We start from the raw sequence: 71,553 nt of genomic DNA on the forward strand, positions 1-71,553 counted from the left end.
GTGCTTTCTTTTAATCTGTTTTCCTCTGTTTGTTTTTAAGTCTTCACTTTTTTAAATTTTATTTTCTGTAAGCCGCCCGGAGTCCTTTGGGATTGGGCGGCCTATAAATTTATTCAATTCAATTCAATTCAATTCAATTCAAAACTCCCTCTGAAGTTTATCTTCTATGCTAAACATTATTGTCGGATGCAGCGATGGGTTTCAGGTGCCCGCTTGATTCACACCCGTGCACCCACTTTGCATGCGCACACACTCCTTCTATGCATGTGCCCGGCCTTCCATTCATGCACTTTGCTTGCCCACGTGCCTTCCACGCATGCGCCCGGCCTCAAAAACGTGCCTAAATAGGACAGCAAAGAGTGGGGGTGGAGGAATGCCCCCCCCACGATTTCCGCTACCGGTTCGGGTGAAATACCACCAAACCAGCTGAATAACATCTCTGCTGCGATGGTATCTGAAGAGAAGAACGCTCTGGAAAAGGATACAAGAGGAAATATACTGGATGTTATTTATTTTATATTGTTCATCTGTCAAACCAAAAGTTACAAATTTGAAGGAACAAAATGAAAAGCTAAAATGTGCGCACACCCCCTTTAGTTGGGTTTAGTCCACCAAAGTTAAGTTGATATGTTAGTAGCTGAAACGGGTAAGATATTCCAGACTTTGACAACTCTGTTACAAAAATGGAATTTCCTACAATCAAGTTTAAAGCGGTTTACCTTACGTTTAAAGCGGTTGTTTGCATGTGTTACATTACAATTAAAACTAAAAGAAATAAATAAATTTACAGCTAAGATGCTATGATGTACAATTTTGTATACAACACTTAAGTCTGACTGCAAATGTTACAGTTCTAAACTATTCAGAGAACTCATTATCAATGTATCGCTGAAAATACATTATGGGGAGGAATAAAGGAACCTGAAGATATACCACTTGTGACATACAGATATTTAGCAATTGGGGTCAAGCAATCAAGTTCTTTTTTCCTACTTGAAAACCAAACCATTGTATTTTCTTAACAGGGAAATCATGCTGTTTTCTCTCTACGGAAGAGCAATCAGAGCTTTATCAACGTGTCATTTGTACAGCAAAGCGTTTAAGAAACATAAATTGACTTAAGAAAATGATTTAGTCTCCCACAAAGCTTTCTGTAGAAGGGGAAAGGAAGAAAATCAGATAAGGCAAAAACAACAAAAATGTTTTAATCTAAGTCCCATTTCAGATGACCAAAGAATAAAAGGAAAGCTTATTTGCTTGGCAATGGACTTCTTTGCTTACATCATAAGAGCCTAAATAATCTCTAAAAAGGCCTGGGATTTTTCCATGCCATTTTGATAGAATCAAATGGAAGACCCATTTAGCCTAACAAGCATTGTGATTAAATCATTCGCTCGCAGATCAAAGGAGATTTTTAATTATGTAAACCAGTTGTTCAGACACATAAAATGTTCCATTAAGCTTCACAATTAATATGTCAAGTATTTAGGAGCAGCTTTGACTGTGGATGTTGGGTTTTGTCCCCCCCTCCCACACCATTTCCTTTTTAAAAAAAATAATAATAAAAGTTAACCATTTGAAAACGTCCTCTGGAATCCATCGATTGGGAAGGAAGCGGTTTTTTAACCTGTAAAGCAGAAAGCAACCAATGTACTTTATTATGACTTTCAGCCATCCCTGTAATTACCTTTATCTTTTTTTTTCTGTTTTCTTTCTGCGACTGGCACTAAAAAGCATTTTGTCACCAGATGTTCAATATTGGGAGGAGAGATGCGGCATTTGTACCGTGATTTGTTCACAGCGTGGTTGGCCTTCACCGAGGGCGAAATCCCAGGACTGTGTCTGTAATAGCTAACTATAAAGTTTCCCACAGAGGAAAACAGAGGATAGAAGGAAGTCTGAATTGCAGGAAAGGGGGAGGATAAATTGCTTCGAAGTATGATGCCATCTCTCGTAGCCAGAAATGCTACGAGTTTACTTTGCAATTCTAGGCCAGCATGGATATACTTAATTACTAGATTAGAATAAAAAGGTAAAGGTTCTCCTTGCACATATGTGCTAGTCGTTCCCAACTCATCTTGGTTTCAAAGCCGAAGAGCCAGTGCTGTCTGAAGATGCCTCCGTGGTCCTGTGGCTGGCATGACTCAATGCCAAAGGCGCATGGAACGCTGTTACCTTCCCACCAAAGGTGGTTCCTATTTTTCTACTTGATTTTGACGTGCTTTTGAACTGCTAGGTTGGCAGAAGCTGGGACAAGTAACGGGAGTTTGCTTCGAACTGCCCAACTGCCAACCTTTCTGATTGACGAGCTCAGTGTCTTAGCCACTGAGCCACCGCGTCCCTTTTTGGATTCGAATAGGTCTGTTTCATAGCATAATTTCTGTGGGCAGATTATAGAATGAATGAAAAAGTCTGTGTAAAAGTCCCTTCATAGCACACACACACACACAAAAGCACACGAATACAAAAGCCACCGTTTTAATAGGAGGGCATCTAATATTTCAAATACCTAAAAAGTACCTTTTTTCTCTTTCTTTCTTAAATTCCCAGTAAAAGTGTTTTAATCTGTGGCTGAAATATTAACAATAGCAATAGCAATAGCAATAGCAGTTAGACTTATATACCGCTTCATAGGGCTTTCAGCCCTCTCTAAGCGGTTTACACAGTCAGCATATTGCCCCCAACAACAATCCGGGTCCTCATTTTACCCACCTCGGAAGGATGGAAGGATGAGTCAACCCTGAGCCGGTGAGATTTGAACAGCCGAACTGCAGAACTGCAGTCAGCTGAAGTAGCCTGCAGTGCTGCATTTAACCATTGAGCCACCTCGTCACCAACTGACCTGGGTTGGTTTTCCATCATTGGAAGAATCTCAAAGAAGCTTTTGAAATAGACCAAAGTTAACATACCCTGAGAATTTATTATTTACTTATTTATTATTTATTCATATCCCACCCTTATTTTTTTTTAATAATAAACAAGCCAAGGCAGTGACCCTGTCCAATATTCCTTTCTCCTTCTATTTTCCCCACGACAACAAGCAGTCTGTGAGGTGGGCTGGGCTGAGAGAGAATGATGACCCAAAGACACCCAGTTGGCTTCCATGACTAAAGCCAAACTAGAATTCACCATCTCCTGGTTCCTAGCCTGGAGCCTTAACCAATAGACCCGTGATGGTGAACCTATGGCATGCGTGCCAGAGGTGGCACCCGGAGTCCTCTCTGTGGGCACGCGTGCTGTTGCCAGCTGCTCTTCTGGTTTCCCACCAGCTGGTCTTCATGAGCACCTGAAAATGGCCTGAAAAATAGCTCGAAAACTGCCCCCAAAATGCCCGAAAAATGCCCCCCAAATGGCCAAAAAACAGGCATGCTGGTCAGCTGATCTTTGGGTTTACGGCGTTCCAATGCGCACACATGCGTGTGCATACACATGTGTTCCTGTTTGGGCACTCAGTGCCGAAAAGGTTCACCATCACTGCAATAGACCAAGATGTCTCTATTAATCAAATTTATATTGCCACCCGTTTTACAAGGAGTGGCTCAGGGCAGTGTATAACAATCAAATAAAACCAGCGTATCAAAGCAATCATGATTAAATGGTAAATGGTAAATGGTAAATTTATTTATAGGCCGCCCTTTTCCCTGGGGGGACTCAGGGCGGCTTACAACAGATAGGGCGGGAAGACACACAATGACATATATAAATAACATATAATTAAAAATAAAAGCAACATTCATTCATCATTCGGGTGGGGACAAACTATAATCTTTAACCCCAGGCCTGACGGGATAGCCAGGTCTTGAGGGCTGTGCGGAAGGTCTGGAGGGTGGTGAGGGTACGAATCTCCACGGGGAGATCGTTCCAAAGGGTCGGAGCTAAAAATCAAAAATCAAAACATTATTAAAAGTTAAAATAAACAACCACAAGACTTATCGCTTTCTTGTGGGAGAGATTAGATATATCAACTACAAAAGTGGAGCCACTGTAGAATGTTTCTGTCTCTCTGTGATTCCGAGTTTGATGGCCAAGCCAAGCCTTGAGGGACCTTCAGAAGTTTAATAGGGATGGAGCTGACGTGATTTTGGGATGGTGGTAGGAAGATATATCTAGAGAAGTCCAGCATGAGTAACATAATAACATATATCCTGTGCCAAGCTCAAACGGAACCAGATGTTTCTCCCTGTCCCTCACGTCCAGATGGAACCAGTTGTTATGGCTCACCCGCAGCCAGCAGATCTGGCAGCAGATTCGGACAGTGAGGAGGTTGGGAGAGGAACATGGGTCAGTCCTGGAGTCTGGGGAAGGATCTGATGAGGGCTCTGTGTCGGAGGCAGAGAGGGGGCCAGAGCCGTATGCCAGTTATCAGCTGCCTTCAGAGTCAGACATCAGTAAGGCAGATGAACAGCTGGAGCCTGTTTCCAGTGTGCGCATGTGCAGAAGGGAACAGCTAAAGAACAGGTTGACTTGGGAGTAAGGCCACAGATGGACGATGAATGACCCCTCCCAGAGGAAATAAAAGAGGAGTGAAAGGGGAGTTGAGTTTGTAGGAGACAATTAGTTCACTTAATAGGTTTGTGACTCTCCGACTCTCCTTGCCAAGTTTTGCAGATATCGTCCTGTAAGCTCTCCAAGCTAGATAAGGTCTGTGACCATAAATCCTCCCTTGAATGACTTTGCTGGATGCGAATGAGCAGAATTCACAGGAAATTAATAAAAGGGTTTTTTTTTGTTGTTGGGACAAGGAGTTTGCTTCATGCTCTTGGGAAGCCTCGGTCAGAACACCAGTTACTAGGTTGGGTGAGCAAGGTCAGAAGATAGAAAATTATTTGGGGAGAATGCGCGCCTGCCATCCCACATGTCAGCTTTGCCCCAATGTGGGTGCCCTCCAACCAGCACTGTTGAGAAACCTAGGAGTTGAGAGTCACACATCTGGAGGATGTCCCAAAGATGCTTCTTCAAGAGGCAACTGGACTCGGCCAGGAAGCCCAGTTGCCTCTTGAAAAAGCTCCTTTGGGGCAACCATGACCTGGATGACTGAGAGTCTCCATAGACACATCTGGAGGATGTTCAGGTTGAGAAAGCCTGTCCTTCAAAAGGCCAACCAGTCTCTGCCTTGCGTAACCAGATGTTTAGAACCTTCCTTTCCTTCTCTTGCCCAGTCGGAGCTCCATGGCTGCCAATGGTGCACTTAAACATCAGCCTTTGGCATCACAAATGGGCTTTGATGATTTCAATATGGCCCTTTCATAAGGAGTGATGTGGCATGACCTTCCTTTACGAAAGAGCACCCATGCCCATGAGGTGTCCAGAAGATCGGTGGGTAGCCTTCTCCATAAACAGATTGTTAACTGGCCATGCTCTGTGGGCCCTCTAACGAGGAAGAATTACACTTCAAAGCAAACAAACAGCCAGGGCAGTTCTGCTAAAATATTCAAGCTGTATTGGTTATTGAGTAATTTATTTCTTGCCAAAGTTTTACTAAGGGAAGCAAATCATGGGAATGGAAGGCTGCTGACACTAAATAATCTTGGAAATCGGAGGGAACAGTTGTAAGAAAACTGATTACTACTTAAGAATGATGAACATAAATCCTTCCAAACTCTCAAGGCCAGCTGTAGGCATCAGCAGTTTCTCCCCACTCTACCCCCCTCTTCCCCCCACACCAGAGGCTGTGCCTCCTCTCATCAAATCCACACAAATGACAACACTAGTGGTGCACACAAGGGGAGAAAGAGTGTGCAGTGCTGGGGCATCATTTCATCTTGCTGGTCATTGACGTAGATCTGGGTGCAGAATTTGATTGGGATGAAGGCTGGACAGTGAAAAGAGAGCATCGTTTTTCCAAAAAGCCATAGAAATGCTCAATGTGATTTGATTTCATATCATTTTTAGCAATTGCCATACCACTTAGATGTATACACTGCTTCACAGTGCTGTACAGCCCTCTCTAAGCAGTTTACAAGGTCAGTGAATTGCCCCAAACAATCTAGGTCCTCATTTTACCTATCTCGCAAGGATGGAAGGCTGAGTCAACCTTGAGCTGGTCAGGATCGAACTCCTGGCAGTTGGCAAAATTAGCCTGAAGTACTGCATTCTATCCACTGGCAAGGGAGGGAGGGAGTGTCAGCATATTGCCCCCAATAATCTGGGTCCTCATTTGACTGACCTCAGAAGGATGGATGGCTGAGTCAACCTTGAGCCGCTCAGAATCAAACTGCTGGCAGTCGGCAGAGTTAGCCTGCAGTACTGCACTCTAACCACTGTGCCATTGTGGCTCATCGTAGAATTTATTTCTCAAATATGTTTGGAATGGAATGGAATGGAATGGAATGGAATGGAATGGAATGGAATGGAATGGAATACAATACAATACAATACAATACAATACAATACAATACAATACAATACAATACAATACAATACAATAGGAATAGAGCAAACTAGGAATAGAGCAGAATAGAAATTGGAATAGAATGGAATAGCAATAAGAGAAGAGAAAAGAAGAGAGAGAATAGAATGGCAATTAGAATAGCAATGAATAGAATAGAATCAAATCAAATCAAATCAAATCAAATCAAATCTGGAATGGATCTTGGAATGCCCACAATTTCTGAAGGCAAGCTGTTCCACTATTTGGCTATGACGATATTTTAATACATTTATGTAAATTTTAACAGCTTCCTGAACTTGGAGATCAATCATATGAACTAACCGTTTCCTTTCCATTGATTTAGGCAGCATCTCTTTGAACAAGAAGATGTCCTATCACCCTCTAAAGCCAAGATAAGCACTGCCCATGGAATGGGGGAGGCAGCATTGAGAGAGGCGCTTTTGCTAACGAGAGGAGACAAGATTTTTAAAAGGATTATGAAATGGAGGTTGCTAGCAAAATGGATGGACTGGTGTTAGCTTGGCCACTTTCTTTAATGAAAATAAGTTTCATTCAAGTTTGTTTTCTGCATCCAGGCTGTGTTATTCATTTCTGGCATGTTGGAGAAGCAAAGATTGGTTTGGACCAGGAGTTTGTGTGTGTGTGTGTTTGTGTGTTTGTGTGTGTGTGTGTGTGTGTGTGTGTGTGTGTGTGTGGTGTAGGAAGTGAAGATTTATTTTACTATATTTAACGTATGGCCCTCTGCAGAGGTCATGCATGACGGAAGGCTGAGTCAACCTTGAGCCGGTCAGGATTGAACTCCTGGCAGTTGGCGGAATTAGCCTGAAGTACTGCATTCTAAAATACACTTAACAAATGTTTCATTTAGTAACAAAGATACTGGGCTCAATTGAAGTCGTAAGTCAAGGACTAGCAAGATACTGCAGGTTTCCAACTCTTAGAAGTATCTTGCCAATGCAATCCTCAGTTGCATTATTAGAGGGATGCAATGAAGAGCAAGTGAAGTACTAATGCTACTCTATAAAGCCTTAGTAAGACCACACCTAGAGTACTATATCATCACAATATAAAAAAGATGTTGAGGCTCTAGAAAAAGAACAGAGAAGAGCAACCAGGATGATTAGGGGACTAGAGGCTAAAACATACACTGAACGGTTGCAGGGACTGGGCATGGCTAATCTAGTGAAGAGAAGGACCAGGGGAGACAGGATAGCAGTCTTCCAATATTTGAAGGGCTGCCACAGAGAGGAGGGGGTCAAGCTATTTTCCAAAGCACTCAAAGGCCAGGCAAGGAATAATGGATGGAAACTGACCAAGGAGAGATTCAACCTAGAAATAAGAAGGAATTTTCTGACAGTGAGAACAATCAACCCGTGGAACAAAAGTTGCCTTCGGAAGTTGTGGGAGCTTCATCACTGGAGGCTTTCAAGAAGAGATTGGACTGCTATTTGTCAGAAATAGTGTAGGGTCTCCTGCTTCAGCCAGGGAGGTTGGAATAGATGACCTACAAGGTCCCTTCCAACTCTGTTAATCTGTTAACATAACTGACTAACTGTAATTGGATAGCTAAGGAAGCTAACACTCTAACTGCTTCTTTTAGGGAGGTGAAACTTCTTTTAAGGACCTTTGCTGTCCCCTACTGGACATTGGTGGGCAAAATGGATTTTTCCCTTTCTCATTTTGAACGTTTAAAAGCACATCCTGTAGATGTTAAAAAAAACCAAAAAAACCCCAAACCCTAGAAATTCAGGCTTATCAATCCGCTTTGAAGTTGCCTACAAATAACCCGATTGGTCCTGTGGATGTTGGAAAGAGAGCTTAATGGCAAAGATGAACACCATGGATCTGTGCTGCAGAAAATTAGGCAGCCTTTATCAATCAGATGTTCTCCAAATATGATAGAAATACAGAAAGTATGGCCACAATTGAACTCAAAACTCCTCTTGCTAAGCGAGACATTGGTTAAATGAATTCTGCGCCATTTTACATCCTATCCAATCTCTTCTTTAAAACTTCCATTGTCGGAGCATTCACAACTTCTGGAGGCAAGCTGTTCCACTGATTAATTGTTCTAGTTGTCAGGACATTTCTCCTTAGTTCTAGGTTGCTTCTCTCCTTGATTAATTTCCACCCACTGCTTCTTGTCCTACTTGCAGGTGCTTTGGATGGATAACATAGGGTTTAGGGCATTCTTCTCAAACATGGTACGGTCCATAGGTGAAGGAATATATATATTGCAACAACGAATAGTGCTAGGTTAGACAGGTTGACTTAGAGTATCAGAATAATATGGAAGAAAACCCCTCCAGAAGAACATTTAAAAGCTGTGAGTTTCCCAGTGAGAATGCCTTGGTAAGGCCACACCAGGGGTGGGTTTCAACCGGTTCGCGGCGGTCCCTGCGATCTGGTTGGTCGCCGAACCCGGAAGTAAGTAACTTCCGGGAACGGAGAAGGCCCGCGCCCGCGCGCGCCCGCACGCCCGCGCCCGCTCCTTACCCGGTTTTGATGAATTCTGCGCTTCCACGCATGCGCAGGACGCATACAGCACCTGCGCGATCCTCCAGGAGCAGCTGGAGCATCGCACAGATGCTAGTACGCATGCGTGCGCCACGCACGTGCACGCACGCGGCGCACACGCGCGCGAGGACGCCGCCGGCCTCGTTCCAACCGAACCGGTTGGAACGGGGCGAGAAACCCACCCCTGGGCCACACCTAGAATCCTGCATCCAGTTTTGGTCACCATGCTATAAAAAAAGATGTGGAGACTCTAGAAAGAGTGCAGAGAAGAGCAACCAAGATGATTAGGGGGTTGGTGGCTAAAATATATGAAGAATAGTTGCAGGAACAGGGTATGTCTACATTGATGAAAAGAAGGACTAGGGGTGACATGATAGCAATGTTGCAATATTTCAGGGGCTGCCACAAAGAAGAGGGGTTCCGCCTATTCTCCCAAGCACCTGAAGGTTTGAAGGTTTGAAGGTTTTATTCGACTTGTATGCCGCCCTATTCCCGAGGGACTCAGGGTGGCTAACAAAACCAAGGGGGGGGGGGACAATACAAAAAGGAAAATCACAAAAAACAAACAACAGTACAAAACAGTCTAAAAGGTCTCAACACACATACCCATTCGAGTAGGGGATGGGACTCAGCAGCCCCAGGCCTGCTGGAACAGCCAGGTCTTGATGGCTTTACGGAAAGCCTGAAGGGTGGTGAGGGTCCGAATCTCCACGGGGAGATCGTTCCAAAGGGCCAGAGCAGCCACAGAGAAGGCCCTCCTCCGGGTAGTTGCCAGCCGACATTGGGCGGCCGATGGAATTCGGAGGAGGCCTAATCTGTGGGATCTAATGGGTCTTTGGGAGGTAATCGGCAGGAGGCGGTCTCTCAAGGCAGGACAAGAAGCAATGGATGGGAACTAATCAAGGAGAGAAGCAAGCTGGAACTAAGGAGAAATTTCATAACAGTGAGAACAATTAGCCAGTGGAACGACTTGCCTCCAGAAGTTGTGAATGCTCCAACACTGGAAATTTTAAAGAAGAGATTGGACAACCATTTGTTTGAAGTGGTGTAGGGTTTCCTGCCTGAGCAGGGGGTTGGACTAGAAGACCTCCAAGGTCCTTTCCAAACTCTGTTATTCTATGGCCCTCTAAATTCTGTATCCTCTGCAGAATTGAGCCCAGTGAGTCAAACTTCATTGTCTATATCGTTTCATTCAGTAACAACAGGAAATAAGGTGAAATAGAGGACTGTTGTTTTGGGGTAAACACTTTCCCTGCCTGTTAGAGGCTGATTAAAGGTCTCCTTGTCCTTTTCAAGCTTCTGGAGAAACCCATAAACTTTGATTAAAGTCCCCCCCCCCCCCAGGTTCTACCTCGATTCTCGTCTCATACGAATTTTAAGGGGGAGAACATGTGCATCTCAACAAAATGCATTAAGCTCAGGATGTAAAGACACATTTCTAAAAATGATAAAGAACGGTGGGATGAAAAACAGACAGCAGGTGGTCCTTGATTTACAACGGTCCATTTAGTGACCATGCAAAGTTACAGCAGCCCTGAAAAAAGTGACTTATGACAGCTTTGCAACACTTACGACCGTTGCAGCATCCCTGCGGGGCGTGGGGCCAAAAGCCAGTCACTTGCCAACTGATTCATAGTTATGACGGTTTCAGTGTCTTGGAGTCATGTGATCCCCTTTTGAGACCTTCTGACAAGCAGAGTCAAGGGGGAGATTAAGATTCACTTAACAACCAGATTACTGACTTCACAACTGCTTAACAACTGTGGCAAGAAAGTTCATTAAATAAAGTCCTTTAACAAATGTCTCACTTAGCAACGTACATTTTGGGCTCAATTCTGGTCGTAGGTTGAGGACTAGCTGTATGTGCATGCAAATCAGGCTGCAAGAAGATGTGGTAGGGAAATTATTCAGATAACAGCTAGACAGTATTTCTCAACCTTGGCAACTTGAAGATGTCCGGACTTCAACTCCCAGAATTCCCCAGCCAGCACTCGCTGGCTGGGGAATTCTGGGAGTTGAAGTCCGGACATCTTCAAGTTGCCAAGGTTGAGGAACACTGAGCTAGGATATTTGCCAGGAATGTCCGCCAGGTATGGTCAAAAAGGCTCCAGATGGTAGCTACAATGGTGCTATTTAAACTCCACCTGTTTTCATTGGAAAAAAATGATAAAATAAAATGCCTACCTCCCAAAAGAGTCAGAATACTCATTTCCCTTCCTTGCCACAAGAAAAGGACATTGAACTCAGTATGCCACATTGAATGAGGATTCATGGACTGTAGGAGGTGGTGAGCAAATGTAGTTTTTTCTTTTTTACGTGTTTCTTTCCTGGCTCGGGGACTAAGACGCTGAGCTTGCGAATCAGAAAGATCTGCAGTTCAGCGGTTCGAATCCCTAGTGCCGCATAACGGAGTGAGCTCCCGTTATTTGTCCCAGCTTCTGCCAATCTAGCAGTTCGAAAGCATGTAAAAAATGCAAGTGGAAAAATAGGAACCACCTTTGGTGGGAAGGTAACAGCGTTTTGTGCGCCTTCAGCGTTGAATCATGCCGGCCATATGACCATGGAGACGTCTTCAGACAGCACTGGCGCTTCGGTTTTGAAACGGAGATGAGCACTGCCCCCTAGAGTCAGAAACCAGTAGCACAAATATACGAGGGGAGCCTTTACCTTTACCTTTTAAGCCCCACTCACACAAAACAAAAGTGGCATCACAACACAGGCACACAATGTCCCCCCAACACATCCAGTTGACCACGTCTGAAAGCCCTGGGTAAAGCTTTGAAACTCGAGCAAACTTTGGGTGAAGGATGATTAAACCCCAATGCTCCCCACATCATCCTCCCCTCCATCCTCTGTTGAGATCGGGCAGATTAACAAGGAAGGTTGTTGGGCGTTTATTGTCTGGTCAAGGACAATTTACAGCGCAGTTATGCTGGAGGAGGAACAACTTGTTGGTCCAAGCACGCTCCTGCTATATAGCTCTAGATAGGGGTGGGTGATAGATCTTGCCTTGTGGTGATGAAGTGCAGCCCATGGGTGGCAGTCCAGAAGATAAATAAAACACCTGTAGATCTATTAGGCTCTGTGGTTTGACAAGTTGGGGAGGTATAAGGCATAGGAGAGAGCCCTGAGTTTGAAAAACTGCGGAGGCAAGCTTTCCTCCCCCCTCTTTTTTTTCATCAATGGAAGAAGAAACATATTTTAGATTCCTACAGGTATAATCTTGAGCCAACTTATGAAACATTCAGTCCCTTCAACAACAGTCATTTTTCAGCCCAAAGGTTGAGTAGTAGAACCCATGTCTCCAAAGTGGCACCTGGAGATTTAACTGGGCCTGCTGCTACTTTCTGAAGTGAGTGTCGCATTCCACACCCAAGTGGCGTGTGGGTTGTTGCTCTTTTGTTGGCGTGTTGTTGCTTCCAAGGGAAGCATCCACTGCTACCACATCCCAATTTCCAAGAAGTATTCAGGAGCCTGAATTAAATATCACAGAGGCCTTTTTTAGAAATAGGATACTGTAACTAGCTGGAGACCCATGCTTTGTGATGAAACTATGTGGTCAGGCTGTGCAGGAGAAATTTGGTTCACAATTCATTGGCTCAGTGGTGGTTGATGATTGAAACACATAAGGGACTATCGCTCCTGCCGCCTTGAGTCCGGAAGCAGTTCCATAGGTGGAAGGGGTAGACATTTTGGTGAGATACTGATGTTTAGTACTGTAAGGAACCCCAGACCGCTCCTGAGTGAAGGAGTGGAAGATCTGCCAGTTTTAACTGAGGTAACAGAATGTAAGGCAACTGGCGGTTGGAACAGAGTTCTTTCCAGGTGGGGAGGGGGAGTAGAACTCCTTAGCATCAGAGCATGTCAATTACTGTATAAGAATTACTAATGATCTTGAAAAATCCTTTCTTAGCAAGCACCTAGAAGTCAAGAGGAACATATGTGCCAAATTTCAAGTTTGTAGGCTTTATAGTTCTGGAGATTTCATGATGAGTGAGTGGTACTTGGCTTTTATATATAGAGATTATAGGATGGGTGTTAGAAGTTCTGCCCATTATCAAAATAGATAACATCATGAGAGTTAGAAGGGAGTGGAGTTTGCTCTCTGTTTGTACACAGATGGCTTGCCCTGTCAGTGTTGGTGGAAGATTCCTTGATTAGCTTGTGGTTTACTGTTGGGTTGTCTATCTGAGTTGGTAGTTCCTTGATTGGGGCATGGTTTGCAAGAGAGGAAAAAAAATCAAGTGTCTATAAGAAAACAAACAAGCTTAGAGAACACCAAGACTGCACAGTTCAACTCTGAGCTACAAATATTCTCTTCTATTCGTAGAAGAGTTAAAGTATTTTGGTGCCCTTCAGAAGATGGAACACATGCTTGAGCAGTTATCTCAAGCCAATCTTTGCTAATCGACAGAAGTCTTTTTGAAGTCCTGTTTCAATGTATGTTCAAAATTGACATATGGTAGAGATTGTACTTAAAAAACAAGACTTTCTACTTCATTTATAAGCCAAGATGCTGCTGCTTCATACCATCATAATCATCCCTAGAACCAGTGCCAATATATATAATTTTCAAAATAACAAAGGTCCTTAGAGGAAAAGAAGTTCATGGGACTCGGAAGAAGAGAAGGTCGGATTATTCAAAAGCTAAATCTTAAGGATTTCAGTCTTCACAAAATAGATAAGTAGAACTCAATCCAGCTCCTAAACCTCATGACCTCTGTTTCTTTCCAAGGGACGAGGGCTTGGTTGCTTATTTATCCTTGTTCATTTCTTTTTCATAAAGTCACCTGAAACAGTTTTTAACAGATTGACAGAGTTGGAAGGGAGGGACCTTATGGGTCATCTAGTCGTCCTCCCCGCCCAAGCAGGAGACCCTACACCATTTCTGACAAATGGCAGTCCAATCTCTTCTTGAAAGCCTCCAGTGATGAAGCTCCCACAACTTCTGTTCCATGGGGTTGATTGCTCTCACTGTCAGAAAGTTCCTCCTTATTTCCAGGTTGAATCTCACCTTGGTCAGTTGCCATCCATTATGCCTTGTCTGGCCTTTGGGTGGTTTGGAAAATAGCTTGACCCCCTCCTCTCCGTGGCAGCCCCTCAAATATTGGAACATGGCTATCATGTCTCCCCTGGTCCTTCTCTTCACTAGACTAGCCATTCATTTATTTATTTATTTATTTATTATTTATTTATTCATTCATTCATTCATTCATTCATTCATTCATTCATTCATTCAACACATTTATATGCCGCCCAATCCCGAAGGACTCCGGGCGACTTACAAAAATAAAGAGAAAAACACATAACGAAACAGATAACGAAAGAAACAGTTTAAAAACAGCAACACCTTGTACATTCATGCTAATCGGGGCTGGACCTCAAAAGTGAGGTCAACAGCCCCAGGCCTGCCAGAACAGCCAAGTTTTTACAGCTTTCCTGAAGCCATGCCCAGTTCCTGCAACCATTCATCGAATGTTTTAGCCTCCAGTCCCCTAATTATCCTGGTTGCTCTTCTCTGCACTTTTTCTAGAGTCTCAACATCTTTTTTACGGTGTGGGGTCCAAAACTGGATGCAGAACTCAAGCGTGGTTTATCCCAGAAAGATGGCTAACCATGTCCATGGAATTTTTTTAAAAAAAACCTGCTTGAGCCATTTTGATTCAAACAGATTGAATGTTTGAATTGATTCAAAGGTGATTGAACACTTTTGTCATCTACTGTAGCTGGAAAGTATCTGTTACTTTTAATTTTTATGAAATGCCTATAGAAGTTTTAATGGTTTTGTAGGAAGAGGTAATTTTCCAGCTAAATGCCTATGCATTATTAAACTCATATGAATGTGCAAACAAAAATCTATATGGGACATCAAGCGAGTGCATCAACTTGGAACTGCTAATTCAGCATTCGAGGTGCTGTATACAAAATGATTATTGCAAACAATATCTGTTTGCGCTGTTAATTAGTTGCCCTCGATAAGGCAGCCCTAAGTGGCTTTGTTGTGTTAAGATAAGGGAAAATCAAAACCTTAACAAAGCTTTTTAGTGAGATAAATTGGAGAGAGATTTGTCTCGGCTTCTAAAGCACCACTCTATTACCAAAATACATAGCTGGTTGTTTTCTTTAAAGAACTTCAAGAAAAAAAAATCCAACCAATTAAGGTTAATATTTGGGCTGATTAGGGATTGAACTTGTGGTAAATTTTCTACGACTTGTTAGCAGAGGGTTTTGTCTTTCTCCAATTACTGTCGACAATTTTTATTCTTTTTATATTCTTACGTAATGTGTTCATTATTATTGTTCCCCTCCCCAATTAACTACATTGTTATTAACACAGTTTACCAATGACAGGCAAAGACAGTTTGATTTGGTAGTTTAACAGTTTAAAATTCTTTGGGCCTGTTTTACAGGGAGTGGGAAACCAGAATTGTACTATACCAGAGATCTGGAGCCACATGTGGCTCTTTCATCCCTCTGCTGCGGCTCCCTATTGCTGGTCAGTTACACAATTGATAGGGCTTTTAGTTAGGACAGGTAGAGGAAAAAGGATTCCGCACTAGGAGGAGACTCTATGGTGGGGGAACCAGACTTCCAGCTCCAGAATTGAACGGGGGAGTGGGGGCTTCTGGTTAGGCCCTTTGTGGTTCTTTGGGTGTTTAATATTCCCAACCCCTGTATTATACTATACCAATCAGCATTCAATGAGCAAAGATGTTATGTGTATATGTATTGTTGTTATTGTTTTTAAGATACTTTTTTGTTAATGTCTTTTTTGTTGTGATTTTTAAAAAATATTTTGATGTTTTGTATTTTAATCTTTTTTCCATAAACTAAAAAAAGTTGAGAAGAGGAAGAAGAGGAAGAGGAAGAAGGGGAAGGAGGAGGAGGAGGAGGAGGAGGAGGAGGAGGAGGAGAAGAAGAAGAAGAAGAAGAAGAAGAAGAAGAAGAACAACAACAACAACATTTCATCCTTGCTTAGATTTTGAGAAGGAAATATTGAATTTTCTAATTCCTAATAAGCATAGCAGGAACATCCTTAGCAAAGTCCATAGTATCTCCAGATGTAACTCGGACCAGCCAAGGGAACATCGTGGCTGAGAGTTGGGTAACTCAGGAGTACATTCAACCTTATTGGGCAATTCTCTCACAGTCTAATGTAGTTGTTTTAAACCTTGGCGACTTTAAAATGTGTGGACTTCAACTTTCAGAATTCTCCGGACAATATGGGAGTTGGAAATCCATGCATCTTAAGGATGCCAAATTTGGAAAACATTGATCTCATATCACAAGGCTATTCCGAACATAAAAGGGAAGGAAGGAATGCTGTGTGGATTTAGCATGCTCAATGGGTACATGGTATGCTACAGATCATCCTTGATTAATTATGATCAATTAATTGTCCACCCAGTTTCTGGATGTTCTCTCCTGACAGGCAAAGGGTACACTAGGAGACATCAGGCAGATATGATCTTTCCTTCCATTGATTAATCAATTCTTTTATTTTTGTTGGTTTAACTGCAAGACAAGAATGGAAGTTGGAACTTCAAGGTTGATCTCCATCAATGAACACTCTTAAATCAAGAGACTTTTCAGATCATGGCTAAAAGTACCGGTAAGTCAGCTCTATCTGGTTAAATATATTTGGTAATAATTATTGCTATGACAAATGCTTTGATTCTTGTGTGGGAGTGACTAATCTGCAGAAAATGCTCCACTCCTCCTAAGGATTATTTTATATTATAAATATGCATCATTTAAAATATTATTTAGGCAACCATGTTTTTTTTAAAAAAATATATACTTAACAGTTGGTTATGTTCTCCGGAATATTAATTTCTGGTAATACATTTTTACCTTATTCTCAACTGGTAGCTACAACTTCCTTCTTTATGGATTACTCGTACGGATGATCTCACACAGAGAATGGATGGAAGAATATTCGAGGGCTGTGAAGGCAAAGGAATCTAGGTCAGTTCCAACTTGTGACCGAACCTGGGGAAGACAATTTAGTGAAAGTAAACAAGCAAAGAAACCAGTTGATAAAACCATTCTCACAACTGAAAACAATAGGAAATAACTGTGTGAAAGAAAGTGAGGCTAGCACAGGGGTGTCAAACTCGATTTCATTGAAGGCTGCATCAGGGTTGTGTTTGACTTGGGGGGGGCGGTGGCCAGGTGGGCGTGGCCAGTTCGACATCACTTGTGTTGGGGGTGCCTGTGGTGGCCCGAGCACTCTGCCAGTGAAAACAGGCTCCCGAGCTCCGTTTCCGGCTGCGACGGCCTCCTGCCAGTGAAAATGGAGTCGTGAGGGCTGCGCATGTCCCTCGCGAACTACATTTCCACTGGTAGAGACACTGCGGGCCGATCCTTTGCTGTTTCCAGTGTGCCCCCATGGCCCAGATCTAAGCGCCCCATGGGTCGGATCCAGCCCATGGGCCTTGAGTTTGAAACCCCTGGGCTAGCGAAAACAACCTGCCATCACTTACACAAAGAAATGCCAGGTGCTGGAAATTGGGGCCAGAATTAAGAAAGGGAGTTAAATGCATCGCACCCTATTTTACAACCTTATTTTGGGCACAGTTGACAAGCAAGATACCGCGGTTTTTAAGCAAATCACCTGGATGTTAACTGAATCTGGCTTCTTCCATTGACTTTGCTCGTCAAAAGCTGACTGAGAAATTCTCAATGGCAATCATGTATCCCCAGGATGCCGCAACCATCATAAATGCCTATTGATTGACAAGTGCCCAAATTTTGATCACGTGACCATGGGATGCAGCAATAGTCATAAGTGTGAGGACTAATCTTTTTTCTTTGATTCAATGCCATTGTGACTTCAAATGGTGGCTAAGCAAATAATTGTAAACTTTTCTTAAAGCATAGCAATTAATAGTATTGGAGCGGGCAGGAGATGATGGGAGGGATGAATTTTCTTATTTGTTGTTATTATTTGTTTCTCCTTTTCTCTCACTCTCTTTGCTTATTGTTTTTTTTTTCTCTTGATAGGTGACATGATTAGAAATTAGATAGGAAAGAGAAGATTTTTTTTAAAAAAAAATAAAGGGTGACAGGATTAAAAGCTAGAATAAGTGATAGAAATAAGAAAAGGGGGAATATCAGTCTATACATTTTTATATAATAAAATGGAGGTAATGAGAGAAAATGTGGAACAATTGAACAATGGCAGATTTCAACCTAATATGTGTATTATTACTAGAAATACATAAGTTGATTGAATGTAACAATTATGATTTAAGTTTATTAGTTTTACTTGTATTAGAATGTATGACACGCAATGTCACACTGTTTAAACATTGCTTTGATACGTTTATAAAAAAATAAATAATTTATTTTAAAAAATCCCAAATAGTTGTAAGTGGAGGACAATCTGAAATAAGTTTTTTTTAAAGTTCCATTTTTAAAAAAAACAAAGCATGAGTCGCCAACAAAGCATTCAGTTCAGCCCTCCTAAGGATGTTTGTATTTTCTAGCCGGGGCAAGAATGCTTGATAGAAATTTTTCATTTTTCAATTTCCAAAAGAAAATAGGATCGTATTCTGATTTAGGTTCTTATGATCCGTTGGCTCCCCAACTTCATTGCTACGTTAAGATGATGGGAAGCGATGATTTATTATTGGCTGTCATTCTTTCTGGAGAAGAACAATCTTCTTCCTCCATATTAAAGTGACTTTCAGGCAAATCGATCAACCATAGATCACACCATAAGACCGTCTGGTGATGTTAATAAAGCATTCTGTAATAAGAACTTTTTATGAGTTGTATTTATAGACAGTGAAAAACTCTAATATATTTCTGCTTTAACTAGCGGGTAAAAATAAAGCTTGAAATCATTATGCCATGGAGTTTTACAATGTCAAGTGTAGAACAGTTTTTTTCCCCTTTTGTTTTTTAGTAATAAGGTTTCATACATAACTTTGCAGTCTTATCAGAATTAAGAGCAACTCCGAAAATCAAACTGGGTTTACGATACAACACCAAATTTTAATCCCTAACCAAATATAGAAGGTCGTATGAATCCAGCCTTAGTATATTTGAAGGTTCCACCACAAAACCGCGGACGACAAAATCGCGGTCAACGAAAGCGCGCATTTGACGTCATCACAGCGCGATGAAAACATCGCGCTGTGATCGAAAAATGTAAAAATAAAGCGAAAACCTTACCCTAACCCCCCCAAACCTAACCCTAACCCTAAACCTAAACCTAAACCTAACCCTTAACCTAACCCTAAATCTAACCCTAAACCTAACCGTTAATGTAACGCTAAACCTAACGCTAACCCTTAACCTAACGCTAAACGTTACCCTAACGCTCTAAACCTAACCCTAACCCTTAACCTAACCCTAACCCTAAACCTAACCCTTACCTTTATGTGAATCGGCTTGCTTTAATTTTATTTTTATTTCAATTTTTAATTTTTTTCGTCGCGCTGTGATGACGTCAAATGCGCGCTTTCGTCGATCGCGCTTTTGTGGACCGTGGTTTTGACGGGTCACGTATTTGAAAACCAAAATGCAGTTTTCTTTATTTGGAATCTGATAAATAACAAAGCAGGAAGAATATCTGCTTTGCCAAATATAGAAAATCTTAGATGAATAGGGTATGGTTGTATAAGATATCCAGTCTTAGGGCATTAAATTGGATTCCTGGCTTCCCGATTATGTTGAGTGATCCACCCCTTTGGGTAAGTATATGATTTAACATAGCCTCCCAATGAATTGATGAGCAATCAGGTTAAACATATGTAAACACAGCCAATCTGGGAACTCACTCAACTAAAACTGTTACAGTTTTAACACAGTGACTGAGTTATCATCCTAATTTGGTGGCTGGATTTTGAAAGGGGAAATGGTTACAATCCCAATTGAGCTGTGCCCATCAACGGTGGATAAATAATTTTGTGCTGAGTAAGATGTTGAAATATTGTTTCTGTTAATTTGAAATTAGTACTGTGCACCCGGGTAAGAAGCTGTGGATGTACAGCTTTGATGAAATTGTGGTTGATGAATTCAATGGAACAGCTTCGACTATTCTACCTGCCCTTGTGAACCAGTCTGTAATATGTATACAAGCTTTTTTCCCGGATTTGGAAAGTTTCTTACCCCTATGTGTAAATTTCCATCAGGGGCAGGCCGTTTCGCTAGCTAGATTGCTTATATCAAGCCAGAAGAGCTGAGTTATTTGATGTTCTGATGGTGCTGAATTAAATTACTAAAGTGTAATCTTTACCATCTGTCACTTCTCCAGATCTTTTAAGTGCCACTGATATCACCCTGGAAATTTCAATCACTAGAGAGGGCCTGGCTTTGGAAATTATTGATGTCCTTAATATGGTAATATGTCATGGCAACAATGACATTTTTGTATAGATCTCGGCTGGTGTGGGTATTAAAGAAAATGAAACGGGAGATAAAGCAGTCAACAAGTCTTCCTCAAATCATTCAAAAGGCCTAAATGCTTCAAAGATTAGAACACACACATGGCACGGTTCCGTCAAACAGCAATAGACAACGTGGCTGTGGGAAGTGATATGTGAAGGTTAAATGGCTAACGAGATTTGCAAGATATTACAGAATGATTATTGGGTCAGGCTAATGCCTATTCAGGCGTACACCCAGTGGAGTTTGATGGTACTCTGATTAAAGTTGGAATAGAAGTGCAGCTTTAACTTTGATCCCAACCTACTGACCGGTGGTAGAAAAATCTAAGAAAAGGATGCATTTATTACCATTGCTCTATAAACAAAATACTCTTCTCTTCCAGAGTAACTTCTGAATTACAATAACCACTTAGTTTAAGATTAATTAGCAAGGAATATATTCCGATTTTAACACAGGTGGCTCTTAACTTATAACCATTTGAAGTTATCACGGCTCTGAAAAAAAGCGACCTATGACTGGTCCTTGCACTTATGACCATGGCAGCATCCCTGCAGACGTGTGATCAAAATCCAGAGGTGTGGCAACCAGCTCTTTTCTTCAGTTGCTGCTGTTGAAGTAGCAGCTTTATTTTGGAGGAAGGAACATATGCTCCCCTCATATGTTCTGATACTCCAAATACCAGTGCCAGTGGTGAGAAATGCTGGTTATTGGAGCAAGGCTGTTAATGTATAATAATAATGTACCACTCACTCATCACGGAATCCTCTTGGCTTCTAGGCCTCTAGCTCGCTAAGAAAGGATTTCTCCAAATGACCATCAGATCATTAGTATTTCTTATACAGTATTTAACATGCTCTGATGCTAAGGAGTTCTACTCACCCTCCCCACCTAAAAAGAACTCTGTTCCAACTGCCAGTTGCCTCACATTCCATTACGCAGATGTTCCATTCTTTCACTCAGGAGCGGTCTAGGGCTCCTTACATTACTAAACGTTGGTACCTCACCAAAATGTCTACCCCTTCCACCTATGGAACTGCTTCCAGATACAAAGTTGCGGGAGTGATATTCCCTTATGTTTCAATCACCGACCACCACTGAACCAAAGGATTGTGAACAGAATTTCTCCTGCATAGCCTGATCACATAGTTTTGTTGCAAAGCACGCGTATCCAGCTAGTGTACAATAATTACCTTTCCTTTAATAGTAAGGGCTCCTTTTTGTAAGGAACACAGAATTTTTTCCCAAGGAATACCAGCCTTCAGAAATTCTTCCAGCAGTGAAAATCTATTTATTTGGGCTTTTACTCTGCAGTTAGGTTGAGGTCTGTTGTCGAGTTACAGGCTTATCTACCAGGGGATGGACATTTTTTGGTCTTTCATAGATAACTGAACTAAATCCCTCAACAGTGGCCAGTGGCCAGTGGCCATTCTGAGAAAATTCTACCAGTTTCTTTATTTGTGTAAAAACATCAAAGTAATGATGATATCCTGTTTATTTATTCAAAAGTAAGCTGTGTTCAGCTGAATGAAACTTTTTAACAGGTATCTAAAATAATTGCCTAAACATGTTTTTTCTTTTCTTTCTATGAAAAGTATTTTCAATAATGCCCTCTAGTGGATTGGCTTGAGAGTATAAAGCAGAAAATAAAAAAAATTAAGCCATGATGTAAACTTTATAGGACTGTCAATCCCTATTACATTTTAAAATGTGATTGATTTGAAAAAGAAACAGACATGGAGATATGTGTCCTTGGAAATGGGCTGCTTTCCATCTCTCTTGCCTGTTGAATTGCAAGAACTATAAACTTTCAGGTGAATGGCATTTGAATAGAACACATTTAAATTCTATGAAAGAAGGCAAATATACGCATCCCAGGATAATGTTGCAGGATCCAAACTGGGTCGATCACCGGGACCAGAGATTTGGCTAGAGAGAAATTCCCTGAAGATGGAGTCCATCTTCAGCATGGGCCTGAAAGCTTGGAAGACAAAACCTCTAGTTGAAGTGACCAACACAGAATGGATCCTGCAACATTTAAATTTTCACAATTTTCCATCGCTGTTAGGAAGAGGGAAAGGGAAAAAGTACTTCAATATAATTTGTGACGCATTTAAGATTATAATCATAGGGTCAATTTTATTGTAGGTGAAAAAAGGATTTGCTTTCAGAATCGATACATATTAGATTGCGCTGTAATATTGTGATAAGTGATTTTCGCATAGCAAGTCCCAACAATCCAAGGCAATTTAGTTGAACGCTGTAAGAATACAGGTAGTCCTCAACTTATAACCATTTGGTCATTCGAACTTACAACGGCACTGGAAAAAGTGGCCAATGATCATTTTTCATACTTATGACCGTTGCAGCATCCACATGGTTACATGATCAAAATTCAGATGCTTGGCAACTGGCACGTATTTATGACGGTTGGTGTCCTGGGGTCAGGTGAGTCCCCTTTGCAATCTCTTTGACAAATCAACGGGGACCTGTTTCATTTAACAGCCATGTTACTTAACAACTGCACTGATTCACCTTGGAAACTGCGGCAAGGAAGGTCACAAAAGAGGGCAAAAAAATCATTAACCTATTTTGCTTAGTAATGGAAATTTTGGGCTCAATTGTGATCATAAGTCGAGGTCTACCTGTATTGCTACATAATGATGAAATTCCATCATAAAGTGAGGCCTGGAAGCCATCTTTGGCATTGGGCCTTCAGGCCTGCCACATTTTTCTGCTGTGGGGAAATGGGAGGGAGGATTATATGGAGTAAGGGAGATATGTATATAGTCAAAATAACATTCCTTTCTCAGTCAAGGATGTGTTGCCCTGCAACTAGAATGGTGTGACTGGGAGGCATCTCCAGTTGAGACAATGCCTGATTGGGCCATGTGATGGACATGTGGGTGCTGGGCAGGAGCTTGGACTTTCATTTGGGTGGGGAAAACCTGGAAGCTCTTCGATTCGGGTTTCCCCAGATGTGCCAATATGACATTTCTAATAAAATGGAACTGAGGAAACTCAAGCCTCAGAGTCTTCTTTTGTTGGGGGTGTTCCTTGGAACCCTGGCAGTGTGGTGCTTTTTTTGGTTTGTTTCCTGATTTCAATAGCAGCCGATTGGGGTTATAATGTAGAAGGGATATCAGAACCGGTGGTGTGTGTGGAGTTAAGAGGCATCAGCCTAGAATCCCTGTGTAGACACAAGCAAACTAAGTCCAACCCCACTGTTGAATTCTGTTGCCCCTCATCTAACTACAAGCAAGCGTTGTTAGTTTGAGAAGCTTCCTGTGCATAAATCTGTTGCGTGGTCCTGATCTTTCACCCGACAGGTAATTTTACAGACTTGATTTCCTCTTCCTATTTTTGTTTCTGCTTGGCCAAAAAATCCCTTCAGCATTTTTATGTGGGAAAACAATGTAAATAAAAATTAAAAACAGTCATCAGTACAATAAAAAACCCAAACAACGCTGCTGTCATAAAGTTTTGATTTCAGCTTTACTTTTCACAACCAGCAACACAAGCCATATTTGGGGGGGGGGGGGCTATTACAAGTTCATTCTTATCAAATCTGGTATTAAAGTTATATCCATTTACATTCAATGCTTTTTTATGGGGAGAGGGAATAAAGAGGTATTAAGTGCACAATATCTTTATATCAATGTTTAGGTAAGGCAGGCACTATATCTGAATATTTATAACCAGAATTAGGCCACTTTCATAGAAGACAAGAACAAAGAGCAATGAATCAAATGCAAGAGTTGAAGCAAAACCATTAACTTTCTGGAATTGTTTTTTCCTTGACTAAAAAACTCAAATAATAAAGAGTTTACAACAATATTTTAAAAGAGAAAGGTGTTTTCTCGGTATGTAAATTCGAAATCCCATTCTCACATGCACCCTATGTAGAAATAACACCACTTTCTTCAAACTGTAATTTAAGCCCCCAGGCCTCACATTTCCTGCTGTAGTATGCAACACTGAAAGATGGACTGGGAGTCAGCTGATGTTGCTGAAAGAGAACTGTAAGTAGCTCACAATGTTTATGAGATTTGGGCTGTTGTTCATCTCTTTCCCAGAGGAATCTGTTGAGACTGAACTCAGCCAACAGGAGGCAACAAATGGAAGTCACGGTGTGGACCAAGCATCTCAGTACAAACTAGTTTTCTTCATGATCCGCAGAAACTCCTGTTCATTGACTTCCCCATCTCCGTCCCGATCGGCTTCATCAATCATCTCCTGCAGCAGAAGCAAAAATCAAGTGAGGTAATAGCAGAACTATGAAAACAAAGACCACTTCAAAAACTTGGTTCGAAGAGTTTCTAATTTGTTCCAATCTGACCAGCTTTGTCCACTGGCTGGAGTTTATTCATCTTTTCCCACTCTTGCATTCTGTTCTGACCTAGGTTTCCCCCAAATCACAAAGCAGACTCCTTGTCACGACAAAAGCCACTTTTTATTAAGTTACTGTGAATTCCTGTCATTCACATCCAGGAAAGTCTTTCAAGGGTGAATTTACAGTCACAGACCCTATCTTGCTTGGAGAGCTGCCAGGCTGATATCTTCAAAACCTGGCAAGGAGTCTGGGAAAATCATGAACCAATTAAGCAAAGTAATTGTCTGCTGCAAACACCTCTCCCCTTTCATTCCTTTTATTCCCTATGGGAGGGGCCATTCACTGTCCACCTGTGGCCTTACTCCCTTGTTCCTTAGCTGTTCCCTTCGTCTGGCAACTCTGTGCATGCACACACTGGGAACAGACTCCAGCTGTTCTTCTGCCTCACTGATGTCTGACTCCAAAGGCAGCTGATAAGTGTCAGATGGCCCTGGCCCTCTCTCTGCCTCCAACACAGAGCCCTCATCAGAGCCTTCCCCAGACTGCAGGACTGGCCCATGTTCCTCCCCAACCTCCTCACTGTCCAAATCTGCTGCCAGCTCTGCTGACGGGCTATAATACATTCCCACTTGTTCATTTACCAGATTTCAGTTTATTTAAAATGAGTTAAGTGTCACTGTTTATAAAACGGCTACATAAATAAGCCAACATAGTTTCAACCTGAAGCTCCTCATCGGTGAGATTCTCGCCCAGTTCTTTGGCCACACGTTTAAGGTTTTTGAAAGAGATTTTGCCTGTTTCATCATCATCGAAGAGCTTAAAAGCTTTCAGAATTTCTTCTTTTGAATCTTTTTCAGCCTTTTAAAAAAAAAGAACAAGCCTTCAGACATGTTAAACAAAGTGGAACAAAAACAATTGGGGGTGACGCAGCGGTTAGAATGCAGTATTGCAGGCTTATTCTGCCGACTGCCATCAGTTCGATCCTGATGGGCTCAAGGTTGCTCAGCTTTCCATCCTTTCGGAGGTGGGTAAAATGAGGACCCAGATTGTTGGGGGCCATAGGCGGATTTTGTAAACTACAGAGAGGGCTATAAAGCAGTGTGGAGCGGTATATAAATCTAAGTGCTATTGCTATTTTAAAGCAGGTTCTGCCCTCAGTTAATTGAAGGCAGCAAATAGGATTCCGCCGGAGATGGCTTTTACTGCTTACATACAATCAAATGCACCCCTTCTCATCCAATCAGAATAAGATTGCTGAAGAGCTATTGCCAGAAAAGGCTTTAATTTCCATTCTTTTCCAATCTGCCTCACAAGTTCTACCACTCTCTGAGCTGAGGTTTGATATCTGCAGTTACGATAGGACCAGGCCTGGTTTTCCTCTTTGACAAATGGAACATGACCCTGAGAAATCCCAGGCAGCATTCAACCTCTTTGAGAGTTGACACATAAAACCAGATTCTGTCTCTAATAGCCAGCATAACATACCATTTTCTGGGTCATCACTCCTAGGAAGTCACTGAAGGTAATCTTTCCTGTTCCTTCCTTATCAATCTCAAAAATCATTTTCTTGACCTCGTCTTTCTTGGGCTCAAACCCAAGGGCCCTCATGGCGACCTGAAAACAATTGAAAAGAGGATGAGTTGAGGTTGGACTAGAAGACCTCCAAGGTCCCTTCCAGCCCTACGATTCTATGACTAAAATGACAGATCTCTCTGAGAAGAGAGACCTACTAACGGAGCCAGCTCTCAGGTAACGAAAGCATCTCAGTGATATTCTGCAGCTTGCCTTCAACTCTTTTACATCAATATTGCCAGTCCCATCGGTGTCAAAGAGATCAAAGGCCTCCCGAATCTCTTGCTTCTGCTCTTCGGTGAGCTCGGTTTTGGAAGCTGTTTTCTTCCTCTGAGCTGCTGCTCCCAGGGACGCCTTCTTATAGCTGGAGGCCTGAGAGCATGGATGAAAGGCAGAAGAGAATATTAAAAGACATAACCCAGTTTTAGCTCCCTTGAGGGTTTCACTTCTTACTCTTCCAGAGAGCCTGGCCCGACTTTGAAGAAGAGTTTCAAACACTTCTGCCTCTGAGGTCCTAGTAGCTAAATTGCTCTTTTTTTAAAAATAAAAAAACCCAAAACTCCAATTTTCAGAATGTGAAGGGAAGCACCATACTGCAGATGTGGTGTAAGTCTTCAATTAATATTTTTTGAACACATCCTAAATTAAATAGGTTAATTTATGTATTTTCTCTAGGAATATCCTGATTTCTTTCACCCAATTAATATACAGCTGGGTATAGTTGTGCAGGATATATTCTTCCTAAAGATATTCCTTTAAAAACCTTAACTTTGTGATTGAAATGACACTTTAGAAATATTATATTTCCTGACTTTTAAAATTATTACCAATTTTATTGGTGTTTATTCTCAGGGGGATTAAAGGATTATGGCTGCAACTTAAAATGGAAAACTGATCCTATTGTAGGGAATTTTTAAAAAAAATATTTATCAGCGCTGATGTAGTTGGGCTATAGAGAGGTCCTTGATCTGTGGTCAAAATAATCAAGATGATAACACTGGTACGTACAACTTTAATTACAAAAGCTTGGCCATCATCTTGACTTTCTTTGACCATACCCTGCAGATGCCCCTGGTTTTATTACTTGACAATATATTCACATCATTCAACAGGGCTGAGCAAAGCCTGCCTCAAATCAGAAAAGTAGTAAATCAAAGAAAGCAAATGGTTCAGCTCCACCCTTCCCCAAATGCTAATTTTCTATATGCAAGATGTTACTTTCTTGGTCAAGTACGGACTCCCAAGAGCTGGTGATTTTGTGGTTGTCTCCTGGCAACGTGACTGAAATGACTGGCCAATGTTTCTTGGACTTTCCGATCTAGCCTACACCTTGGGATCACCTGGTGGCATCCTTTCCATTGTCCCCAAATCTAGGTTTAGCTTGGCTTTAAAGCCGATGAAGGCAACCAGACCCGAGGTGTGGAAATGATTTCCTTTCAATTGAACCGCTTCAGCAAGAGAGATCCCAGCCAGCAAAATGCCAGGACCCCCAAAACAAAGCATTCAACAAGTTTTTATACTGAAGAAGCTTCTTGGATGAGAAGTGAAGTCTTCAAAGAAAAAGCAGTTGCTTTTTGAAAAAAGCATCTTTGGGACAACCATGACCTGGATGACTGAGAATCTCCATAAGCTTTTATATAGTTTTTCAAGGCAGGGAGGGGGGGGGGGGAAGAAACATTGTCTAATAGGCTTTTTTGAAAGTTATCTAACTGGTAACTTTATTGTCCTCTATTGCCTCCACGCCATTCCTATTTTTAAGTCTTAACTAATAAACACCCCAAAAGTTATCTAACAAGTATTCTATTGGCTCTACTTCAACCCTATTCATAAAAGTTTACCAATATCCATCCTAGAAAGACAGAGCCAATCTTACTCCTATTGCTTCTCTTAGCAATATGTCTTGTATGACATTGCCTGACAGCCAACTCCTGTTTTCTACATTGAAAGGGGCCCCACCTGTCCACTCCTCCCTTTTCTTTTATCTTTGTTACGCAGGCTTCGCAAACGCAGTTAGTCCTTGAGTTACAACAGTCCGTTTAGTGACCGTTCAAAGTTACCTCACTGAAAAAAGTGACTCAAGACCGTTGTTCACACTTAACAACCCCCTACAGTCACATGATTTCCATTCCATTATCTGCTACAATGTCCTATCTGTCAATGAATACTTCAGCTTCAACCACAATAATACATAGGCAAAAAATAGATACAAACTTATGATAAACCGCTCCAAAACTTGATTGCAGAAAATACGACTTCTGCAACAGAGTTGTCGATGCCTGGAATGCTCTACTGGACTATGGTTTCATCCCCAAACCCCCAAAACTTTAACCTTAGTCTGCCTATTGTCGACCCCACCCCATTCCTAAGAGGTCTGTAAAGGGCGTGCCTACCATCCCTGTCCTACTGTCCCTATCTATTTGTACTCATTTCATGTGCTCATGTCCATGCTTATACTTATATCTGTTACTTAATTCATGCTTGACGAAATCAAATAGATAGATAGATAGATAGATAGATAGATAGATAGATAGATAGATAGATAGATAGATAGATAGATAGATAAAGTGGACCAAGTGTCGGGGAAGGCGCTTCTGCCTCCCGATCCTGCAAAATCGGCCCAAGATCAAATTCGGAGATTCAAGAGAGAGGAAACCAGGTGGTTCATTTGCATATATTAGCACAGGGAACGGATGCAAATTCCAGCCGTTAAGCGCAGCCTCTGCGGTTTCGGCTACCTTAGATCGTGCTGGCTTCGCCGCCACTGACGCGGCCTTCTCCACACACACACACAAGCACACACCCTCACCCACCCGCCTGAGGTCTTCCCCCGGCCGCGACCCCACTGACCATCCCCAGGAAGAGGCGCCGGTCCCTCAGGCCGCCCGTTGGGGGTGTGTGTATAAAACAAAAACAACGGCGCGAACTCAACTGTCGCCCGGCAGCCAGACGCTCAGCGTCGCGCCTTCCGATTGGCTCATCTCGCCGCGCGCCGACGTCGGGACCAACCGCCTTCGCTATTGGCCGGGAAGCCGGGCGCGCGCAAGAGAAAGAGAGCCGCGCCCGGGCTGTGATTAGTGGTGAATGGCGGAGGGCGGGGTGAGTGAGAAAAAAACGATTGGCCACAGAGGCGGAAAAGCCAATGGGGCGAGCCTCCCCACTCTCGGCAGATCTTCACCTTAGGGGTGGGGTCGAAGGAGAGGGAGGAGTCGAGCGCTGCCGCGGGATGTGATTGGAGAATCTCGGAGGATGGGCGTGGTCTTCCCGCCCATGGGTATAAAAGCAAAGAGGCGTGGCTGTTGGGTTAATAGGACCAGCTGAGAGGCTGCTGAGTGGGATTTCTTTGGATCGGTTCTGTGTTAGATTCCTTGGCAGGGAGATCCACGGGCGGCTTCAGATCCCTTTCCCTGATCCAGGCTGCTTTGCTTCACCGTTAGACCTGGAATATCCTCTTTTTAATCATATCTTTTTTGGCAGCTTTGAGTAAAGCAGGTGAGGGATGACAAGGGATGGAAATGACCAGAGACTCTTCCAAACTGTAATGGGTTTTATGCATTAAATTTAAATGGTGCTCACCTCTCTATTGAAGTGACTCGAAGTGGTTTAACTGATAAATATTCCATTTTCCAGTTAGGAAGGCTTATGGAGGTGGCTTGTATTAGACTAAAAAACTGATACAACAGAGAATTGTTATATGTCTTTGATATTTACTAACACATCATGTCTAGCAGTTGGTAAACTGTCCAGAGCTACTGGCAGAAATCTCTTTCTTTCTCTCAATCTCTCTCTGCCTTCCCTCCCATCCTTCCTCTCTCTCTCTCTCTCCCTTCCCCTTCCCTCCCCCTCTGTCTCTCTCCCTCTCTCCTCTCTCTCCCTCCTCCCCTCTCTTTATATGTATGTATATTATCTCTTTTATTTATTAAACATAAAATTCAGTCAACTGAACATTTAAAAATGCATCACAAATATCATTGACTGGCATTGATGGTTGATAAGGGTTGCTGCCAGCATCTTAGGTATCAACCATGTATCTTTTTAAAATGTACGATGTTCCAAAAAATTTTGCAGGATTTTTACAGTTTTGTTGTTGTTGTTGTTGTTGTTATTATTATTATTATTATTTAATCTTTGGTGAGATTCACAGCCTTTGGGGCTGGTTGGTAGCTCAACAGCTCGAGTCCTAATCAAAGGCCTAGGAACTGTTAGGGTAACGTCGGAGGATATAAGCTGTTCCAAGTAGGGCAATTTTTGTAGAATCAGAATGTTCAAGTCTGATAAATTTAAAATTTCCAAATAGCGAGGTAGCCCTTCTGATCGACAAGCTCAGTGTCTTAGTCACTGAGCCACTGAGCCCTTAGAATTAGTAGTAGTGACTAAAATAAATCTTCCACATTTAAAGGCAGTATTTCTATATGTAGACTAAGTGGACTGTACAGGTGGCCCGTTTCCTTCATCTTTTTAGAATGGCTGTTTTTTTCTTTACAAAGGCTGTTGGAATAGTTTAATTATTAGTGAACCTTGAGGCAGTCATTGTACCTGCAGGTGCTATGCTGACATCAGCATAAGTGGAAAATTCAGTTGATCATCAGGAAAGAGAAGCATTGGGCTTTTAAAAAAGTTAGGCTGCAAACTAACTAATCGGTGATAGGAATGGGAGAGTTCTAATTTAACTTTTTCTGTCATTTGAGTACAGCAGGAAAAGAACTGCAGAATTTCCCTTTCTGAAAAACCTTTGGACCAGATGGCCATGCATTTGAGGCCGGTAAGTTAGTTTATTTCTGCAAAATACCTTTTTTTGTGGGGAGCAGCTTTTTTAACATGAGCCATGGGTGGCGCAGTGATTAGAGTGCAGTACTGCAGGCTACTTCTGCTGACTGCAATTTCGCAGTTCAAATCTCACAGGCTCAAGGTTGACTCAGCCTTCCATCCTTCCGAGGTGGATAAAATGAGGACCCAAAATTGTTGGTGGGTTCTGGATCCCGTCGCAACCGGTACGCTGCGACGGGGCCAGGTGTCCGCCTCGGGCATGTGCGCTGCGCATGCATGTGCACCCACCGCCCTGCGCTGCTCCAGCTGCTCCGCGGAGGTTGCGCAGGTGTTGTTTAGGTAAGGATCGCGGGCGGGCAGGTGGGCCCTCCAAAACACCATTCTGGTATGGTGGCCGCTGCTCCCAGCTGCCAACGGTATGCCTGTACCGGGACCTAGCGCCCAGAACCCACCACTGGTTGGAGAGGGGGCAAGAGGCTGACTCTGTAAACCGCGTAGAGGCGACTGTAAAAGCATTGTGAAGCGGTATATAAGTTTAAGCGCTATTACTATTTCCATGCAGGAAGTATAACTGAAGATTGGAGTAAAGATACTCGTGGTTTTCTTGGTGAAATGCCAGATTGTTTTCTCACCTGGCTCCCACGTGGGACTTCACTCTCCTGGAACCTGCTCTGTTTGGGCTAGAATCTTGAGATCCACCCCTTTGGTTTAAAATAAGAGTGTAGGAGATCCTGATTCAGTATGTTGCTTTAGTGACAATTCTACTTGGAATAGTCTAAACTGTGAATCTGTGAATTAGATAATTTTGCAGCCCAGGTAGTTTGATTTCTTGAGCCAGGCAGATTTTGTTTTGACTAGTTAACTGAGAAAAAATCCTGCAGAGCAGGGGTCACCAACCTTTCGGACCTCAGGGACCACTAAATACATAAGTTTAAATCCTGTGGACCATTGCTATGAATTTTTTAAAAAGATAAATAGTATTTAGTGCATATAAACAATGCAAATAATTTTTCTGCAGACCACCAAAATTTTCCTGCGGAGCCCTGATTGGTGACCACTGCTGAAGGGCACTAAGCTAGTCCCTCCTTGATCTAAATCCTTGGTTATGATTTCTGGGCTTTATTAAGAGCCGAGGTGGCGCAGTGGTTAAATGCAGCACTGCAGGCTACTTCAGCTGACTGCAGTTCTGTTGTTCGGCTGTTCAAATCTCACCGGCTCAAGGTTGACTCAGCCTTCCATCCTTCCGAGGTGGGTAAAATGAGGACCCGGATTGTTGTTGGGGGCAATAAGCTGACTCTGTAAACCGCTTAGAGAGGGCTGAAAGCCCTATGAAGTGATATATAAGTCTAACTGCTATTGCTATTTGAAAGGCTATAATCTAAGATATCCCTGCAATAACTCTTTGCTTCTTAAGTTTGCTCTCTGAGGAGGAAATTGCATTGCTCCCAAACACGTTCTTGTTTTGGCATAGGCGTTTTTATCTCTATAATCCAGCTCTTAAGGACAGTTTGAAGCAAGGTTATATATAACATTGCCCTAAAGGGTTTTTTTTTTTTTTTTTTGTCCTATAGTAGTTGTTATTTGCATGAGTTCTTGCTTGTTGCTTTCTGTGCTCATAAAAACCAATCCCAACGTGTTGGGAAAAACCCTGATGGTGATCCATTTATATCTGTTTCCTGCAGGCTAGTAAAAAATGCACTGTGATTGGCGGCTCGGGATTTCTCGGTCAACATCTGGTAGAGCAGCTGGTGGAAAAAGGCTACTCGGTCAACGTGTTTGACATTCGCAAAGGTTTTGATAACAGCCAGGTGCAGTTTTACCTGGGCAATCTCTGCAAGAAAGAGGTAAGGAACAAACTAATTGACACGGCTCAGGTATGGTCAACATGAAGTTTTTTGGTCTTAAGCCCTAAGACTAGAGTTGGTGAAAGCTGTTTAGGAGTTAAAATGAGAATTTTGGGAATTTCTATCCCAGGTGTTGGGGAGTGTTGCAAAGTTAGAATCTGCTTTAATGTGTATACCAGAGGTGTCAAACTCAAGGTCCGTGGGCCGGATCTAATCCATGGGGTGCTTAGATCTGGCCCGGGGGGATTGGAGGGGGGATGGCTCAGCCTGGAAATAGCAAAGGTCCTCCGTCAGCGAAACGCTCTGTTTTAAAAAACGGGATGTGGGGAGAGTGCGCGCCCTTCCCCAGGCTTCGTTTTCTCTGACAGACAGCTATGAAAAACAAACTAAAAAAACAAAACAAAAGGAGAAATGTTTCCTTTTTGCCTTTGAGCATGCAAGAAGGGACAGGAAAGGAGAAAGGGTCAGAGGAAAGGCAAAGAGAAAGATGGGAAGAGAGCAAGGAATGAAAAATAATAGCTATAGCAATAGCAGTTAGACTTATATACCGCTTCATAGGGCTTTCAGCCCTCTCTAAGCGGTTTACAGAGTCAGCATATTGCCCCCAACAACAATCCGGGTCCTCATTTTACCCACCTCGGAAGGATGGAAGGCTGAGTCAACCCTGAGCCGGTGAGATTTGAACAGCCGAACTGCAGAACTGCAGTCAGCTGAAGTAGCCTGCAGTGCTGCATTTAACCACTGCGCCACCTCGGCTCTAAAAATAAGGAAAGAGGGGAAGGAAGAAGAATGAATGAAGGGGGAAGGAAGGAAGCAAGCAAGGAAGGAAGAAGAGTGAGCGAGGGTCTCAAGGAAGTCCTGCCTTAGTTCTTGACCACCATAGGTGCCCCTGACATGAGTGCCATGTCACGCCCACTGTGGCCACACCCACCACCCCGCCCCTCCGACGTCAAGCACAACCCTGATACGGCCCTCAAGGAAACCGAGTTTGGGACCCCTGGTGTATACTACTTTGAAGAACATTCCCTATATCTCATGTGCTAAATCTGATTTCTGCTATAAGATACCTTAAGATCTAAGGGTCTCTGGATAATTGAAATGTCTTCTTTAGCTCGTGACTTAGAGGCCCCTCTAAACTGGTGTCTTTCCGCTGGAGTCAATTCCAGTTTTACCAACATTCTTGCTTCTAATTGTCTAGAGGTCTTCAAGTAGAAATTGCACAGGCATCAAAAGGAGATGGCCTCACTCAGTGAATTGCGTCTCCAGTTTGTTTGTTAGTCAAACATGTACAAGATAACAAGCATAGGTATGAACATAAGCATCAATAAAGGAAGTAAATACAAATAAATGGGGACAGTAGGACAGGGACGGAAGGCACGCTGGTGCGCTTATGCACGCCCCCTTTACGGACCTCTTAGGAATGGGGCGAGATCCACGGTAGACAGTTTGAGGTTGAAGCTGTGAGGGTTTGAGGCTGTCACAACAGAGTCAGGTGGAGCATTCCAGGCATTGACCACTCTGTTGCTGAAGTCGCATTTTCTGCAATCGAGTTTGCAGCGGTTTACCTTGAGTTTGTATCGATTGTTTGCCCGTGTATTATTGTGGTTGAAGCTGAAGAAGTTGTTGACAAGCAAGACGCTGTAGCAAACTCTTTTGTGTGTTATGCTTAGATTGGACTGCAGGTGGTGCAGTTCCAGATGGTCCAAGCCCAAAATTTCAAGCCTGGGAATTCTTTGACTGTCTCTCTTCTCCATCACAGGATCTACTCCCGGCTCTCCAAGGTGTGACTGTGGCGTTTCACTGTGCCTCGCCTGCACCTTCTAGCAACAATCGGGAACTTTTTTACAGAGTCAATTATTTGGGGACCAAGACAGTCATTGAGGCTTGTAAAGAAGCTGGTGTCCAAGTAAGGTTTGAATGGGAATGTTAAAGCACTAACACAAGCAAGGAGGAGCTGCCCCTCATGACTCCCTCTTGGGAGTTTTAGCGGTCTAGAATGGGGCTTTTCAAAGCGAAATCTGTGGGTCCCAGGGGTTCCTTGAGGACTTGAACAGGTCCCTATGACCTAAGATGGAAAAGAAATTCACTGCTAAGTTCCAGGGAGAGACAAGGCGTAGTCCAGAGGTGTCAAACTCAAGGCCGACAGGCCGGATCCCGCCCGTGGGGTGCTTAGAGATGGCCCACCGGTCCTCCTGGAATCAGCGAAGAACCAGCCTGCGGTGCCTCTAACAGTGAAAACAGAGCTTGGGAGGGATGCAGGCGGCCCTCCCAAGCTCAGTTTTCACTGGCAGAGGGTTGTAGGAAGCCGTCGCAGCCAAAAACAGAATTTCTAAGGTTGGATTTTCCCCCTTACCGGAGGGAGCCCCCATGTGGAGTATTGTGAAGCCCTTACCATGGTAACTCCACTGCACTTTACAGTAGAAGCCATTTTGTGGCACAACAGGCTGCATCTTAACAGAACACACAACCTGAGAGGCGTTAGGGGTGTGTTACCCCCACAGTATATGTTTCCATAGACTAAGTCATCTGCGTATCAAGTTTGGTTGAAAGGAGGCATGCCAGAGTTATGCTGAAACATATAGACACACACACACAGCCATTTTTATTGATTGATGGATGGATTGATTGATTGATTGATTGATTGATTGAAGGTGTTGAACACATCTAATACTCCTGACTTCTCTTTTCCTCATACCTTATACTCTTGACTTCTGTTTTCCAAGAGGTCAGTTGGGCTAAGAAAGAATGATTAGCCCAAGTCACCCAACTGGCATTTATGCCTAGGGGAGGCCTAGAACTCACTGCCTCCTAGTTGCTAGGCCAGCACCTTAGAACTAAACTCTCTGTTTTCTCCTGGTCTTTATGGAGAGTTTTCTTCTAATCCCTTGAGGTCCCCCTCCACTAGTCACTTTGGTACACAATGAAAAGCAAGAGTGTCATCTATTTAGAAGTAACATGTCTTCAATTACTCTACGGTGAAATGTAGTATTAGAAGACAGCTTCTACTTTCATCAAGGCCTTCCTGGTGGAAGTAATACTCTGAAAAAGGAACTACTTGTGTATAGATAGAGAAGAGCACCAGTTTATTGACTTGGATCCAGCAGGGATCTAAGAATAGAGTAGAGCTGGAAGGGAGCTTGGAGATCTTCTAGTCCAGCCCCCTGCTCAGGCAGGAAAATCTATACCATCTTAGACAAGCGGCTATCCAGTCTCCTCTTAAAAGCCCCCAGTGATGAAATACCCACAACTTCTGGAGGCAACTTCTGTTCCACTGGTTAATTGTCCTCACTGTTACGAAGTTTCTCCTCAATTCCAGGTTGCTTCTCTCTTTGTTAGTTTCCAACCATTGTTTCTTGTTTGTCTTGTTACATCAGCCCACCACACCTGGTCAGGCAGGGAAGGTATATTGTGGACCTCATCAGCAAAAGAATTCCAATTGGTAAAGTCCAGGAAGAGAGTCTTTAGAACTTTAGAATGGAAGTCTTGGAGGTCTTCTACTCCACCCCCTGCTCAAGCAGGAGAACCTATACTATTTCAGATAAGTGACTGTCTAGTCTCTTCTTAAAAATATCCAGTGATGGAGCGCCCACCATTTCTGAAGGCCAGCTGTTCCACTGGTTGATTGTCCTCACTGTTAGGAAGTTTCTACTTAATTTTCTCAATCCTGTATGGCTCTAACTTGATCTGGCAGCCAACGTGTTTCCATAACGCCCTTGATGTTTTTCTTCCTACTCTTTGGCAGAAATTGGTGTTGACCAGCAGTGCCAGCGTTGTCTTCGAAGGTACGGACATTAAGAATGGAACAGAAGATCTCCCTTATGCCAAGAAGCCCATAGATTACTATACAGAAACAAAGATTCTGCAGGAGAAGGTCTGTCTGGATCTTTTGGGGTTCATGATATTTCATTTTGCTCTTGGTAGATCTGTTGTTGTTGGTTGCAAAGTCTTGTCCAGCCCATCACAACCCCATGAACAATGTTCCTCCAGGCCTTCCTGTCTTCTACTATCCCCCAGAGTCCATTTCAGCTCACACCTACTGCTTCAGTGACTCCGTCCAGCCAACTTATTCTCTGTCGTCCCCTTCTTCTTTTGCCCTCCATCTTTCCCAGCCTTAGGCTCTTCTCCGGGGAGTCCTTCCTTCTCATTGGCCAAAGATCTTGGTAGATCTACATAGACTGTTTTTGTTTTTAGGAGGTGCTAAAGGCCAGTGACCCAGAGAAGAATTTCTTGACCATTGCTATCCGTCCACATGGCATATTTGGACCCCGGGACCCTCAGCTGGTTCCAGTCCTCATCCAGGCAGCCAAGAGTGGCAAGATGAAATTCGTCATTGGGTAAGTCAAGTTCCATCTACGAGGTTCCTTGTGTTCTTGGTGATTTCATCTCTTCTTGCAGACGTTTCACGGCCAGGCTAGGTAATGTAATCAGTGCATAAGGAAGAGAACAGACTTAAACACATCCTTCCTCCTCAACACTTGGTCATTAACTAACACTCAGATAGGCAGGAACCTATGTTTGATCAACAGAAACAAATCAAAGCTGGTAAGACAAGCTACCACCCATAAACACCAAGCAAATTGCATAGCCTGGGGGGTCTCCAAACTTGGCAAGTTTAAGACTTGTAGACTTAAATTTCCAGAATTAACAGAGGGATACAATCAAGATCAAGGGAGGTACTAATACCACTCTATAAAGCCCTAGTAAGACCACACCTAGAACACTGTATTCAGTTTTGGTCACCACACTAGAAAAAGATGTTGAGACTCTAGAAAAAGTCCAGAGAAGAGCAACCAGGATGATTAGGGGACTGGAGACTAAAACATGATGAACGGTTGCAGGAAGTAGGCATGGCTAATCTAGTGAAGAGAAGGACCAGGGGAGGCAGGAGAGCAATCTTCCAATATTTGAGGAGCTGCCACAGAGAGGAGGGGGTCAAACTATTTTCCAAAGCACCTGAAGGCCAGACAAGGAAGAATGGATGGAAACTGATCAAGGAGAAATTCAACCTGGAAATTAGGAGAAATTTCCTGACAGTGAGAACAATCAACCAGTGGAACAGAAGTTGCCTTCGGAAGTTGTGGGAGCTTCATCACTGGAGGCTTTCAAGAAGAGACTGGACTGCCATCTGTCAGAAGTGGTGTAGGGCGGGGGTGGGTGGGGGTTGGACTAGATGGACCCCTTCCAGCTCTGTTAATCTGTTAAGAATTCATCAGCTAGCCATGCTGGAGAATTCTGGGGGTTGAAGTCCACAGATCTTAAACTTACCAAGTTTGGAGACCCCTGATATAACCCTACTCACATGATGCTCCCTGGTCTGTTAATGAAGCATCCGCTGAAAGAGAAGCCAACTCGGAGAACTCCAACACCCCCCCCCCCCCATTCGACCTTGCGGTACACATATTTTCCACATCTCGCAAGTCAATTCGGTTTGCACTCCTCGCTCATCTGGAATGAGCTCCTGAATCCAAAACTAATTGCCTTTGCTTTCAAATAATTTGCCTGGCGTATTGCACAAGGAATGCTTTGGCTATAGCTTCCATCTATGAAATCTTTCCCAATTGAAATAACACATGGCCAGTGACTCATTTATTCTTAGTTACTTTCTATTTCACTGTGGTGGCTTTTAACAAGTTTTTAATGAGCCTTAATTTTCTGCTGGTCTGTTTCAGGGTAATATTATTACCAATAAGCGTCATTATTTCATGGTGAAAAGCTTGGTGATTTGGTAATCATCCCAGTTCTGTTACTGTTATTTACTTGTCTTTTATCCCATTCTCAAAATAGATTGTTCTGTAAAAAGCATCCTTTTATTTATTTATTTTTAATTTAAATTTAAAAATTAGCTAAAATTTAAAACTAAAATGACATTGTCGGCTTATAAAATTAGGAAAAAGGAAAAGGAGGGAAAGGAAATTGTAAATCCAAGAAACAAAGTGTGAATGAAAAAAAAAGAATTCTAGAATTAAGAGAATCTTATCTCCGTCCCTTTTGTCTAAACTATGTAGAGCAACCCCCCCCCCCCAAAAAAAAACTTTCTCTAGTTAAGCCATGAATGATCTGGCTTATATTCCTTCACAATCCTTGTAGAATTTGTATATCACAGGGGTGTCAAACTCAATTTCATTGGGTGCCGCATCAGGATTGTGATTGGGGGGGGGGGTTGGCTGATTGGGTGTAGTCAACTGTCCAGCTTGATGCCACTCACTGGGCATGGCCAACTGGATGGGCGTGGCCAGCTTGATGCCACTCACTAGACGTGGCCAACTGGATGGGCATGGCCAGCTTGACGCCACTCACTAGGCGTGGCCAACTGGGTGGGTGTGGCCAGCTTGATGCCACTCACTAGACGTGGCCAACTGGGTGGACATGGCCAGCTTGACGCCACTCACTAGGCGTGGCCAACTGGGTGGGTGTGGCCAGCTTGATGCCACTCACTAGACGTGGCCAACTGGGTGGACATGGCCAGCTTGACGCCACTCACTAGGCGTGGCCAACTGGGTGGGCATGGCCAGCTTAGCACTACTAACTAGGCATGGCCAACTGGATGGGCGTGGCCAGCTTGACGCCACTAACTAGGCGTGGCCAACTGGGTGGGCATGGCCAGCTTGACGCCACTCTCCAAACTTCTGGCATATTTCTTCTTAGCCTTGGGTAGATCGGGCCAAAGTGACGCAGGACAGACCCTTACATTTTCCATGACAGCCTTGTGGGCCGAATCTGACCACATCTTGGATGTGGGCCTTACGTTCAACACCGGTGTTGTTTAATACTGCCCGAAACAACAAGTTAGGTGTTAATAGCGCTTATACAAGTCACGGTGCATCCAGAGGAACTCCGGTATTATACAGTTTGGCTCGTGCATATTATTGTTGCTTTTTGGACTCTTCTCTCTTCTGAACAGTAATGGGAAGAATTTGGTGGATTTTACCTATGTGGAAAACGTGGTCCATGGGCACATCCTGGCGGCAGAGCAGCTTCAAAGAGAATCTCCGTTGTGTGGAAAGGTAAGGACACTCCATTGTTGCCTGACGTTTAGACTTGGAGACCCAGGGGGATATAGCATTTTAGTGCTGAGCTTAGAAGAGGCCCACAGTCAGCCCTACCCACCTCAGAGCGGGTGGTGGGCGAGAAAGTCATAGAAGAGACTTCTATGGACGCCTCCTTTAGCTCCTGAAGGGAAGATGGGATGTAAATCAAAGATGTAATTACCACGTATGGATTGTCTGATCTGCACCCTGATATTCTTGGGCGTTTTCCTTGTATCAGGGGTGAAATCCAGCAGGTTCTGACAGGTTCTGGAGAACCGGTAACAGAAATTTTGAGTAGTGGCCCCAGAGTGGGGAGGGAATGGGGATTTTGCAGTATCCTTCCCTATCATGTGCACCAAGCCATGCCACACCCACCAAGCCACGACCACAGAACTGGTAGTAAAAAAAAATGAATTTCCCCACTGCCTTGTCTGCTTAGTTTATTAACTTCCATCCCTCCCTTGTTTGTCTCGTAGGCTTTTCACATCACAAACGATGAGCCCATTCCTTTCTGGGAATTCTTGTCTCGCATCCTCACCGGCCTGCACTACGACCCTCCTAAATATCGCATCCCTTACTGGTTAGCTTATTATTTAGCCCTTCTCCTCTCCCTGGTTTTGCTGCTGTTGAGACCCCTTGTTACCATTCATCCCACCTTCACCCCCATGAGGGTCGCCCTGGCAGGGACCTTCCATTATTATAGCTGCGAGCGGGCCAAAAGAGACCTGGGCTACAAGCCGTTGGTTCGCCTGGATGAAGCCATCGTAAGGACCATCAAGAGTTATCCCCATCTCCACAGGACCACGTGATGGTCTGAATTCCAACCCAACATCTGCTGAACCTCTTCCATGGATTCTCTGTAGGTTCTCTGATTGGCCTTTCCCTTCAGTCTACTTGCCCCTGGGAAGCACCACTTTGGAACAACTTTCTGTGGTTGAACTACTTCAAGCAATGTCTCCGGAGTAGCTGCTGGCCCAGGATAAGCCCAATTTTGTACAGGTGTATCTTTGATAAAGGTGCATTATTTTGTGACATTTCAGGGAGGGGAGGGGACATGTGTCAGGGTTCCAAAAAGCATGCAAAAGTAAATCAGAGTCCGAGGCAAAGTATTGCTCAAAGTTCCAATTTATGAAGAGAGCCATGTTGGCACATCTGGGAAAACCCGAATCTGAAAGCTTCCAGGATTTCCCACCCAGTTGAAAGTTCAGGATCTTGCCCCCACACCCACAAGACCATCCCATGGTCCAATCTTCCACTGCCACACTGGCAGCTTCCACCCATCCAGTTCCGGCTATGTGGAGAGACAAAGGATGACCTTGAGATTCTAAGAAGAATGTCATTATGGCTACATATCACCCAACTCCATATAATCCCCCTTCCCATTTTACCACAATAGAAAATACATAGTAGAATAATAGAAAGTGTGGCAGGCCAAAGATCCACAAGAAAAAATGGCTTGCAGGCCTCACAATGTGTCCTGCTGAGCTGTCTTCCTTTTCAACATGTCACTTTTTGGTAAGAAGGAACTATCTTTTTTAAAAAAAATAATAATTTCTTATTAAATAAACATTAAAACATTGGACATAAGGTGACCTTTCTGGCTTTGTCATTTCCATACATATTTTAACTATAACAGCAAATACAGTTTCTACGTATTGTACATAGCTACTTGGATCTTATAAACATATCCCTTGTCGTCCTCTGTCTATGAATTATCCAGTTCCAATTTTGCAGATCCTCAGTACATTCTGCAATGCGCTGTACATGGGGCAGCCCTTGAAGAGCATTCGGAGACTTCAGCTCGTACAGAATGCAGCCGCACGAGCGATTGTGGGTGCACCTCAGTACACCCACGTTACACCTATCCTCCGCGAGCTGCACTGGTTACCGATTGGTCTCCAGATACGCTTCAAGGTGCTAGTCGTTACTTATAAAGCCCTTCATGGTATTGGACCTGGGTACTTGAGAGACCGCCTGCTGCCAATTACCTCCCAAAGACCCATTAGATCACACAGAGCAGGCCTCCTCCAGGTTCCATCTACCAGCCAATGTCATCTGGCTACTACCCGGGGGAGGGCCTTCTCTGTGGCGGCTCCGGCCCTTTGGAACGAACTCCCCGCAGAGATTTGGACCCTCACCTCTCTCCAGGCCTTCCGAAAAGCCATTAAAACCTGGCTGTGTCGGCAGGCCTGGGGTCGATGAGTTCCCTTCCCCTCTCGAATCGTGTGGCTGTTGGTTGTTTTTAAATGCCCTGTATTTCTGTAGTTTTTGTGTTTTTTCCCTTCCCCTCCTTGGGTTTGTGTGCTGCCCTGAGTCCCGCAGGGAATAGGGCGGCATATAAATAAAATGAAACTCAAACTCAATTCTGTTGAAAGAAGGAACTATCTTTTTTTGAGCTTTGCCATTGCAAAAGGAGGAAACAGGTGCTTGGAATGAGGACAAAACTGAAATTTCTAGTCCGACAATGTCCAACCTTTGCAATCTTTAAGACTTGTGGACTTCAACTTCCAGAATTCCCCAGCCGACATGGCTTGCTGGAGAATTCTGGGAGTTGGTCCACAGGTCTTTAAAATTGCCAGGTGGAGACACCCATGTTCTAGACTGAGACTTTGTCCAGAATCTGTCATTTCTGAAGTTTGTTGGATTCTTGGTATTCTTAGATCTTGCTTCTCTTCTCACAGTTGTTTCATTCCTTTTTATTTGATCCATTGGCAGTGAGAAAACCTGTCCTGAACCCATCCTTCCTCATCTCATGCCTATTAACACCCAGATAAATAAGATCTGGCTCTTGAAATTAATCAACACCCAAGATAAATCTTAAAGAACTTATCTGAAGGTCTTTAAGAAAAAGGAACTCAAAAGATCTCACCCCAAAAGCAATCAAGGAACAACAACAAAAATAAGCCAGTCAAAAACTAGTGGGGCTCATTTTAATAAAAGGCAAATGCCACCACCAATTCCATGCACTGATGGTGCTACCTAGCTTGGTAATGAAACATCTGCAGAAGGGAAAGGCAGAAAACATCCAGAGCTCCACAATTTAACCTTCAACCCCATATATTCTGCATTATGAAATGTAGAGTGCATGTTTGGAAGCTGAGTCATGACAAGTAGACTTACAAATTGCCTTATAAGTCAAGGTTGTCATGATTCAACATTCAGACAACTACCTGGATGACTGAGAATCTTCACTGATGTGCAGTAAGGGGTTTCTGATGAAATCCACTTGCTAATATTGGGGGAACAGTTTATCCCCTTAATAAGATGGTATGGGAGGGGGAGGACACTTTTTATGGTAGCACATAAGGAAGTACATAAGGAAGAGAACAGACTTAAACACATCCTCCTCAACGCCTTTTCATTAACTATCACTCAGATAGGCAGGAACCTATGTTTGATCAATGGAAATCAAAGCTGGTAGATCAAGCTACCACCTATAAACACCAAGCAAATTGAATAACCTGGGGGTCTCCAAACTTGGCAAGTTTAAGACTTGTAGATTTAAATTTCCAGAATTAACAGATACAAGGAAGATCAAGGGAGGTACTAACACCACTCTACAAAGTCTTAGTAAGACCATACCTAGAATACTGCATCCAATTTTTGTCACCACACTATAAACAAGATGTTGAGACTCTAGGAAGATACTTTTTATGTACTTTTAAAATACTATCTCAATTCACATAAGCATGGATGAAGATGTGAGTATTAAGAATATTTCTGCCGGTTGTGACTAGCGCAATGGCTGGGAGTTGCCAAACCTGAAGAAATATCTCTCTACCTTCAGTGTTCCAATATTTGAGGGGCTGCCCCCCCAAAAAAGAGGCGGGGTGTCAACCAATTTGTCGGTTGAAGGCAGGACGAGAAGCAATGGATGGAAACTAATCAAGGAGAGAAGCAACCGAGAACTAAGGAGAATTTTCCTAACAGAACAATTAACCAGTGGAACACCTTGCCTTCAGAAGTTGTAGGTGCTCCATCACTGGAGGCTTTTAAGAAGAGAGGACAGCAATTTGTCTGAAATGGTCCAGAGTCGTCTGCTTGAGCAGGCATGTTCGACTAGAACAGGGGTGTCAAACTGGATTTCTTCGAGGGCTGGATCAGCATCGCGGTCCAGCCGGGAGCAGGGTGGGAGAGAGCCAGGACGAAATGGGCTGCAGGAGGCCGCATGCGCCCCCCTCTGCATGCAGGCTGCAGGAAGCTGTCCAGGCCCAAAACTGGCCACGGGAGGCTGTGCACAGCTCCCCGCGCCCCATTTCGGCTGCCAGAGGCACCGTGGTCCCTTCCTTCGCTATTTCCAGGTTGGCCTTGCGGGCTAGATTTAAGCAACTCGTGGGCCAGATCCGGGCCACAGGCCTTGAGTTTGACACCTCTGGACTAGAAAACCTCCAAGGTCCCTTTCAACTCTGCTATTCTGTTATCCCTCCAGGCTGCGAAGGTCCACCCCTCCAGCTGATAACTGGCGTCTACTGAGTTGGTGGCCAACAAATCTAAATAAAGCTAGAACTAGCCAAAGGAGAGCCAAAATGGGACAAGGGGAGTGATGTGATGCATGGAATTCCTTTCCGCCTTCTCCAATGACTCACAGCCCTTGCAATGTGTGACTGTTGGCACGCCCTTAGGCAGAAAGGGTTCAGATGAGGTTGGGCTTTTGTTATAAAGAATGCATAATATCTCGGTATTCGTGGGAATTGTCCCTCGGTATTGCTAACCTTCAGAAAAAGACAAGAAGCAAGGCCTAAAGAAACTCCCATCATTTCATATCTAGTTAGAAATCCATGGAAAGCAGATCCATCCATCCCAAATGGTATCCGGTAACATTGTGCTACAAACTAAGGCATACAAAACCTTTGCCAGACCAATTCTCGAATACAGCTCGTCTGCCTGGAATCCACACTGTATATTAGATATTAACACGATTGAATGAGTCCAGAGGTATTTCACAAGAAGAGAAGTCCTCCACTCCCCTGCTCACAATAGAATTCTCTATGCCACCAGGCTCGAAATTTTGGGCTTGGACAACCTGGAACAAAGCCGCCTGCGGTCTGACTTAAGCGCAGTACACAATAGTGTCTGCTACAACCTTCTTCAGCTTCAACCACAATAACACACAGGCAAACAATCGATACAAACTCAAGGTAAATCGCTCCAAACTCGATTGCAGAAAATACGACTTCAGCACCAGAGTGGTCAACGCCTGGAATGCTCCACCTGACTCCGTTGTTACATCCTCAAACCCCCACAGCTTCAAGTATCTACCGTGGACCTCACCCCATTTCTAAGAGGTCCAGCATGCCTACTGTCCCTGTTCTACTGTCCCCATTTATTTGTACTTGTGTTCAATGACATGAGTGGGCAGAAGGCAGCAAAAGGGTACTAGAGATTATATTTAGCAGGAACAAGTAATGCAGTGCTGGGATAGTCCCTTGGTCCACCACAATTGCACATCTCAGTAGGCAATTATACACAGGTTGTCCTGGACTAACAACAGTTTATTTGCTGGCAGCTCAAAGTTACTTCGGCACTGATAAAAGTGACTTATGACCGTTTTCCAACTGGCTTGCAGCATCCCCATGGTCACATGGTCCAAATTTAGATGCTTGGCGACTGACTCATATTTATGACGGTTGCAGTGTCCCGGGGTCATATGATCCCCTTTTGCGACCTTCTGACAAGCAAAGTTCAATGGGGAAGCCAGATTCATTTAACAACCATGTTGCTAACATGACAACTGCAGTGATTCACTCAACAATTGTGGCCAGAAATGTCATAAAAGGGAGTAAAACTCAACTGTCTCGCTTAGCGACAGTATTTTGGGGGGGTCAATTGTGGTCGTAAGTTGAGGACTACCTGTATAAGATTGTATCCCCTTCACTGGCTGTCTCTCTAATAGTGCCTTTCAGCAAATAGTTTCAGGTTGATGTGTCCAATTAAGCAGGGTGAAGACCAGATTAAAACTTGAATGGGAGATGGTATTCCAGAATAGTAATCATGAATTGGAATTTCAATTGGAATTTGAGCAAAAATAAATAAATAAATAGCAATTTGAATTGTCTTGGAGGAATAAGCATGGAAAGCTCCTTCCATCATTCCTTAGCAGAGAATATTTGTAGCTCAGGTTGAACTTTGAGGTTGAACCAGTGGTGGGATTCAGCCAGTTCGCACCTATTCGGGAGAACCAGTTGTTAACTTTCTAAGCAGTTCAGAGAACCGGTTGTTGGAAGAAATCTCCTTTTGTTTTTTTCCCCACTTTACAGGGCTAATCCTGTAAGGAAGGCAGGAAGGAAACATTCTGGTGTTGTTTCTAGCCTCATCTTTACTGTCCTGCTTACAGAAACTGCCTCTCCAGTTCACCCTTATTTGTTGTAACAGCTAAGGTGAAGCGCCCATCGACATGAGTGACATTGAGTTGGCCACACCCAACCAGTCACAAGATCACCAAGCCACGCCTACCCAGCTGGTCATTAGGGCAGAGGACTGGTTGTTAAATTATTTGAATCCTACCACTGAACACACACACTTCTTTATTGTTGAATAAAAACCACTGTGGACGCATCTTGATTGACTGAAAGCCGGAAGAAATGGTCATTCATATGGATGTGTCCATGTAGTCAGTAGGTCAAGCTCAAGCAGAAGAGCTTCATTTTAGAGATTTCAGAAGTTCTACTTAAGTGCCAAGCTGGGGAAAATTTTTGGATACTTCTCATTCAGTTTGCTTTTGAAAATTCATTAAAGAAATTCTGGAGTATGGTTCATGCACGCCTATTTTATCAATTTATGTATATTCACCAGAGATGGGTTCCTACCAGTTCGCACCAGTTCGGTAGAACCGGTTCGTCAAATCTACCGAACCAGTTAGAAGAGGTTCCACCAGAAAGCAGGCCACACCTACAGAAGAGGTTCCAAAATTTTTTGAAACCCACCACACACACACACACACACACACACACACAGACTCACACAGAGAGAGAAAGAGAAAGAAAGGAAGAAATAAATAAAAAAAGAAAAAAGAAAGAAAAAGTGAGAGATGGAAGAAAAAAAGGAAAAAGGGACAGAGACACAAAAGGAAGGAGAGAGAGAGAGAGAGAGAGAGAGAGAGAGAGAGAGAGAGAGAGAGAGAGAGAGAGAGAACAAAACACATGGCCGGCAAGCCACTCCCACCAAGTCACATGGCCAGCAAGCCACTCCCACAAAGGAGGCCACATCCACAGAGTAGGTTTGAAAATTATTTGAAACCCACCACTGATATTCACCCATCTCACAATGGTGACATAGGACTAAAACCAATACAAGCAACAAGTAACAGTTTTATAAAGCCAGTTTGGTGTCACCTTAAATGTGTTGGTTTAGAAAGCAGGAAACAGTGAGTTCTAGTCTCCACCTTAGACATGAAAACTGGCTGGATGATTTTGGCCCAGTCATTCTTAGCTTAACTCGCCTCACAGAGTTGTTGTGGGGAAAACAGGAGGAGGAGGAGGAAGTATTATATACGTTCACCATCTTGAGTTACTTATAGAGCAGGATAAACATTTAATAAACAAAAATAACATAATGACATCCGAGGACTGTCTGGGCCAATAAGGTAAACACAAGTTGTACGAAGAGGATGTCAATTAAGGGGTTACCCAACCTGGTCCCCATAATTGAGGAATATCCAAGTCTTCAAGGAATTTTGAAATACCAAGATTTGGAGATATGGTGTTCCAAAGGTCAGTGCTTGGACAGAGGAGGCATATTTCTTAAATGAGGCCAGGGGGCATTGTTTCCTCAATAGGGTCAAAAGCACATCCATTCCACACTTGGACTATTGCATAAGGTTTTGGTCACCAAGATATAAAAATGTTGTGACTCTAGAACATTGATGGTGAACCTTTTTTGTCTCGGGTGTCAAAAGCACGCACGTGCACTTGCTCGCATGGCCACCCCATAATTTAATGCCCACCTGTGCTGTACCCCCTGTGTATGCATGCGTGACCCCCCCCCCAGCTGCCCCACGCATGCACGCACGGCTTTCTTGGAGCATGGGGAGAGTGAAAACGTCCTTCCCCGCCCCCGGAAGCCCTCCGGAGTCCAGAAACGGCCCATTTTCTGACTTCTGGTGGGTTCAGTAGGTCTATTTTTTGCCCTCTCCAGGCTCCAGAGGCTTTCTAGCAGCCTGAGAAGGGGGGAAAATGGCCCAACATGAAAACTGGAAGTTTAGGAACAGACTTCCGGGTTGCCCATTGGGCCATTTTTCTCCCTCTTGAGGCTTAAGGAGGCTTCCCTGAAGCTTCGGGAGAGTGAAAAACACCCCAACACGTTCGTTCCCGAACTTCTGGTTTGTTCATTGGGTGGTTTTTCAGCCGCCGCCATTACCAGTTCACCTAAACCAGTAAGAACCAATTGAATACCACCTCTGCTGCACATCAGAACAACTCGGCACAAGGACAGTTTTTCCCCGAATGCCATCACTCTGCTAAACAACTAATTCCCACAACACTTTCAAATTATTTACTAAGACTGTATTACTATTATACTTCTCATCCTTTCTCTTCTCACTTATGACTATAATCATGTTGCTTGTATCTTTACAATTTATATTATTTTATTTCTTTCCTAGTATGATTTGATTGCTTATTAGCAACCTATGACTATCACTGTTGTACCTTATGATTCTTGATGAATGTATCTTGTCTTTTTAGGTACACTGAGAGCATCTGCACCAAAGACAAATTCCTTGCATGTCCAACACACTTGGCCAATAAAGAATTCTATTCTATTCTATTCTATTCTATTCTATTCTATTCTATTCTATTCTATTCTATTCTATTCTATTCTACTCGACTCGACTCGACTCCTCTATAGCCTGCAGGTTCTCTGGCTTCTACTCTACTCTACTCTACTCTACTCTACTCTACTCTACTCTACTCTACTCTACTCTACTCTACTCTACTCTACTCTACTCTACTCCTTTATAGCCTGCAGGTTCTCTGGCTTCTTGTGCTTCCCCTAGCCTTTGAGACAACAAGAGGACAGAAACCACTTTGGTCGCATTGACCGATGACCTCTGGAGAGCCAGGGATGGAGGCTACGCCTCCATCCTGGTTCTCCTTGACCTCTCAGCGGCTTTCGATACCATCGACCATGGTGTCCTTCTGCGACGACTGCGGGAGGTGGGGGTGGGAGGCACTGTTTTGCGGTGGTTCTCCTCTTACCTCTCGGACAGGTCGCAGTCGGTGTTAGTTGGAGGGCAGAGATCGACCCCTAGGCCCCTAACATATGGGGTGCCGCAGGGTTCGGTCCTGTCCCCCCTACTTTTCAACATCTACATGAAACCGCTGGGCGAGATCATTCGGCGGCACAGGATAAAATACCACCAGTATGCGGATGATACTCAGTTGTATCTGTCTGCCCCGTGCCAACTCAATGAAGCGGTGGACGTGATGAACCAGGGTCTTGAAGCTGTTAGGGACTGGATGAGGGCTAACAAACTCGTGCTCAACCCAGATAAGACCGAGTGGCTGTTGTGTTTCCCTCCCACCAATTTGGCAAGTATTCCATCTCTCAGGCTGGGGGGTCAAACACTACACCCCTCAGACAGGGTCCGCAACTTGGGAGTCCTCCTGGACCCACAGCTGACTTTCGAACATCATTTGTCAGCTGTGACCAGGGAGGCATTTGCCCAGGTTCGCCTGGTGCACCAGTTGCGCCCCTACCTGAACCGGGAGGCTCTCACAACAGTCACTCGTGCCCTTGTGACCTCTAGGCTGGAATACTGCAATGTGCTCTACATGGGGCTGCCCTTGAAGAGTATTCAGCGACTTCAGCTAGTCCAGAATGCGGCCGCGCGAGCGATTGTGGGTGCACCTCGCTTCACCCACATAACACCTATCCTCTGCGAGCTGCACTGGCTACCTGTCGATCTCCGGGTATGCTTCAAGGTGCTTCTTGTCACCCATAAAGCCCTTCATAGTAGTGGATCTGGGTACTTGAGAGACCGCCTACTGCCAATTACCTCCACGCGACCTATTAGATCTCATCGATTAGGCCTCCTCCGAGTTCCATCTGCCGGTCAATGTCGACTGGCAACCACGCGGAGGAGAGCCTTCTCGGTGGCAGCTCCGACCCTATGGAACGATCTCCCCATGGAGATTCGTACCCTCACCACCCTCCAGACCTTCCGCACAGCCCTCAGAATCTGGCTATCCCGTCAGGCCTGGGGTTAAGACTGTAACCCGCCCGAATGGTATGAATGTTGTGTTTTTAATTATGTATTGTCTTATATGTAAAAGTTTGTCTTCCTCCTCCCCCCCTTTTAAGTTGTGAGCCGCCCTGAGTCCCCCCAGGGAAAAGGGCGGCATATAAATAAACTTATCTAAATCTAAATCTATCTTGTCTTCTAAAGAAACATTTTGAGTAGCCAAGATGCAGGCATCATCAAGGGACAGTCTTTGCCCCTGAGGAAATTATTGAAGAATATCTCTTTCCCCTGGAGAAATGCAGAGAAGATTTTTTTTCCCTCACCCAGAAATGGGATGGAGGATTGTGAGCAGCACAGCACTGCTGTGGCCGATGCATTCCTTACATAATATATGTATATTATTCTGTGAATGTCTAATGCGTTCCATGTGCATTATAATTCTTAAGGCAACCTAACAAGATAGGTCAGGGCTACCTGTTTATGGTTGGCAAAAGATGGCCTCAAGCAAACCATCTACCCACTGCAATGCTTCCTTCAGTTCCTAACGCAGACAAATGGAGCATTCTTATTTCATCCTATCTCATGCTTTTTATTCATTCGTTTAAAACCTTATTTGCAATATGGGTTTGTGCAAAAGGGACACCTTGACAAGCTTTGCAAATCGATGGGTTTCTCCAGCATTCCCTTTAGCCCAATGTCCCTTTAGCCCTAATTTAATGCTTTAAATTAAAATAGTAAAACCGAGGTGCTTTCATTTATTCTGCCCTTTGGCCTTTATGACATTAGGAAGAAGCTAATAAATTTGCATTTTTTTTTAAAAAAAAAAAGGGCCTGTAGCCTCCCAAGTGACTAATGTGGAGCTTAACCGTAATCCTGCATAGGTGTCACAACGCTGAGCAGACTTAAGACTTAAAAAAAATACTATGGGAGTATTAAAGCTGGTGAAGGACGCTGCGCAGTTCTCCTTTCACGGATGTTGGAAGATTCCGAATAGCAGAATTGATTGACGTCATTTTAAAAACACTGACATTTGCTGGCATAGTTTGTGACCACAGATTATTATTCTTAGTTCCGTGAAGAAGGTATCTCAAAATGTCAATTACCACTTGCCCCTCCTCAGCCAAGGAAGAGGTCTGGGTAAACTCTCTCACTCTTGTTTCATTTTGTGGTTAAGTATCAAAACATTTCCAAGTTAGGTAACCATGTATTTGTATTATAATTACCTTTTTTCCTGTTATTTTAAAAGCAATACATTCTCAAGGAGAAAAACCAATATATCTAAAAATGGCTGTGCATGTTTGTGTGTGTTCCAGCATAACTCTGGAATGCCTCAAGCAATTTCATCCAAATCTGGTACACAGATGACTTATTCTCTGGAAGAAAATACTGAGTAGGACACCTCTAACACCCCTCGGGTGGTGTGTTCTGTTAAGATACAGTCTGTTGTGCCTTAAAATGGCTTCTACTGTACTGCCATAAGTGGCTTTTACTGTACAGCACAGTGCAGTTGCCATGGTAACGCCTTCACAGTACTCCACAACGTGACCGTGTCAAAAGGGCGAACGACAAAATCGCGCCCGACTAAACCGCGTCGCTGACGTCATCAACGCAGCGACAACAGCCATCGCGGAGAAAGAAGGGCGCTTTCAATAGCGCGTTGAAAGAAAGCCGATTCAACTTAAGGTAAGGGTTAGGTTTAGGGTTAGGTTTAGGGTTAGGTTAAGGGTTAGGTTTAGGGTTAGGTTTAGGGTTAGGTTTAGGGTTAGGTTTAGGTTTAGGGGTTAAGTTTAGGTTTAGGGTTTACAGCGTGCTTCTGTCTCCACGCTGTTGTCGCCCTGTTGATGACGTCAGCGACGCGGTTTAGTCGGGCGCGGTTTTGTCGTTTGCCCTTTTGTCGGTGAACCCTCCACAAGGGGGCTCCCTCTGGTAAGGGGAAAAATCCAACATTAGAAATCACATTTGGTCTTGACATTTCTTCCCTATAAATAAATACCCAGGCAACGCCGGGTTATCAACTAGTTGTATATAAAAACTGCTTTAAAAACTGAAAAAAATGCAAAGAGAAAAAGAAACAGAATATATATTGCTACAATAGCTACCAGTTACAATTCTATACATACTTACCTAATGTAAATATTATTCAAGGACTTATATATTAATTCCTAATACACCTATACAACTCTTTTTTGCCCTATGGTATTTTGTATAAATGAGTTCCATATTTCATTTGTCCAAACAAGGTCTACATCTAGATAACTTTAAAATTCAGTGGAGTTCAGTGTTAAAAGACACATATAATGATTCTCAAGGTTTGGATGAAATTATGGAATTTTGCTTGAAATTTTCTTGGGTTTGGTATTCACCTTGTACAGAGGATTATATTGTCTCTTCCACTCTCATTTTGCAGGATGAGAAATCCATTGAAGAGGGAAATAAAAACCTATTCGATTTTCTTTCATGGAATAGTTTGGTTGACTTGACTTTCAATATTATGGCCCTTGTTTGGAGGAAGAATAGTGTGGCGTTTATTCCTATTGTAAAGTTTAAAGTATTTAGATAACTGGGAGATTTAGATTCATTCATTTATTCAAGTATTCATTCATTCAATTATTCATTCATTCAGTTTAGTTGCCGCCTGACTCCAACCAACTCTGGATGGCTCAGAACAATAGCAGAACATAAAAACAACAACAACAACAGCAACAACAACAACAAAGTCGAACACATGCAAAATAACTACAAAATAAGTATGAGAAGGCAATACAAGCAACAAAGCAACCATATATCACATCACAATGCCCCCCCCCAAAAAAAATTGCCTTGTGATTTTCAAACCTTTAGTTTTATGGAGGAAAAAAAAGATTTTATTTTTCTTTATATTGAAAACAGTTGAAATTATTTTATATATTACTCTTGCTCAGGGACGTGCAGTCACTAGAGGCAGGGGAGGCGTGGCATCACCAGTCATGAGGAAAAGGAAAGAATTTTGAAGAATTTTTTAAAAATAATTAAAGCCAAGGTAGTTGCTACCAGATTCCAAGTCACAGTGACTTGGAACAGTGCTTAGTGTTAACTATAGGAGGAGGCCAGAGAACTAGGGGCTTCCTGTGCATAAGCAATTTTTCGCCTTTTAAGAGTTAAGCAAGGGTTAAAAAGCAAAAAATTCCTTATGCAAATGAGGCATGTGTTCTCTCGCCTCCTGTAGAGGGCATTTTTAGAGGCTTTTTAGAGTTCTCTGGGAGCAACTAGCTCAGTCTGACTCAGAGCTCTGGCCTTTTATGAGGGCAGAGTTGAAATCCTCTCTGAAACAGCTGGAAAAGGTGCATGTGTGGGCAGGGGGGAGGAATTCAAAAAGTTTGATTGCATGCAGAATCCACGTTGCCTTTTCAAACACACACACACACACAGCTGGATAAAAGTATATAAGCCCAGCTTCACTGAAAAGGCAACGTGATTCACCTGCAATCAAAGGCTCCGATCGGAAAGCAGGGGAAGGGGGGGGTATGGCAGAGGAGCTGCTTTCAAGCCTTTGGAAAATATATCCAATCCAACTTCTGTGTTTGTGTTTGAGAGTGACTGAGAGAGGGATCCAAGTTCTCTGTGTGTGTGTGTCTGTTTGAGAGAGCGGGGAGGGAGGGAGAGAGGGAGGAAGGAGGGGGAGGGAGAAGAAAAAGAATGGGAAAACTTATTTTGCAAGAGGGGGAAATGCTGTCGCTTTAAATCAGAACTGAGCATGCCTGGCTGTGGAATTCTGGGAGTGGAAGTCCACAAGTCTAAAAAGCTGCCTCACCAGCAATAAAACTCACCTCATGTCACCGCAGATTCGGACAGTGAGGAGTTTGGGGAGGGACATGGGCCAATCCTGGAGTCTGGGAAAGGCTCTGATGAAAGCTCTGTGTCAGAGGCAGAAAGGGGGCCAGAGCTGTATGCCAGTTATCAGCTGCCTTCAGAGTCAGACATCAGTGAGAAAGACAAACAGTTGGAGCCTGTTCCCAGTGAGCACATGCACAGAGTTGCCAGGCGAAGGGAACAGCTAAAGAACAGGGGTGGACTTGGGAGGAAGGCCACAGGTGGATGATGAATGGCCCCTCCTAGAGGAAATAAAAGAGGAGCAAAAGGGGAGTGGAGTTTGGAGGAGACAATTAGTTTGCTTAATTCGTTCGTGACTCTCCAAGGCTCCTTGCCAAGTTTTGCAGACATCGGCCTGTCAGCTCTCCAAGCCAGAGAAGGTCTGTGACTGTAAATCCTCCCTGGAAAGACTTTACTGGATGTGAATGAACAGAATTCACAGTCAATTAATAAAAGGGGTTTTTGTCGGGACCAGGAGTTTGCTTCATGCTCTTGGGAAGCCTCAGTCAGAACAGGCAGCCTAAGCGCTCTGCCAGGAAATGGGCTTCCGAGCTCCGTTTTTGGCTGCGACGGCCTCCTGCAACCCTCTGCCAGCGAAAATGGAGCTCAGGAGGGCCATGCAGCCCTCCTGAGCTCCATTTTCACTGGCAGAGGCACCAAGAACCGGTCCGTCACTATTTCCAGGGCAGCCCATGGGCCAGATCTAAGCAACCTGTGAGCCAAACACAGCTGCCTGGCCTTGAGTTTGACACCCCTGTATTAGAGAAACAGAGGTAAATGGGACCTTGGAGGTCCTCTAGCTCAACCCTTTGCTCAAGCAGGAGACCCTAAGACCATTTCAGATGAAATCTGGTCACGGCAAGATCGTCACAACATCCAAGAGATCTCTTTTTGAATGATACCTCTCAAAACCAATCTGTTTTCAATGAGCCGAATGGCAACTGGCAGGCTGACAATAGGGAGGAATGTTTGGCACAGTAATTGTCTCCATCGTTCGACAATGGTGCTACACTAGGCAAGAGGTGAGAAGTGGCTTTTCTGGGCAAGTTAGACGCTGGGGGTGGAGTGGCTGCTTCTTGCATCCCTACTGGCCTCACCTGTCAGCCTTGCCCGCAGCCAAAACCTCAGCCACCACTTGTATGCTTTTCTCCTCTGGCCCAGGACGTCTCCAGTGTCACAGGGCAGAGAATGCAAAGAATGTGGAAGGGAGAGGCTATTCCTGGCTGAAGCAGAGAGGGAGGGAGGGAACACAACACACTCTCTCTTTCTTTCTCTTTCTCTCTCTCTCCTATGCCTGGGATGTAGGAACCTGTTTGATGCCCTGCAGGGTAGGAGCACCCTCCCATTTCGTCAGCCTTCCCTCCCATAACAAGGCTGGGCCCCAAGCTGAGATCTTGTGTGCTTTGCCCACACACTGCCCTCCCTGCAGATTGCTCACCCCGACCGAGGACGGAGGCCGTTGCATGCTTTTAAAAAGAGATCCTTGCAGAAGGAAATCCACCGTGCTGCTTCTACCGGTCCCAAGTAAGTCTCCTTTGGCTCTGCTGGGCAGGCACAATCCTTTAGGGGGAAACAGAAGAAGGGAGCCTGCTTTTCCCACGGGCTTATCCAGGGGCTCAAGGGTCCCTTCTGCCCTGAACTGCTTTCCACGCCAGATGGTGGGAGCCTAGATTGGGATGAGGAGGAAGGACCAAGAAATCTTGCTTTGCAGCCCCCAACTCCCTTCTCTCCTCTACAACCATCTCAACTGTTTCCCCCCCTCCTCCTCCTCCTCCTTCTCCTCCTCCTCCTCCTCCTTTTTCTTCTCCTTCTCCTCCTCCTCCTCCTACTTTCTTCTTCTTCTTCTTCTCCTCCTCCTCCTCCTCTCCGCCTCCTCTCCTCCTCCTCCTTCTTCCTTCTTCTTCTTCTTCTTCTTCTTCTTCTTCTTCTTCTTCTTCTTCTTCTTCTTCTTCTTCTTCTTCTTCTTCTTCTTCCTCCTCCTCCTTCTCCTCCTCCTCCTCCTCCTCTACTCTCCTCCTCCTTCTCCTCTCCTCTTCTCCTCCTCCTTCTCCCTCTTCCTCTTCTTCTTCTTCTTCTCCTTTTCCTCCTCCTTCTCCTCCTCCTCCTCCTTCTTCTGATTTCCATCTTCTCACACCCTAGTGATGAAGTAATGAGAAGTTAGCCTGATTTGGCTTGACGTAAGCGAAACGAAAGGATTGATTCTTGATAAGAATGTATCTATGAATGATTCCTTTCCTGGCCGGTGCTGTTCAGGTACTTTCTTCCTGGGTGCTCCATGCGTCCAGAATAGTGTTTACTGCGGTCTTTTTAAGGTAGAAGAGTGCTGGAAATGAAAGAGTTTTCCAAAGAGTGTTTCCATGGCACCTACACACCCATTGTACCCTGAAGTGGGCAGAGTTTAGATCAAGGTGAATCACTGGTGATTTGGAGTAAATCCTCAATCTTTGCCCCCTTTTCACTGTTTTAAACAGCAAAACAGCAGCTAACTCCATGGAAGATGTAGGGACATGGCAAATGACTCAGAAGAGACCCCCTCTAGTTTCTATGCATGTAAAGGGGAGGAAGGGGAGGTTGACTCAGCCTTCCATCCTTCCGAGGGGGGTAAAATGATGACCCAGATTGTTGGGGGCAACAGGCTGGCTATGTAAACTGCTTAGAGAGAGCTGGAACGCACTGTAAAGTAGTATATAAGTCTAAGTGCTATGGCCATTGCTAAAGGGGAGCAAAGACATCTGCTTGGAGTTCAGAAGCTTTGAATGCTGGTTTGCCTTACTCCAAATCTCCATTGTCTTTGTGCATTTCAACGTTTTATGCTAGAAACTCTGACTCTGACCTGCCTCAAAAGTGGTTTTCAAAAGGGAACTGGACTTTATTGAGGGAGTTTTTTCCCCCTCGAAAACGTTTCGCTTCTCATCCAAGAAGCTTCCACAATTCAATCTGTGTCGACTTCATTCTATATTTAAATGCATCTATGCAAGCCTGTTTGCTCCAGATCTTCAATGCAATGCAATGCAATGCAGTGCAATGCAATGCAATGCAATGCAATGCAATGCAATGCAATGCAATGCAATGCAATGCAATGCAATGCAATGCAATGCAATACAATACAATAGTAGAGTTGGAAGGGACCTTGGAGGTCTTCTAGTCCAACCCTAGGCAGGAAACCCTATACCATTTCAGACAAATGGCTATCCAACATCTTCTTAAAGACTTCAAGTGTTGGGGCATTCACAACTTCTGGAGGCAACTTCTGTTCCACTGATTAATTGTTCTAACTGTCAGGAAATTTCTCCTTGGATCTAAGTTGCTTCTCTCCTTGATTAGTTTCCACCCGTTGCTTCTTGTCCTGCCCTCAGGTGCTTTGGAGAATAGCTTGACTCCCTCTTCTTTGGGGCAACCCCTGAGATATTGGAAGACTGCTATCATGTCTCCCCTGGTCCTTCTTTTCATTAAACTAGACATACCCAGTTCCTGCAACTGTTCTTTATATATTTTAGCCTCCAGTCCCCTAATCATCAGATACAGATTTTTTTTGAATCCAGCAATTTCCACCACCACCCCAAACCAACGGGCATGTGAAGATGGGTGAAATCTGTGAATCGGGATTGTTCTAAAAGCTGACAGGTTCTCTAAAATGAATGTTTGGATTGCCCCACCCCAGATTCTGCTTTGCGCTTTTGGGTGCTTGTACATTGGGCAGCTCTTGGTAAAACAGGGTTTCTGTGCTAAAAATGAAAAAAAAATGTACCCCTGTGGGTAGACAGAGCTTGGCACGGTTTTCTCCGCGGGGGCATCTTCCCTCTTCTCTTTGGCAGCTTTGTACTCTGTCCATGCTCCAAGAACATCTGTCGGAGAGCTGAGGAATGTAAGCTGTTTTCAGAAACCACATGAAGAGGGTGCTGGTTTTTAAAGTAACCGGTGTAACAGAGATTTGTGCCAAATCTTTTATGAAACTCCTCCTCATAAAGGCATTCACTATTTTTTTTTTCCTGAATCCAACTCCTGGGCCTTTAATAACTGCACCGCGAGCAGAAATTAAACCAAACAAAACTCCCCAAATCCTTAGTTATTACAGGCTGCGGCTGACCTGCGGCATTTTTCTCTTCATTCGGCTCATTTTATTTTTGCAACAGGCCTGTGAGGAAGGTGAAGAGGGGAGATAACAGTCCTCTACTTATAACCATTAATTCAGCAACGGCTTGGAGTTAGCATGGGACGGAACCAAGCGACTTGTGACTGGGTCTTGCATTTAGGACTATTGCCAGCATCCCTCCCCACTGTCATGGGATCAAAATTCAAGAACTTGGCAACCACCATATTTATGATGGTTACAGACTTCCAAGACCAAACGGTCCTTGCTATTTGTAACCTTTGCAGCTGAGCCCCGACAAGCAAAGTCAACGGTGGAAACCAGATTTGTTTAATGACCGTGTGGTTCACTTAACAGCCGTAGTGATTCATTTAAACCAAAGGTGTCAAACTCAACTTCACTGAGGGCCATATCAGGATTCTGTTTGACCTCAGGGGATCAGCGGGGGCATGGCCAGCTCAATGTCACCTGTTGAGGCTTTGTTTTTGGCCGTGATGGACTCCTGCAGCTCTCTGCCAGTGAAAATAGAGCATGGCCTTCCTGAGCTCCGTTTTTGCTGGCAGAGGGCTGCAGGTGTCCATCACGGCCAAAAACGGAGCCCGGGTGGGCCGCATGCTGCCTTCCCGAGTGCCATTTTTGCTGGCAGAGGCACTGCAGGTCAGTCCGTCGCTGTTTCCAGGGCGGCCCCACTGGCCAGATCTAAGCACCCAGCAGGCTGGTTCTGGCCCCTGGGCTTTGACTTGGAGACCCCTGGTTTAAACGCTGTGGCAAAAAAGTTGTAAAATTGGGTGCAACTCAGTTAAAATGGCCTTGCTTAGCAGCAGAAATTCTGGTCCCAATTTTAACAGTAAGTCATGGACTGTAACGGGGATGGTTGCAAGGCAGTGGTGGGTTTCAATTTTTTTTAGAACCTCTTCTGTAGGTGTGGCTTGCTTTGTGGGAGTGGCTTGCTGGCCATGTGACTGGGTGGGAGTGGCTTGCCAGCCATGTGACCTGGTGGGAGTGGCTTGCCAACCATGTGACTGGGTGGGTGTGACCAACTTGTAAAATGTGGTGAAACTCACTTAACAACGCTCTTGCTTAGCAACCAAAATGTTGGCTCAGAAACTCTGGCATTTGAAGCATTCAAGTCTTAAAGCTGTCAAGTTACAAGACCCTTGCGCCCCTAACCCTTTAGAAAAAAAACCCCGGGATGTTCAAACTTGACAGCTTTAAGACTTATGGACTTCAACTCCCAGAATTCCTCCTCCAGTCATGTTCGCTCAGAAACTCTGGCATTTGAAGCATCCAAGTCGTAAAGCTGTCAAGTTACAAAACCCTTGCACCCCTAACCCTTTAGAAAAAAACCCCAGGGGTGTTCAAACTTGACAGCTTTAAGACTTGTGGACTTCAACTCCCACAATTCCTCTTCTCGCTCTTCATCTTGATGATGTGCGGGACGGGGGGGGAGGGAGCTGGAACCGGTTCTAAACGGCACTGTAGATTTGTGGAACCTCTTCTATAGAAGAGGTTAGAACTGGCAGGAACCCACCCCTGTTGCAAGGTGAGTTTCTTAGCTGATTGAGGTCATGATGATGCTGTTCCTTCATCTTCTACTCTCCCCTATCTTGGTGGCCACCAAATGTGTCAGGTGACTAGCTTCCGTCATTGGCAGTCAAGGTGGACAATAGTTCATGATATTGCCTGTTCTACATTATTTTTCCTGTATACAAATGCCATAGCGATGAGTGTCGTGCTTCTGCCATTCACCCCTGAGTCAGCTGCATGACAGTTGAGTGTTTGGGATGTCAGTAGAACAAGTTCCACTTCTCTTCATGCGTTTGGGAGGGAATTGTGGACTTCTACAGCTTGTGCCCCACCCAATGGCTCTTGCCCATCAAGTTTACTTTACTCCTGTTTTGGAATGAATGTTTGCAGAAACAAGAGTCTGCTTCCGGGATGGCTCTGAGCAGTCTTCTCAATGACCCACTCAGGTTTTCAGCTGACCACAAATCCAGTTGGATCATGTTGCCTGGATTGTCATCTTGGGACCTGTGAAGGTCTGGGAACCCTGTGAAATAAATCATCTGTACAGGTGATTTGCAAAGCCCTTAAAACCTGGCTGTTCTGACAGGCCTGGGGCTAAAGAGTTTTTGCCCCCCTTCTCGAATGGTATGGTTGTTGTTGTGTTTTTAAATTTGTATTGTTATGTCTCGTCTTTTTATTCCCCTGTCTGTACCTCCTTCCCTGATTGAATTGTGAGCCGCCCTGAGTCCCCTTCGGGGAAAAGGGCGGCATATAAATGTAATAAATCCAATCCAATCCAGACATAATAAAAATAGGTGCCCAGTTAGATGGCCAACCACTACTGTTGTTCAAAAACTAAGGAGAGTTGGATCGAGTTAATAGTAAATGGAAGAGTATCAAGAAATACCAGAGCTGTAGTAGACTGAAGCAGATTATTGTAAATATATATTGGAAAAGGAGAATGCTGAAGTACTTCCATATTGCTGCCCGGAAAACTTCATGGACTTATCCATAAAATTGCTAGAAGTTAATCCTGATTTAAAATAGGTTTTATCTTCACCTAACCAAGCTAAGGTTATAAGTGTTCTGTGAGAGCTTCATTTGTGGAAGAAAACAATTAAGCATTACTCAGTGCCTCATTTTATTGCAGCGAAAGTTTGTGGGGAAAGGTTATTGCTCAGGAAGAGCATCCTTATATCCGGAAGGTCCCAGGTAGAATTTCTGGTTCAGATTGGTCTGAGAAAGGCTGTTGTCCTGGCAACCAGAAAAGTCATGGAAGTTTGTCTTTACATGGGACAACTGCCATGAGATTATTATATGCTCAAAGATGGAAAGGTTTGACACACTAACCAGAATGGTGGAGTGGTTGGTGAAGGTGATGGAACTTGCAGAGATGGCTAAGTTGACTTCCTTGATTAGAGGAAAGACAATCATGGCTCAGTGCAAACCCTTTGTAGACTTTTTGCATGAAACAGTAAAAAGGGCTTATGATTTGTGGTTTTGATGATCAGGGGGAAAAGGTTAATAGAAAAATGTGAGCTTTTTTTGTAATAATATAATAAGAGATAATTTTATAATTATACTTGAATTTGCTGCAAAGAAAATTGGAAATTTCTATTTCTTTTCCTCTCCTCTCCTCTCCAATCCTCTCTCCTCCTTTCCCTTATCCCCGCCCCTCCCCTCCTCTCATCTCTTCTCCCCTCCTCTCCTCTCCATTCCTCTCTCCTCCTTTCCCCTATCCCCTCCATTCCTTCCCTCTCCTCTCCTCTCTTCTGTTCTTTTTATTCTGAATTAGTCTCTGTTAGTTTTTAATGCTCCCTTCTTTATATAAGCAAGGCTGCTGTGTCAAAATCTTAAGATAAATGCAGCTCATCCATTCCCAATTGTGTGCCTTCAGTATACAGAACATCACATCAAAGCACCCCCTTCCTAGCTACTGGACACAGAATCTAGAGTTAAAAATGTGTCTGTTGTGACCATCAATGACAAATTTAGGAGAGAATGCATGGCTGGGGAAATTGGCATACATAGCATTTGAGAAAGATGAACCAAGTGGCAAATTATAAAAGACATTAACAGATGAACAGGGTTGGAAGGGACCTTGGAGGTCATCTAGTCCAACCCCCACCCCTCACCCAAGCAGGAGACCCTACACCATTGCTGACAGATGGCAGTCCAGTCTCTTCTTGAAAGCCTCCATGAAGGCTTTAACAACTTCATGTTAAATTAAGCAGAATGGGTCAGGATCTTCATCTGGCACAATGTCTGAATCTAGCAGTTGTGGTTATAAACCATCTTTTATATGTGAGTGTAGCTAATTATAAAAGCAGTGATTGAAGCTTCATTTAATGCTTTGCCCAAACCTAGGCGTTCTGATTTACAAATCATGAGTTTTATCTCAAAAGGCTGTTTGGTCTGAATCAGTTTGCACACATTCGTCCACGTGTCATGTTTAATGTGTTAGCCCTATTTTTCCTAGTGTGTGGAGCAATTCCTGCAGCCGGGAAGGCAACGAGGAAGTCAGTGTAATTTAAAAATCATTTGCAAGTAGATTCATTGCTCTGTGTTGTTTCGGTCTCCTCCATTAGAATAATGTAAACAGAAGAAAGAATATGGAAATAGCACATATAGGTCAAAGGAATGCATTTACATCAGCAAGGAGAAAGGAAAAAGAAAAAAAGAGAGAGAGGGAGAGAGAGGAAGAGGGAGAGGGAGAGGGAGAGGGAGAGAGAGAGAGAGAGAGAGAGAGAGAGAGAGAGAGAGAGAGAGAGAGAGAGAGACCTACCTCAGGCAATTTATTTATTTATTTGGAGAATTTATATGGCCGCACAATTCCCTGATGTTGATTTGGGGTGCTTTCCTTATATCAATTAAACCCCAAACCCAATACACCCCTTCACCCAATGTAATAGTTGACTCAGCCTTCCATCCTTCTGAGGTAGGTAAAATGAGGACCCATATTGTTGGTAGCAATGGGCTGACTCTGTAAAACCGCTTAGAGAGGGTTGTAAAAGCACTATGAAGCAGTATGTAAGTCTAAGTTCTATTGCTATTGCTACATGAGCATGGGGTCAGTGCCAAATTTCAGATAGTGATTGGGTTGAATGCCAGTTTCCGCTAATATCCAACTTGAAACGATTTCTCGGATTTATTTTGCAAACTGATGTGAGCAACAGGGCTTTGAATTGTGAGCCAAGGTATACCTGATGCTATGCTAGATTGGTCCAGGGAAGTCCAAGAAAATCTACCATGAGCAAGTAGAAGGTAGAAGTAGAAGACAATTTGAAGGTCCAAATAGAAAGATAATTATTCCAGTTCTCCTATTGTGGTCAGGAATCAGTGACCTCAAATGTTGCTCAGTTGCAACTGAAGTAGCTTGAGCCAAGAGGACTAATGGTTGAAGTTCAGCAATATCTGGAGATCCATACATAGATCCCAGGATCTATGGTAGAACCTGAATTACGAATCTTCTGATCATCTACAATGTATCCTGCAACTCTCTTTAATATGCCCGGGGTGTTTATATTGCAATAAGACATAATTTGCTTTGACTTCATGCAACATGCTAACCCTTAAGCCATGTTTTCCCATCCAACGTGGCTGGACTCAGACTAGTCACCCTGTTAAAATCAAACAAGGCATGGCTCACCGTAATATATGGACTTGAACCATGTGTGATTCAGTGCTTCCTTCAGTTCAACGCTGCCAAGTGCAATTAATAATGGAGTCGCGAGTCTTTTTTTTTATTGAAAATTTTTGGGAAAAAAAAAACTTTTACAAATGTTTACCTCTCTCCCCCTACCCTACCCTCCCCATCCAAACCCTTACCCCCCAAACTTCCCCCCCCCGACTTCCCAGAATCGATACAGGGTATAAATCTTTAACAAAGATATTCTAAAATAAACTTTAAAAAAGTTAGTATCATCTTTGATTTGTGCTTTAACTCCTCTTTGCTAGGCTAACTCTAAACAGATTATATCATTCCTTGTTTCTTCAGTCATAAACTATCTGGAATTTCTTAGTCCCATATTTATTTTGAGTATAGTCAATCCATCTTCTCCACTCCAATTTATATCTCTCATTTGAGTGATCCTTGAGATATGCTGATATTTTAGCCATCTCTGCTAGGTTTGTTACTTTTAATGTCCACTCTTGAATAGTAGGCAAATCTTCCTTCTTCCAATATTGCGCCACCAACAGTCTTGCTGCGGTTATTAAATGCAAAATCAAGTTAGTCTCTATAACTGTGCAATCAGTAATTATACCTAACAAGAATAACTGAGGGGTAAACCTTATCCTTTTTTAAGAACATTTTGCATAATCCACCATATTTTTATCCAAAATGCTTTTACCTTTTTACAAGTCCACCATATATGATAGTATGTAGCATCGAGACAATCACATCTCCAGCATTTAGGTTGTAAATTCGGATACATACAGGCTAGTTCTTTGGGATCTAAAAAAAGTCTTTAATAAGGCACTTTCTTCACTGTGTTATCCAATTCCTTTCCCTGGAATTCGAATTGAGGTTGTTGTTTTTTTGCTTATGAATACAAAGTACCATGCAAGCTTTGCTATCAATTTATGGATAATCTGTTTGTGTGAATGTAAATGAAAGTGGAATAATTTCTTCCTAAGGCAGAATGCAACCAGGATTATTTTATAGGCTTAATGCACCTTCTCTTAATCCCCATCTCTCTCCCAACTGCAATGTTTCCTTCTATTTCTGTAAACAGGATGGATCACCAATTCTAGAGGGGATTGCTGTGCTCCTAATTAATACTTTTGCATGTTGTTTATGCCTGGCTGATTTAATTGGCCGAATTAGCATTTATCATATCTCTTTCATTCATTTATACTAGATACGTATCCATGCGAGGCTGAAATATTGTAAGAGGGGCCACCAGCTTTGGTAGCTTTCAAACACAACTAGAAGGTTGGCTTTTGATTTCAATTGATCCCATAAGCAAATAAGTAAGTAAATAAGACCTCTGATCAAAGAAAGCTGCCATAGTTAATATGAGTTGCTGTGCCGTATCATTATGAACTCTAGCCAGGAAAATGAAGGAAACCCTGGGAATACATGCAAGGCTAAAATAGGAAGGACAAAAATTTTACAGACCATATCTATGTGTTTGAATGAATGTTTATTTCATTTATATGCCGCCCTTTTCCCCCGAAGGGGGACTCAGGGCGGCTCACAACTCAAACCAGGGAAGGGGGGATACAGACAAATTAACAACAACACAAAAACAATACATGATTTAAAAACACACAACAATCATACCATTCGAGACGGGGGCAACGGTTCTTTAGCCCCAGGCCTGTCGGAACAGCCAGGTTTTAAGGGCTTTGCGGAAGGCCTGGAGGGTGGTGAGGGTGCGAATCTCCATGGGGAGCTCGTTCCAGAGGGTCGGAGCAGCCACAGAGAAGGCTCTCCTCCGGGTAGTCGCCAGTCGGCATTGGCCGGCAGATGGAATTCGGAGGAGGCCTAATCTGTGGGATCTGATCGGTTTATTGGAGGTAATTGGCAGCAGGCGGTCTCTCAAGTACCCAGGTCCAATACCATGAAGGGCTTTATAAGTGACGACTAGCGCCTTGAAGCGTATCCGGAGACCAATAGGCAGCCAGTGCAGCTCATGGAGGATAGGTGTTACGTGGGTGAACCGAGGTGCACCCACAATCGCTTGCGCGGCTGCATTCTGGACAAGCTGGAGTCGCCGAATGCTCTTCAAGGGCTGCCCCATGTAGAGCACGTTGCAGTAGTCCAGTCTAGAGTCTATATATAAAGTCAAAAATAATACTAAATGCCTTATAATCGAACATGAATTTAACATTTGTAATAGAGCCAATCCCTCAATCTAGGTAAACAAACATATCTAGTTTAAAGATAAGTATAATCTTTATTGTCATTGTAGTTAAATGCAATGAAATTGGTTGGATGGGATATCTGAAACCTTGTAATCCTTTGCACTGTTTTTCTCTACATAGAATAGAATAGAACAGAGCTGGAAGGGACCTTGGAGGTCTTCTACTCCAGCCCCTGCTTAAGCAGGAGAACCTATACTATTTCAGATAAATGGCTGTCTAGTTTCTTCTTAAAAACCTCCAGTGATGGAACATCCATGGTGTCTGGAGGCAAGCTGTTCCATTGGTTGGTTCCACCACAAAACCGCGGTGGACTAAAGCGCGCTCGACGAGACCTTTTTCCAAGGTCTCAACATCTTTTTTGATAGCATGGTGACCAAAATTGGTTGCAGCATTCCAGGTGTGTTCTTACTATGGTTAAATACTGATTTAATTAAATACTGATCCTAAAATAATAACTACTGTTTATTTGGGTGGTGCAATATTTTTTAATCCATTTCAAAAGGGCGCTCCAGAGTGAATGAAAGCATGAATGTTTCCTCTGTCTGTAGCTCTTTAAAGCAGACTTTTTTCCCCCCAAGCACTGTGCTACGTTCAGGTCTTCATCCCTTCAAAAGACTTCTTGGAATGAAATGTGAATCACTGAGCAGATATGTGGTAGCGGAGATAGTCTTCCCTGGAATGGAACCCTTGCCTTCTACCCATCCTTGTTCTCAATCATGTGCAATTATTTCTCATGGATCCTGACATGCTACACAAAGCGAAAAAGGGGTGCCGTATTTATAGTATTTAGAGCCGAGGTGGTGCAATGGTTAGAGTGCAGCACTGCCGGCTACTTCAGCTGGCTGCTAGCTGCAGTTCGGCAGTTTGAATCTCACTGGCTCAAGGTTGACTCAGCCTTCCATCCTTCCGAGGTGGGTCAAATGAGGACCCAGATTGCTGAGGGCAATCGGCTGACTCCATAAACCGCTTAGAGAGGGCTGTAAAAGCACTATGAAGCGATATATAAGTCTAAGTGCTATGGCTATTGCTATCATCCTTGGGGGAAAATAGGTGATGAGTTAAACCTCATTCCTGGTTGGCTGACTATTTGGTGCATCTTTGGGAATAATTGAGGTACCATGGATTACTTTTTGTTAATACATTCAACTGCTTTGGTTTCCGAGGTGGGTAAAATGAGGACCCAAATTGTTGGGGGCAATATGCTGACTCTGAAAACCGCTTAGAGAGAGCTGTAAAAGCACTGTGAAGTGGTATATAAGTCTAAGTGCTATTTTCCTTCCTTCCTTCCTTCCTCCCTCCCTCCCTCCCTCCCTCCCTCCCTCCCTCCCTCCCTCCCTCCCTAATAAGAGTAATAAGAGCTGTGATGGCACAATGATTAGAATGTAGTATTGCAGGCTAATTCTGCTGACTGCCAGCAGTTCAATCCTCACCAAGCTCAAGGTTGACTCAGCCTTCCATCCTTCCAAGGTGGGTAAAATGAGGACCCAGATTGTTGGGGCCAATAGGCTGACTCTGTAAACTGCTTAGAAAGAGCTGTAAAAGCACTGTGAAGTGGTATATAAATCTAAGTGCTATTGCCCTTCCTTCCTTCCCCCCTCCCTCCCTCCCTCCCTCCCTAATAAGAGTAATAAGAGCTATGATGACACAATGATTAGAATGTAGTATTGCAGGCTAATTCTGCTGATTGCTGGTTGCCTACAATTTGGCAGTTCAAATCTCACCAGGCTCAAGGTTGACTCAGCCTGCCATCCTTCCGAGGTGGATAAAATGAGGACCCAGATTGTTTGGGGGCAAAATGCTGACTCTGTAAACCACTTAGAGAGGACTGTAAAGCACTGTGAAGTGGTCTATAAGTCTAACTCCTTCCTGCCTGCCTTCCTTCCTTCCCTCCCTTCCAGTGGTTAGAATGCAGTATTGCAGGCTAACTCTGCCCATTGCAGCAGTTCAATCCTCACCAAGCTCCAGATTGACTCACCCTTCCGTCCTTCCAAGGTTGGTCAAATGAGGACCCAAATTGTTGGGGCAATAGGCTGACTCTGTAAACTGCTTAGAAAGAGCTGTAAAAGCACTGTGAAGTGGTATATAAATCTAAGTGCTATTGCCCTTCCTTCCTTCCCCCCTCCCTCCCTCCCTCCCTCCCTCCCTCCCTAATAAGAGTAATAAGAGCTATGATGACACAATGATTAGAATGTAGTATTGCAGGCTAATTCTGCTGACTGCCAGCAGTTCAATCCTCACCAAGCTCCAGATTGACTCACCCTTCCATCCTTCCAAGGTTGGTCAAATGAGGACCCAGATTGTTGGGGCAATAGGCTGACTCTGTAAACTGCTTAGAGAGAGCTGTAAAAGCACTGTGAAGTGGTATATAAATCTAAGTGCTATTGCCCTTCCTCCCCCCTCCCTTCCTCCCTCCCTCCCTCCCTCCCTCCCTCCCTCATAAGAGTAATAAGAGCTGTGATGACACAATGATTAGAATGTAGTATTGCAGGCTAATTCTGCTGACTGCCAGCAGTTCAATCCTCACCAAGCTCAAGGTTGACTCAGCCTTCCATCCTTCCAAGGTGGGTAAAATGAGGACCCAGATTGTTGGGGGTAAGAGGCTGACTCTGTAAACTGCTTAGAGAGGGCTGTAAAAGCACTGTGAAGTGGTATATAAATCTAAGTGCTATTGCCCTTCCTCCCCCCTCCCTTCCTCCCTCCCTCCCTCCCTCCCTCATAAGAGTAATAAGAGCTGTGATGACACAATGATTAGAATGTAGTATTGCAGGCTAATTCTGCTGACTGCCAGCAGTTCAATCCTCACCAAGCTCAAGGTTGACTCAGCCTTCCATCCTTCCAAGGTGGGTAAAATGAGGACCCAGATTGTTGGGGGTAAGAGGCTGACTCTGTAAACTGCTTAGAGAGGGCTGTAAAAGCACTGTGAAGTGGCATATAAGTCTAAGTGCTATTGCTAGAGTCCATTGAGTTGTAGAAACCATGCCTCACATTAGACCTTAGCATATCTTATTTCTTGGCCCAAAGTATGTTACGTAACACAATGGCTATGCCTTGTTAACTTGGATTTCCCCACCCTCCTTATGCTGATCTATGACCGTAATAAAGATTTGATTTGATTACTTTATTGTCAATCAGCTTGTAAGGTAAATCAGCCGTTAAGAGTACAGGAGCTTATTTCTAATAAACTGGTTACCCGAACTATAAGTGTGATGTAATCTGAAAATCACCTCACTGATATAGAAATTTAAACTGAGTAAAATGAAACAACAACAACGAGGTATATCTCCTCTTAATAAATTTTTGAATAAATGCAGAGACATTCTGATGATCCACCGGTAGACAAACTTCTTCAACCTGCTGTGCAGGTTGAGGCAGCCACAGGGCCTCCTTCCTTATGCAGTAGAAGAATCTGTTGAATAACAATTTAGAATTAATTGTAAGTAACAACAATAATTGCTCTTAGCAGTAGTGGGGTGAGGCACATCAGGAGGTGTTAGCACAGGCAGGAAATGTACCAGTTGTAAAACAGCTACAATCCTCTTAGAAACTGAACCTTCTGTCTTTCCGGGACTGTTGCTTCCATCCTACTCCTCAAAATCATTGTTCATGTAGACCACTGTTTCTCAACCTTGGAATTGCAAGATGATGGTCTTCAGCATGCTGGCTGGAGAATTCTAGGAGCTGAAGTTCACACATCTTAAAGTTGCCAAGGTTGGGAAACATCCTACCCATTTCTTCCTGGAATTATTACGTGGAATACGTGGAATTATTTCAAGCAACAGGATCAAATTGTCAACAAACCAATACAACCATCTTTTCGTAAATTGGATGAAGGGTAATCTTTTAGAGACCATCTTCTGCTAGTGACTTTCATAGTCACTAGCCTCCTTCAGGAGCAGAGGTGGCGCAGTGGTTAAATGCAGCACTGCAGGTTACTTCAGCTGACTGCAGTTCTGCAGTTCGGCTGTTCAAATCTCACCGGCTCAGGATTGACTCAGCCTTCCATCCTTCCGAGGTGGGTAAAATGAGGACCCGGATTGTTGTTGGGGGCAATATGCTGACTCTGTAAACCGCTTAGAGAGGGCTGAAAGACCTATGAAGCAGTATATAAGTCTAACTGCTATTGCTATTACTATAGCATGGCCTTGCCATCACTGGCCACATGACTTTTATTTTGGCAGAGAGAGGGTTGGCTGGATTGGGCGAGAAGAAAGTCATTAGTTGGGAAACCTACCTGGATGCCAAAGGCTGGAATGCTGCACCTGGAGATAAGAATCTTAATTAGAAGAAGAAAAATCGAATCTTTATTAATTGGGAGGACTTTCTTACACCCACTAAAAAGGAGCACCCTATATATATGCATATATTGTATGTCCCTGTGTGCAATCAACACACGTTCTCATTAAGATGCCTCGTTTTTTTTCCGCATAGCACACTCCAACTGACATTTTAATCTTGGCTTTATTGCCAGTATTTCCAACCTTGTGTTATGGAATAACAGTATAAGCATTGAGGGATAGCCAAGAAAATCAATGGATTCTCAACGTTCAAAAGCTGCAATGACTTGAGGATATACCAAGGGTTCTCATTCTATTTGTAGTATTGAAAGGTGAAGCGAGCTTTAAAGAAGTGAAACGAAGGACTAGGAGTGACATGATAGCAATATTCCAATATTTGAGGGGCTGCCACAAAGAAGAGGTGTGTGTGTATCAACCTATTCTCCAAAGCACCAGAAGGCATGATAAGAAACAATGGATAGAAACGAATCAAGGAAACATCTAACTTAGAACTAAGGAGAATTTTTCTGACAGTGAGGACAATTAACCAGTGGAATGGAAGTAGCCTCCAGAAGTTATGGCTGCTCCATCACTGGAGGCTTTAAGAAGAGACTGGACAGCCACTTGTCTGAAATGGATATAGGGTCTCCTGCTTGAACAGGGGGTTGGACTAGGCCTCCAAGGTCCCTTCCAACTCTGTGACTTCTGTTCTGTTCTGCAGAAACCGGATGATGAAATGTTCAAGTAGATAGAGATGGCCCCCTTGGAAGTAAGAAAAACCCATCCCTTGATGTTAAAAAGCAACTGGGTCGACATTTAATTCGAGCTGCAAAACAGATATTGAATGCTGGAATTCAAGGCCACAGGTTTGCAGCTTGAGTTGAAAGCAAGCAAGCTGTTCTCAAATCCCAACTGCTAGTTTGACACCGTGTTTTTGTTCAAAGAAGAAAGATTGATCCCTCCGGGAAGAAAGTACATTCAACACCCTGTAATTTCCAAATTTTCAAACTCCGCTTCCAAAGAAAAGGCAGAAAATTAGGGCTGATTTTCCAGAAGGCTTACTTGCTGTTTTGAATATATTTGGGGTAGGGTTTGTATTTTTGTGGAAGGTTGCTGAGTAGGCGTTTCCTTCTGCAGTTCAGGTATTTTGGAATATTCTCGGGGTTTCTATGCATTTTGCAACATTGCTTTTCACACCGGGAGTGGATCTCCAACCTGCTGGTGCCTCTTAATCTATGGAAATTTGCAATTAGCATTGAATGATAGGATGTTCAGAGGTGGAGTTGTTTGGGAGATTACTGATGTGTCTAGAAATTCTGGGAACTGAAGACTCGCATAGGGTATGTGTCAGAGGGACTTTGGAGGTCTTCTAATCCAACCCCTTGCTCAAGCAGGAGATCCTGCTACATCATTTCAGACAAGTGCCAGTCTCTTAAAAACCTCCAGTGATGGAGCATCCACAACTTCTGGAGGCAATCAGTTCCACTGGTTAATTGTCCTCACTGTTAGGAAGTTTCTCCTTAATTCCAGGTTGCTTCTCTCCTTGATTAGTTTCCATTCATTGCTTCTTTGTCTTGCCTTCTGGTGCTTTGGAAAATAAGCTGACCTCCTATGTGGCAGCCCCACAAATACTGAAATATTTGTGTCACCCCTAGTTCCTTCTTTCCCTATCATGTCACCCCTAGTTCCTTCTTTTCTCTCGACTAGCTATATCCAGTTCCTGCAACCTTTCATATGTTTTCGTTTCCGGGCCATTCAATAGTTTTAGTTGCTCATCTCTGCTCTGTCTGTCATAATGTTCAAGAAATTTGATTTGATTTGATTTATTGCATTTCTATGCCGCCCTATTCCCAGAGGGACTCAGGGTGGCTCACAAACCAAAATAAGGAGGGGGGGATACAAACAGGAGGACAACAACGGATAAACAACTACAACAA

General features: G+C 43.6%; 3 protein-coding genes across 3 annotated transcripts in view; 2 read left to right on the forward strand and 1 right to left on the reverse strand.

Annotated features, from left to right (window-relative positions):
* Positions 1–23,781: 23,781 nt before the first annotated feature.
* On the reverse strand, positions 23,782–29,237 carry CETN2 (centrin 2). The gene is made up of 5 exons (XM_032228583.1): positions 29,058–29,237; positions 26,424–26,582; positions 26,124–26,252; positions 25,359–25,496; positions 23,782–24,541 (listed from the first exon to the last, which is right to left on the reverse strand). Exons 1-5 carry the CDS (start codon positions 29,058–29,060, stop codon positions 24,452–24,454), a joined length of 519 nt encoding a protein of 172 aa, XP_032084474.1. The 5' UTR covers positions 29,061–29,237; the 3' UTR covers positions 23,782–24,451.
* A 293-nt stretch (positions 29,238–29,530) lies between these two features.
* NSDHL (NAD(P) dependent steroid dehydrogenase-like) lies at positions 29,531–40,945 on the forward strand. Its single transcript, XM_032228059.1, has 8 exons — positions 29,531–29,699; positions 30,901–30,969; positions 32,657–32,818; positions 34,578–34,724; positions 36,561–36,689; positions 37,010–37,152; positions 39,720–39,822; positions 40,323–40,945. Exons 2-8 carry the CDS (start codon positions 30,949–30,951, stop codon positions 40,653–40,655), a joined length of 1,038 nt encoding a protein of 345 aa, XP_032083950.1. The 5' UTR covers positions 29,531–29,699; positions 30,901–30,948; the 3' UTR covers positions 40,656–40,945.
* A 14,230-nt stretch (positions 40,946–55,175) lies between these two features.
* The window catches only part of ZNF185 (zinc finger protein 185 with LIM domain), a 63,713-nt gene continuing 47,335 nt past the window's right edge, over positions 55,176–71,553 (forward strand). The window contains exon 1 of the mRNA XM_032228299.1: positions 55,176–55,399. The gene's annotated coding sequence lies outside the window, so the exon portion shown is untranslated. The remainder of the gene's footprint in view (positions 55,400–71,553) is intronic.

The sequence above is a fragment of the Thamnophis elegans genome, chromosome 12, assembly GCF_009769535.1.
Source record: "Thamnophis elegans isolate rThaEle1 chromosome 12, rThaEle1.pri, whole genome shotgun sequence".
NCBI classification, from domain to species: domain Eukaryota; kingdom Metazoa; phylum Chordata; class Lepidosauria; order Squamata; family Colubridae; genus Thamnophis; species Thamnophis elegans.

Bases quoted from the DNA above. Each gene is read 5' to 3' on its own strand.
- NSDHL (XM_032228059.1), top strand. From the start codon at position 30,949: ATGGCCATGCATTTGAGGCCG. The intron at 30,970-32,656 runs GTAAGTTAGTTT...TGTTTCCTGCAG, and splicing joins TGGCCATGCATTTGAGGCCG to GCTAGTAAAAAATGCACTGT. The intron at 39,823-40,322 runs GTAAGGACACTC...TTTGTCTCGTAG, and splicing joins AATCTCCGTTGTGTGGAAAG to GCTTTTCACATCACAAACGA.
- CETN2 (XM_032228583.1), bottom strand. The intron at 26,253-26,423 runs GCAAGCTGCAGA...AATTGTTTTCAG, and splicing joins TTGATGTAAAAGAGTTGAAG to GTCGCCATGAGGGCCCTTGG. The intron at 25,497-26,123 runs GTATGTTATGCT...TTTTTTTAAAAG, and splicing joins GAGTGATGACCCAGAAAATG to GCTGAAAAAGATTCAAAAGA.